Raw genomic sequence first — 60,948 nt, 5'->3', positions numbered from 1 at the left:
ATCCAGTTCAACCATACGAATAAGCAAAAATGACTAGATAAACATCACATTTGTGTTTCATTTTTTAGTTTTTATTGCTTAAGTAAGAGTGTTGAACATCTCCTGTTCTATTTTTCTGCAATCCAGAATGGCAGCACAGCTGAAAGGTTTGTTTGAGCTGTACAGGTGTGAAAGGGCCTTTACATCTGCCAAAATAAACCTTTTTTTGCTATAAAACAAGCATTATGCAAAAGTAATAACTTTTTTTCCATAAAAGTAACTAAATTACTTTTTAGGGAGTAACGTAATATTGTAATGCATTACTTTTAAATGTAACTTTCCACAACACTGCTCATCAATAATAGGAAATCTTTCCTGAGCATCAATCAGCATATTATAATGATTTCCGTAGGATCATGTGACACTGAAAACTGTAATGCTGAAAATTCAGCTTTGCCATCACAGGAATAAATTACTATATAAAATATATTAAAATAGAACACAGTTATTTTTAATGTTTTTTTATTTATTTATTTTAAACAATTACTGTTTTTACTGTATTTTTGAGCCTTGAGATTTTCAATGACACTTATTCCAAAAATTGTATCAGTAGTGTACGATTTAAGCATTGTTTTATCTATTACAACACTATGCAGGAGTCATATGAATAAAAGCAATACATTGAATCAAACATGATTTCAAGCACTGGAATTTTTATTTTTCTCTTTTGTTTTGTTAAATTCCATGAAACAATTACACATAATGGTATAACTATACTATATTATAGAACTATTTCTGACAAAAGATGCTATTAAAAATATGTTTGACAATGTATATCAATATAAATAAGAGCATATTAATATAAATAACACAGATTTACATCATCATTGACCAAATTATAAGTATTCAAAAAGGAAAATGAGAAAAGTTAAGGAAAATCAGGGCCTTTCAGAGAATCTAAAAGGCAGTGGGTGCAATGTCAGGGCAAAATACACATTTCCTTGCACAGCTCCTGAAAATATTCCTTCCTTTAAAGGTTCAAACACACTGCACCTCACTCTACATGAGCCTCTTTTTATGCATTAGGAGCCTTGAGTGATGTCACTCACTGTATGAACATTTAGTCACAAATCATTTGGCTTTGGGCTTTGAAAAATACATAAAAAACAGAGCATGCAATTAATGCACATGTGCACAGGCACACTCATGAACTCAGTGAGATACACAATTATCACATACTTTAAAAGATTCGAAGGAGAAAAAAAAAGTAGTACAGGCCCATTTCTTAGAGTAACATTCTCTCTCTGTCTCACACACGCACAAATATGCACACACACAAATCCTGAGATTTTTTTTAACCAATGCATCATCACATACAAAATTAGATGCCACTTTCAGTAGATGTTCCTATGCCAGTCCACTGCAACTGGATGCAGATTTCTGCAAATGGTGAAAATAACTTCTTACGGTCCACCGTTATAGGAATAATCTGCCTTATTGTGCATTACTAGCTTGTTGTCCACAAAGTAAAAGCTGTCGGATTGTGTCTCATATGGGTGAAGGATCATTTCACGCACTGTAGAGGGACGCAAGAAACACAATGTCACTTGTATTACGTCCAGCCACAAGATCACAAACCAATCAATCGTTATTAAGTCACACTCTGAATTCATAAAAAAGTTCATGACTTACTTATGTCTTCAGAGAGAGGTGGGAATTCATAGATGTGTTCGCAGGTATTCTTACTGCTCGGGATGCAGAAGCCAAACTCAAAGTCAAAGCTCTTCAGCAGCTGCCCACGGAAATAGTGCCGCTCAATCATACGAAAGTTGTTGATTGGAACATCGCCTACAGTGAACTCAACCCTGTGGAGGCAGGAAAGGACACATTTAAGGTTGTGTAGTATGTAGCAATGAAATTCCTACCATGTTCTGGATGGAGACACAGCGCACACAAGAAAAAGATTCAATGGGGTTCTATGTACAGTAGAACCTTAGGGTTCTTGGCTCAAATTTAAAGAACACTTAATGCCAAAAAGGTTCTATATAAGATGAAATATCTAAAATGATTGCATAATACTTTCATGTTTAAAAGGTTATTTCCCTTTTCTCAGTATGCTTTCAAGCTGTTTTATTCATCCAATTTAATCAAAAGAAAACATTATTCCAATCAAAATGAATTAAAGATCATATTTGTTTTTCATTTAGCAGTGCCCTTTATAAGCTACATGATTTACATGTTTGCCCGAAGACAAAATAAGTACAATTTACTTTGATCATCCAATTCAAGAAGTTTACACCCAACGGCCTTTAATGCATATTCTGTAAGGGGTATGCAAACTTATGAGCAGAACTGTCAAGTATACATCTGGAAAATCTTCCTTTTTGTCTTATCTTTAGTTCTTCTGATGCTTAGGACTAGTGGTATAGTCTTGGTTACTGTTGTCACCCTCGTTCCCTGCTGGAGGGAACAGAGACATTATGTCGACTGACATTAGGGGTCCTACTTGGGAGCCCCAATCACCTCTGAGTTTTAGAAAAACAGCTAATGAAATTAGTGAGTGGAATTAGCATGCATAGCCAGGCAGCATGCATCCACTCATTAGGTCTGAGGAGCCGAGACAGTGTCCCGGCCATTCAGCGGGTAGTTCAAGGTTGTTGCAAGAGGGGCAATACTGTCTCCGTTCCCTCTATCAGGGAACGAGGGTTACATTACGACAGTAACCGAAACGCTCCCTTTCTGTCAGTCACGTTCTACGTTATGTCGACTGAAATTAGGGGTTCCTATGGAAATTGGCACAACGACTGAACTGTGTTACGAGTGCCGGCGAAGCAGATGCTGGCAAGCTGTAGCGTGCCAGCTACCAAATGTCCTTGCTCAATCTTAACCTTCCCAACGCCCCATGTAAGTCGAATAGTCCTTCATGCCTGTTGGGATGGAATGGACCGAGCTTACCACGGAGACGGTCATTAACTGCTGTTTCTCTATGTTCTTAACGGAAAAGAGTGCTTCGGCTCATTTCCCTCTTTTTTTTTTTTACAGCCACGACCAGTGGTTAATGCTGGGGAAGCGTGCCAAGTCCAGGTGGAGAGGGATGCTGCGGAGGCCACATCCTACCCAAAGGGAGGTACATGTGGAAATACCCATGTGGTCTTCCCACACTTTACCTGTTTGTACTACCCAACACGCGGGAAGAAACCGGCTCCACCAGGAGATTATAGAATCTCGTGAAGGTATTAGGTGTCACCCAGCCCACAGCCCTGCAAATGTCTGCTAGAGAGTGAGACCGTAAACTATCCAGCAAGAGAGATCTTCTCTTTTCAATGCTCTTTTATTGGTGATTAGAAGAGTGATCGCTGTCTGTAACCAAGCCGTTGAGCGGATGCATGCTGCCATCTTATATAACCGTATATGCGGGGGAGTGGCTAAGCATGCAAATTCCACTTGCCAATTTCATTGCCCATTTTTCTAAAACTCAGAGGCACAAAGGGAACTATCCTACTTTCTCCCCTGTGACATGGCGGGTCATTTATTCAAGTATTCATTGGACTTTTTTCACTTTGAAGGAAGTTTTAAGTTGTTGAAACGGCATGTTTTCATAGTATAATTAATGAATTTATCTCAAACTTTTATTCATTGTGATATGACTCCTTTAAGGATTAAGTCAAACAGACTCAAGTGTGATTTCAGGCTAATTTTAGCTTGCAATTTAAGATCAAGTGTAATCCTGTCACTGATTGCACTTACGTGGCGCCAACCTGGCGTAGTCGGAGGAAGGCGGGGGTGAACTGGTAACGCACAAAGCGTCCGGCGTTCTGGTCAAAGTCGGTTCTGTCCTCCCCACTCTCTGTGAATCAGAAAGGGGTCGGCATTATCAAATGAGCCTTTGAAGGGCTCTTGTGCAGCGAGCTGCATCTAAATGGAAATCAGGGCTTTATGGCGGTAAAAAAAATCAAGACAAGCCTTGCATTTAAATGTGCAGCCTGTGTAGGTGGAGTGAGGAAGTGAATTTGAGAGGTCTGGTCTTTGTCTTACCTGTTGTAGGGGGTTTGGTGATCTCAAAAAGAACTGTGCCAGTCTCCATGTCTCGGATTTTGAACCTGGTGAAGTCAATCTTGTGTATGTTCTGCTCTGGACCGCAGAGGTAATCTATGGAAACAAAACCCAACCGCAGCGGTTCAAGATGTGCCTCAGTTATGACTCTCATTACATCAACATTAGTAAGACAATGAAATATGAATGGAACATTAACATGGATGTGATTCTCACCAGACTTCACAACATTTCAAAATATAAAGCTAACCACATTTTAACACTGGGTATGTGTGCGTGACATAGGTCACATGCATCAAGTGAGCTATCAAAGATATGCCTCAGGGCTGAGCAACGCTGAGAGCCGTAACCTTGTGTGATAGACTGCAGGGACAAAAAGAGCTATTTCTGTTCTCTCTGATGTTGTATGGAAATGACATTGATGATGACCATACACCTACTCGATTCATTACCTGCGTGCAGAGACTGATACTGTTTAGAAATACTGTCAGAACAATGGGACATATACCATCAGACAAACATTATTAAACACATTGTGCTGTCATTTTCAACATTTTCTATTGGTTTTTAACTTAAGAGTGCCATAACGGTGTGTTTGCTCATTTTGTGTAAAATGAGTGACAGCTGGTTGGATATTTTGTTATGTTTAATAATATTATTTTCCATGTAACACTATAATAATTTGCTTTAGTGTGTGTATATATATATACACACATTATATAATAATAATAATAAATATATATATATTATTATTATTATATAATGTGTGTGTGTGTGTGTATGTGTGTATATATATATATATATATATGTGTGTGTGTGTGTGTGAATCTATGAACCTATGTATTTAACTTTAACAGGCACCATCCCCTTTGGTGTCCTTGGGTCCCAGTTCGAAAATCTAATGCAATGGCATTTGTAATTTGTAAGTGACTTAAAGGTGCAGTGTGTAATTTTTAGCGGCATCTAGTGGTGAGGCTGCGAATTGCACCCAGCAGAAGTTACGGTGGCCAACAGGAAAATATGTCGTCGTCTGAGACAGCAGAGAGTAGCCAGTTAAGCAATGAGGTTTCTTTCCAAATATAAATTAAGAAATTAGGTTTACTTAATTATTCAGTAAAACGATATATTATTATATGAACGAATATTATTATTACTTGTTCATCATTGTGTCAGTGTCAAGGTAATTCAAACATAACAGTTAATTAAGTAAGGTCTTTATACACCACTGAAAACATTGTTATGTATATTGCATTTCTGTCAACAGATCCTCCTAAATATTACACAATGCCCCTTTAACTGTCCAAATATTTTTTGGTGTTCACTATATATGGGGATTTATTTGTGTCCTGGAGTTGGTAAAAAGTTTGAGCCAGCCACTCCACTCGTATCATGCCCTTTAACGTTCGTCTCCCTTTCCTCATGCCAAACTCCCAAAGGAGGCATATGAGGTGCGAGGAGCAGCTGTGTCAGCCCTCTTCTACCTGGGATGGATTATACCTAAGAAGCTTACATTGTTCCCCATCACATGGAGCAGATTGGTAGATACTAAGGGGATTTAGGACAACTCTAAATTTTGAGAGGTCCATCTCTGCTAGGATGACATTGAGATGAGTGTATTACTTCCGTCTTGTGAGACACTGAACCGTAACAGTATCCCATAAAATTTACATTTAAACATTGATCAGCGAACATTAACAGAAGCTTAACCAAACCTGTTTGACGTGCGAGAATAAACTTCATTGGTTCTCGCACGTCAAGCGAACATGCTTGTGCTTCTGTTTTCCACAACAGATGTGTGAGTTGATAAATGTTTATATGTGAATAAAACAAAAACCTAAATTCAATCTGTTCATCATACAAAGCAATCATGCCTCTTCAGAAAATTGAGACTAAACCACTCAATTCATTAGTTTTACGATCTCTTTCTGAACTTTTTGAAGTGGTAGTTGCATGGCTGTGAATGGAGAAACATAAATCTTTCAGATTTAATCAAAAAGATCTTTATTAGTGTTCCGAAGATTTACTTTTTCAGACATGTCCCGCGGGTATTGACACGTTCTCTGAGCACGAGAGCCAATTCAGAGTAGAACACTGAAACCTGAATAGACAAGAAACGGATACCTTGCATAATTTCCTGCGTTTTAACGCACTTGCCAATACCACAAAACATGCTTGATATATATCAACACTTTTATAGCTCTGGGTGAAGTTGTTCATGGAAATGTTTTTTGTTTTGCTCTGTTTACTTCACCTCATGAATTTCCACACAGTGGGAACAATCTACGTGAGGTAACACTACTGTGTGTGAGTGTGAGTGCAAAAATACAAATAGTCAGGAAAATTGAGAGGTGAAGGGAGAATACAAATGAACAGAGACAGAGCATAGTGTATTTTTAGAAGTGTAAATCTCAGTCATTTAAAATGTATTTAAGGCATCATAAGTGTAATCAATTATTATATTACAATTATTATATTATAATTTAATTTATTGAGAATGTAACATTTTAATAGTATAACATAATACAATATAATGCTGTTATCTAGTCTTCATAACCCCAATGTCTTGGTGGAGGCTTCATAAGTGCAATCAATTATTTTTAGCTTTTTATATTAAGTTATAAAGCACATGGTGTGCGTCTGCTTTACTATTTGTGAAATGTAAAAAAAAGGAGTTATTTCTCTCTGATCCTTGAAGATGGCCTTTTCTTGTGAAACCTAATGTAGGCCAGGTTGATCATTCATATTAAGCGATATGTGTGTGAATATCTGACAAAATGTCAAATGTGCAATTCTTTAAAAAATCTTATCAGAGCTGTGTGGCAGGCAAGTGTCAATGTAGCTTTCCAAACCACCATGGTGCCGCACTTCACTGCTTCTTATGCTGTCACCTAGCAACAAATCTTTTGATACCAATCCAGAATAACTACCACCTGTTATTGTAAGGTAAACAAAAGGAACTGCTCTGTATAACAAACACAGATTATGAACGAAACAGCATCCATTTACAAGACCACACAGGTCCATTTAGATTTATGAGGCATAATGTGCGTATCTAAACACCATAATTCATTCTTTATGAAGTAATGCTTCCAAACACTCTAAGTAAAGCACCAAATTGAGCAGTTAATCAAAAGATTATAGGAGGATGTCATGTAACCATTTGCTAAAAAGCCAATCCACTTCCCTAATGAAATTGAAACACTTATTAACATAATTTATATTTATACTATTTATCACTTCATCCATTAACATACTCTGTGTTCTTGTGTATAACAGTAACATGAGATAAAGAGGACAAAAATGCAATTTGTAAATAATAATGAATCCAAAGCAAGCATGCTGTCCACCTTCCTCAGAATAGCAGCCTGTATCCTTAAACAAGAGCAGCTTCTATTTTTAGAGCACTAATCCAAGTGATTAGCCAGACACCAGATTTTCTTCCATTTAGAAGAAGAGTGGCATCTTAAAGTGATATCTCAGCACTTCTGTGCATTTGGAAATATATTTATTCAAAGAGATGTTTTAATTCACAGCTCAGAGGATAAGAATACATTGTTGATTTTTCAACCGCAAACCACTGGCATTTCAGAGCTAATGACATGAGACAGTGTAGCTATTATGTCCAAGTAAAACATTCTTTATGGACTGTGAGAAGTGTAACAGTAATGCAAATGTCTATCAGTCAGTTTTTGGCAGTGCCAGCACCGTAAAACTGTTGAATCAGTAGAAACTGAGCATCAAGTAGCCTATATTTGTTTTAGTGCCAGATATAATGCAGGATCAACAAGCAAGACATTATCAAAAATTTGTCAAAACACCAGCTCACAAGAGTCATCCAGTCATACTAAAGTTTAGCATCTGAGTTCCTTTGCACGAGGTGATGAATGCTTATTGGTCAAAGATCAAAATATACAAACCCAACAATGCTCTATTTTAAACTAATCAAACTGTTTTTGAATAAGTAAAAGCAGTTCAACCAAATCAGCATTTTAATTCCTTTTTAAATGGCTTTTTAATTATTAGTCATATCAAATGTTAACACTATGCAGTATGATTGATCCTCAACAAATATTTCCAATCATCATCAGATTGATCTGATTACGTTTACTCATGTAATGCATGCATGGTTCTTCCTCATTTCATTGAAATGTGTATCATTAACCACCTGTCAGTGTTATTTGATTACTGAAATACTTTTTATAGATTTGTATTAATATTTCAATTAGTTTCTTTTTTTTATTTTCTGTTTTACTTTTATTTTTGGTCAAACTTTTAATTTAGTAAAAAAAAAAAGATGTATCTATATAATTTCCATTTTAGTTTTGGTAATTTTATCACATGGAGTTAAACTAAATAAAAATGAGAAATGTTGATTTGGCAACTAGCTGAAATAAATAAGTTTTGTAACCCTGCCACTTGTTTAAGAATGTGATATGTACACAAAACATGCCCTTTCTTGTATGCTGCTTCAGAAAGAATGAATCCGGCAACATTATTGGAAGAAACTCTCTTGTGCATTTATCTGTGTGTGGCACAAAGTTACTACAAACATAAGCCTACAGTAAAGTATAAATGCTTAATCTTACATGGAAATGTAAACATTCATTAGCAGTGAGTGAATAATGTATTAAAACCATCCTCTAATCCTAAAATATTTTATTCAGATTCTAGAAAGATCATTCCTATATATTTAATGACTTTTCACAGACTTTTTAAGAGGTGACAAATGCAAACCTTTAAAACTGGCCTTAAGTTAACTATAGCCATAGCCTACATGCTAAACAAACAACTATGATTACATATTTCGTTAAAATGAAACTTAACGTTACTCAGTTTCAGGATTTTTCATTTTTATTTTTATATAGTCTATTTCTCGATGCTCAGCCCGTTCATCACTACGTCGTCATTGTAAGCAGTACATTGGAAATCCATAGTGTTTATTTAGTAAGGAAGAGCCGATTGAATTAGGTGTATAGGCTATAGCCTATGATAGATAGGTAGCCTATCACTGGGTTTCGTTCGACTAAAAAGAGGACCGTACAAAGACGTAGCCTACTCGCTAAATGAAAACGTTCCAGCGACGTCACATTTTAAACGATGACGCTCTATTCTAAATGAAGTTTCGTACTAGAATGTCAAGGCGCGAGACTAAAAAAAATAAAAATAACGTATGAATAAACGTGCCGTTTGTTTCGCACTGGTAAATGATGTGCAACAGTGTGAGCTAGCAGAGCAGCTCGTCAGCCGTGCGATTGTTTTCGGAAGCTTCCTGTTTGAGAGTGGCATTGATATTACTGAACTTACTGTCTGTGATCTTCTGCAGCCCGAGCACATCATCCGGCGTTATTTCTGTGTTTTTTAACAAATCTTCTTCAGTCGTATTTAGGACACCCGCGTCGCAGCCTTGCTTCACTTTCATGTCTAAATGCGTTAAGACGCTGCTGTTGTTGTTCGTGCACGAGTTGCGGTCTTCGCACCAACCTTTCTGGCAAGGGCCGTTGGTTTGCCTCACCTCTGCTGTATTATGCGTCCTGGTTATTTAACGCAGGCTCTTTACTGATACAAGAATAGCGCATTCACCTCCCCCAGCCAGTCTGTCTTCTAAGGATGTTGTGTTACCGTATTTTAGCTATTCCTTTCCTAAGGCGAGGGACTCTCGCTCTGTAATCTGCATGTTTGTCTGCAGCTGAAGGTATTAGAGCAACCACTTCATGTAATCGAGCAAACCCCGAGAGAGATGAGCAGTATTAACTAAGTGCGGAAGGAAGTGGGCAGACGGTTCACTCGCTCAAGCCGCTTCTTTTTAAAAGTAAATGTTTACTGTCTCATTTTGATCACACTTGTTATGCACTGTATGGACAAAACTTGCATTTATTCCTCTTTTCTTAGAGGAAAACCGGAAAATTATTAAGCTTTTTAGCAATAAATAAATATATATAATATACATATATATATATATATATATATATATATATATATATATATATATATATATATATATATATATATATATATATATATATATATAACTATATATTATAGGTATTGAGTACATAGTATACACACACACACACACACACACACACACACACACACACACACACACACACACACACACACACACACACACACACACACACACACACACACACACACACACACACACACACACACACACACACACACACACACACACACACACACATACATGAAGAGTTCAGATGCAAAAGCCTCTAAGTGCCATCTGAAAATTTCTTCTAGAATTGTAATTTTTATCAAGCTCATATATTTAAGTTCAGTTATTTCACTTAAATGACAATTAATAGGCAATTTTCATTGCCATTTAAGTGAAATTACTGAACTTAAATATACAAGCTTGATAAAAATGATCATTCTAAAAGAACATTTCAGATGGCACTTAGAGGCTTTTGCATCTGAACTCTTCATATACACACATACATGTATGTGTGCATAATACATTAGGAAAAATGATACACATATTTGGAAGTGAATAGTTTCTATCTGAACCATGGCAAAAACCGTGCAGAAAATTTGCTACCAGTAGAATAGAATAACTATTCACTTCCAAATATGTGTATAGTTTTTCCTAATATATTATGCATTGTGAATTACATAAATAATTAAAAATATTGAATTAAGGACATTGTATAAATATATGCTTTAAAATCTTTTATTTTTGCTTATTTATTTTCTAGGAAATTTGTTTTTAGATGCCAGCATCCCTGAGATACAGTGATAAAGATAAAGTGTAGTATAGGATCTCCTCTATTTTGTAAATAAAAGGGGTCTGAAATCTGTTCCTGGAGAGAGAAGAGGAATATTCTGTTCTCTTCTCCCCTCCGGTCTGCCACGTTGAGGATTCCGTCCGTCACAATAGCAGCTGAGCATCTAGATTCTAGAAGATGTGGTGTGATGAAGCCAGGAGAAGCTTGAGTGCTGGAGTGCTGAATTGCACCTCCCTCTGGTTCAATGAATGGTTCAATGGATATCCTGCCAGGGTTTAACAGCTAAATGAGAAATTGATTCAGATTAGCTTTACTGTGATGTTCATATGGTAGATATTCTTTTATAAAGTAATAAAGGCAAAGAGTTTAGATAGAGCAAAGAAACATATAATGATGCAAAACTATCAAACAAAACTGATGAATGATTAGACAAGCACTAAAATTGGGACAATTTTCTTTACTTTTCTTTAAGGGGCTAGATGTAGAATGCATTTGCCATACTTAATAGTGGTTCTACAACTAGTCGTAACACATGATTGCTCATTCCTATAGGTAATGTCTATTCCAAGCTGCTCTTTTAATTATAAAGGAATTTCTTTTTTTTCTTTTTCTTTTTTTACATTCCACAGAGTTTTCCCTGCGGTGCCTTGTTGTATCCACCTGTCCATGCCACGTGTCATTCCTTATGCCATATCGAAGCAGCCTCTGTGATGCGTCTGCATGTCCCTCACTCTGCGCACAGACTGGATCTGGGGGTGATTGGCACCCCATTCGTTCCAGTGTTTATAGGATCCAAATTCAAACAGGTACTGATATCCACGGTAGCCAGGGTACTGGTATCCAACCCATCTACAGTAGGAACGAGCATAGTATATGGTAATTCATGAGATAATATCAAATGCTTAGATAATCTTCATCTTTTGTAATAGTAAATATAAGAAATGGTAAATCACTTACGTTCCACCATTTACTTGAATGCTGGCAACTCTGTCCTGGAAGCCATAACACCACAAACTTGGGATGTCCTCATCAGACACCTCCATCTTACGACCCTCAAAGTTCATGCACTCATACAGACAGATATTATGGTCCTTGGGGTCCTACATGGAGAAAGAAACAGTTGGGACGGTTTCTATGGTCCTCCTATTATTAATTAGTTATGTTTTGTGATAAAATGGGAAATGGACTGATATAATGTTCACCCACCATCTTGACGGGCCGGACAGACATGAGGCGATCACATCGATAGCTGTTAGACCAAGTGTCCCATCGAGGGTATTCGCCCCTCTCCAGCATGAACATCTCACCAGTCATATCCTGTTTCTCAAAACCAACCCATCTGCAAGACAGTAGAGGGCAAACACACTGTAAATGGTCTTTTTACATGTACATTATGGAAGAAATATTTATGGAACAAATTTTTCCCTTGATGTTCTTTTACGCTATTGACACGAGTTAACAGATAAGAAACATTTGAGAAGGATTACGGAAATAAATTGTACGTTTTTAAATAATTTGGACTATTCGCACCATGGAAAATAGGAATCAAGGATGAAAGAAAGTTTGTGAAAGAAGCCTCTTATGCTCACCAAGGCTGCTTTTATTTGATAAAAAATACAGTAAAAATAGTAATATTGTGAAATATTATTTACATTTTTAAATAACTATTTTTCAGCCTTAAGTGTCATGTGATCCTCAGAAATCATTAAAATGATTTGGAGCTCTAGAAACATTTCCTATTATTATTAATGTTGAAAAAATTTTTTTGTGGAAACTTGAAAGTCACTTGTAATGTATCCTTGCTCAATTAAAGTACTAGTTTCTTTAAAGGGTTGGTTGATTATGATTTCACTTTTCTAACTTTAGTTAGTGTGTAATATTGCTGTTTGAGCATAAACAACATCTGCAAAGTTACGACGCTCAAAGTTCAATGCAAAGGGAGATATTTTCTTTTAAAGAAATAGCTTTTTAAGGACAACAACAAATGGCTGGTTGGGACTACACAACATTCCTCGGGTTAGTGACATCATGAAACCTAAAATTTACATAAACCCCGCCCCCGGAACACTATTTATAGATTTTCAAGACAGAATATGCTAATTAATGACTAGAAGATAACTACACATAAGCTACATAAATTAATCAACTAACCATTCAGAAATGTTGTCCACATGTTATCACTTCTTCTTGAGTCTCTCCATCTTTCTGACTCCGGTTTGAACATAAAAGGCTGAACGTTTTTGAAATTTCCAGTGCATGTCTGTGTGGGGTAATCAAAGCTGCTAAGAACCAGCAGCTCCGCCCTCTGTGCCAGCAGCTCATTTGCATTTAAAGGGACAGACACAAAAACGGTGCGTTTTTGCTCACCCTCAATAAGTGACAAATTTAACATGCTATATAAAACTATCTGTGGGGTATTTTGAGCTAAAACTTCACATACACACTCTGGGGACATCAGAGATTTATTTTACTTCTTGTGAAAAGGGCATTATACCACCCCTTTAAAAAAAATTACTGACCCATATGCGACAAATCATATTATGCATATGATTGAGATGAGTACTTACGGCCCACACTCCACTCTAATGGAGCCCACACGGGTAAGCCCCTTGTCACAAATGTTACGGCAATCTCCATTCAGCTCCATTATGCTCCCTTGGAAATTCTCGTACTCAAAAAGATATATCTGATCAGAGAGATCACACAGTAAAGGCAAATAATTCAGCGAGTGCTTCTTGTACAAAACACGTGTAATGGCAATATTAGAGTAAAAAAGAGAGAATCTGATAAGAGCATGATGGGACAGGTTTGACATACTCTGTGGGAGCTCTTTCCCGTGGCAAAGCGACTCCCCATACTTCCTTGTACAGCAGTGTGCGACATGGCTGAAGCTGCAAACGACAGAACAGAGAGAAGTTGAGCTTAAATGAAAGACTGAATCAAGATTAATTCCGGAATGTTACACTCAATTCTTCTTTGCTATTTATCAGAACACATTTGTAGAGAAATCATTAGCAACTTTTGAAAATCAGTCATGTGACATTTTTAAATGGTATCTATCTATCTATCTATCTATCTATCTATCTATCTATCTATCTATCTATCTATCTATCTATCTATCTATCTATCTATCTATCTATCTATCTATCTATCTATCTATCTATCTATCTATCTATCTATCTATCTATCTATCTATCTATCTATCTATCTCAATCATAACAAACTTATTTAAAGGATGGTCACTCTGAAATTATTAAAATGACCAATCAGATCTCACCTAAACTTTTGCAGTCAGAGGAATGGAATGTAAAAGGAGTGCTGGCAGAGGAAAAGATGTCAAGGCCTGATTGTACACGGGCTTCAGGCTTCGGATGGGTTCTATATACATATATATATGCCAGCAGTACTTCTAAAGCAAAATGAGACCAGGCTATTGGATAAAAGTGACGGCCGTTTGGAGGGGTTTGGAGTGGAGGCTTATCTATGTGACCCTGCTGACTCTGCTCATTGCTTTGTTCCAGGCTACGGCTGGATGTGTGATGTCTACCTCCATCAGCAAAAAGCGTGGCACTCCACAGCCCCTATCTCTTCAACACTCTCTCACACACACACTCATTCACTCTCTATAGCATGGCTAGCAATGTGCTGACCTCAGTAGACTGGCCACAGACCTCTCCATTGAGAGAAAGAGGACTTGTTGCCGTTGTGTGTAGCTTCAGCAGTTTTCTGTGTGGTTACGGTTATATATTTATGTTGTCAAGGATTTTGGAGCTTATAAGTTTGAAGAAAAAGTTCCCACAAGTGTGCATTTAGGTACTCTACATTTCCTGACTATTAAATATTAAATAAAACATAAATAGCGATGCATTTAATTATTATCACAATCATACACATGTCCATCGACAAATCAAAAATACTTCTCTTTGTAGAGCTATACTGAAACTCACCCAAAAAGCTACAAAATTATGAATCAATCTTCTTTTTTACTTGAATCCTTTAATTCACACACTTCATTTGACTTAGTCATGCACCTCCTAGATCGACTGGGCCCCAGCCATGGAGCCTGCTTTGCATAAAGTCAAAGGAGTGGGCAGGACATGGATGTTGAATGGATATGCTTGTAAGGGCCTGTTGCGTGTGTATGCATATGTGAGGGAGAGCGTCTGTATGTGGGCGAGTATGTAAAGGCAGGTGGAAGTGGGTTGTTGAAACATTCTGTAGCTGCCACCGCACTGAGAGGAGAGCAGAAGGGTCTCAATGCAGCTTAAAAATTTACTTTTAATGAGGGGTAATTTTTAAAAACCAGCGTTTTTAATATTTAAGGATACCTAGTGTTTTTGGGGATGTTTGCATAGTTCGTACCAAGTATTTTTGGCTTAAAAGAAACCTTGAATGCATACCTCAGTAAATCTTTGTGTTGTCTTTGCTGGAATGATCTCAAGTCGAAACAGCTTGCTTGTGTTCCTGCAAGCATGTGTGCTTTGCCGTACACTCCGGTCATATGTAAAAGCATGCATGGAATCACTTGCCTGGCATCCACTCCGGTGGCAGATGCCAGGAGGCACGATGCCTCCCTGGCTACGGCAGATGGCATTGTGAGCTGGGTAAAGCCAAAGGCTCAGTCCAAAACAATGAGGCCTGAGGCAAAGTGCTGACTCCTGCCTGCCCTGTGGCCAATCTTCCCTTACTGTCATGCTACATATAAATAGAGCCCTTAGTCGGAGGTCTGGAGACCGTTGTGTGGAACTCCTGAGTGCTTGCAGCTATTTGTTGGGTAGGTCAGGTAAGCCATTCATGTCTGTCCTTTCAGCCTCAACATCTTTTAGTGTGCTTTTCTGATCTGCAGAACTCTAGGGGAGGGGCGCACATATGCACAATTGAAAACCCAAAACAAACATAGCAAGCATATATGGGTGTCTTTGTCAAAATATACATTAATTTTTTTTTGTCAATATGGGCATTTCAGAAAATGTATATAAATATATAAAAATAGTGACTAAATTAAAATATTTTAAATGAGTAATTACAATGAAAAAATAGGCAGTATAAGTTTTGCATAATGTAAAACCTTCTAATTTATCTTGATATTAAGGATAACTATAAATCAGTACATTTCAGTGAGCTGTGGTTTTTATTCTGTTATGTTTGGATGATACCTTCTAAAACACCAGCCAGGTCTAATTTATTTATTTTTTATCCCTAGGCTACTTGTAGAGTTAACATAAATTATAAAGAACCCATGCATGTTTTTTTGTTTTTTTACATTTCTGTATTGTTCAGGTCTATCAGCATTGAGATATCTTCAAGGATGGCTCTGACTAATCCCATGCCAATGGGGCCATGGAAGGCAAGTAAACACTTAATGTCTATGAAATAATGACGGTCACAATACAAAATGATATAGAATAATCTGAATCACATCTCTTTTGTCTCTGTGAATATGTGTAGCTCACAGTCTATGACCAAGAGAACTTCCAAGGCAAGCGCGTGGAGTTCACCTCAGCCTGTCAAAACATAATGGAATGTGGCATGGACACTGTCCGCTCTCTGAAAGTGGAGTGTGGCGCGTAAGTCATGCATTCACAGACACATTCTATCTAAATGAGACCATACCAGACTTCAATTGTTGTTGTATCATGCTAATTAATTAGAAGTACTACAGTTTAACCCCTAAGAGGAAAGGATTTGCACTTTAAAAACTATATATTTTAAATAATATTAATAATATTGTGTACATTTTTAATGTATTTGAATAATATGTAATATTCTTAGTGTGTAAAATATAATATATATATATATATATATATATATATATATATATATATATATATTTATTATTTATTATGCATATATAAATATATATAATATAATATATATATATATATATATAATTAATTAAATATAATTATAATATAAAATAATTTTTACACTACCATTCAAAAGTTTTTAGTGTAGTATTCAATTTTTTGGGGGTTTTCATGTTTTATGGGGATTTTCTATAGACATGATGATTTTTGTACTGTACAAACTGTATATTCTATCCCCTTACACTAACCTTACCCCTAAACCTGCCCATCACAGAAAACTTTCTGCATATTAACATTTTCCTCATGGTTCCTCAAGTTTTCCTCATGGGACCCCCCAAAAAATGTCCCCATTAGGACAAGGATTTTGGATATTGCATCTTCGTCTGTCCCCATAACGTAGGGTTTACCAGGACCACACACATACACGCACACCCACTACACATATTATTTATGTAGCATGTGTATATTTGAACAGCTGGGTGGGCTACGAACACTCCAGCTTCTGTGGGCAGCAGTTCATCTTGGAGAGAGGCGACTACCCTCGCTGGGAGTCTTGGAGCGGCAGCAATGCCTACCACATCGAGAGGCTAATGTCCTTCCGGCCAATCTGCTCTGCTGTGAGTCTCAAACCATATCAACTAATCAGTGGCGAAATGGTTTAACCATCTCTCCAAATAAAACACAATCTCTTCCGCTGTTATGATCTGCGCAGAACCACAAGGAGTCAAAGATTACTGTCTTTGAGCGGGAGAACTTTATCGGACACCAGTGGGAGATAACTGACGACTACCCCTCTCTCAAGGCCATGGGCTGGCCCTCCAATGAGATCGGATCAATGCAGGTGCAAAGTGGGGCGTGAGTACCATACTTTTCTCTCTCTCTCTCTATATGGCATTTGCTTCTGGTGCTGTAACCAGTGTTCCCTCTAAGCTGCACACATGCATGGCCACGCACCTCTGATGAAAAAACAAAATGCCACGCTGAAGGAAGAGTAAAAAAAAGCTATTTGAAAGCTTATATTATATTATATTATATTATAATATTATTTTATATTATATTATATTATTTTATAAAAAATAGTTCAAAGAATGGCACAATTAACACAGCACTGTAAAAAATTTATTCTAAGATATTCTTAAAATGTGCTTCATATTTTCTAAATGAACGGCTTGTTTTCAGAAATATGATTTATTTTTGACTTGGTTACATCCGGGGTCAAATAAAATACAAATAGCACTTTAAAGTCACCATGAAATCAAACAATTATTATATTTTATGGAATATTGCAGTATTTATTATAAATGATTTATCCAAGCAAAAATCATCATTTTTTAATAAATTAATGTGCCCTCATAATCTTTAATCAAAATAACTTCCCTTCCCTCTTGCATCGACATCTCCTCTCTTCTCTGATGACGTGTTTACTGGCGCGAGGGCAGGACAACCTGTCACTCACATGAGATCCACCAATAGCCAACCACAGATATGTTATGATAGGGAAAAAAAAAAAAGCCTATCACAACTCCCATGTCATGCAGACTTTAAAGTTACAGCATGATGTAAGCACTTTTGAGTGTACACTGTTCAGGTCTGGTATAAGGGATGTTTTTTCTCAGGTGGCCGAATCGTTCGTCCTATAGAAAGAGGTTTTGGTCAGCAAGATAAAAACAATTAGAGGGTACATTGGCTGTAACCTTGCAATATTTGGGATACTTGGAATTTTAAACTAGAGATCTCAATTTGCATTTGTCATGTGTTTCCTCACTGCATTTAGCTGGGTTTGTTACCAGTACCCCGGCTACCGTGGTTACCAGTACATCATGGAGTGTGACCACCATGGCGGCGATTACAAACACTACAGGGAGTGGGGCTCCCACGCTCAGACCTTCCAGGTGCAGTCCCTCCGCCGGGTTCAGCAGTGAGGGCAACTCGCCCAGCGCCCTTCCTCCCTCCCCCCGCCTCCTCCTCCTCTTCTTCCTCACCTCCACCCCTTCATTCCGATACCAGCAAGCCCAGCACAGGCTGAACGTCTGGTGCATTCGGCAAATGTTTACAACGCTTTCTTCTTTCTGCATGCCATCGATTTGAAAGAAAAGAGTCAGAGGAAGAACTCAAGCAGACTGATTCTGGGAGCGGCACAGTGGTGTGATTTAAGCTTTGCTTCTCATCACTGTCATGATGCAGTCTGTGCAAAAGAGATCAATAAAGGGTACACACATGAAAACCAACCATTGTGAGAGTGTGTTTGATGCATGCAGTGTAGTTTGAAACTAACTTTGTAAAATGGCCAAAATTTTTACTATCATTAGCACCAAAACATCATATTGTTAAAAAGAATTGATTTCCAGTGGCTTGTGAGTACAGGGACATAATAGGGTGCAAAGCTGAAAACGAATAAATAAAAGTTTATTGTTGTTTTCACCTATGTTCGGGTGTGATGTTGATTTTCCTTACCTGTCACCCATTATGATTACATGCAAAATTATTTATTTATAATAAATATTGTCAAATCTATTCACTTTAAGGAATTAATTAATTAATTAATTAATTAATATATAACTGTATTAATTTAAACTGCATGTTGGATTCAAATGATTTTCAGCTTCATCTACTGAATCATCACAATCAGAAAAAAATCTTACATTTTTGACAAAACAACTATATTTTGCGTATCACGCATACACGCAGTAGCAAGTTGCAAGTTCAAATGAGTTAAAATTGGAAAATTATCAAAAAAATTTAAACAATTTCTGTTGTTTCTGTTGTGTGGTTGTGACAATAACTATTTTTATTTATTTTTTACAAAAACTAAACTGCAACACATCAGAGCCTGTGTATAACATTAACATTTCACAAGTGTTGAGGTCTGAGGAAAGGTGTTTTAGTGGTAGTGTGTGATAATGTAATGGGTAATGGCATACTATTAATAATAAAGAATAAATAAAATGAAATATTTCATTTTTGTCAAGAACATTATAATATATAACATTATAACATCTAACCATTTCATAGTGGAAATGGTGCTTTTTAAAATACAAATAGCAGGTAATGTTATAGGAATTTTTTTGTGGTACTAAACGGGCTTATTTTTTAAAGTATAATTTCTCATGCTCTTCTTTTGGTCTTGGGGGTGATTCTCTTCAGAAAGTGCGACTTTTCTTCTTGAGATGACGTAGAGAAATGGCGCCATCCAGCGCCTGTCAGAAGTTAAACCCGGAAACTGGCCGTTACAAAAGCTTTTTTTTAAAACACGATAACAGTCTGGAGTGAGCAACGGAGCAAAACACATGTAGCAGCTAACTTACTCTCCTAAACTTTGAAAATTTGTAACATTCCTCAATTGACGCCCTCAAAGGACATAATGTCTGTCCTGTTGTCTGTGCTGGCCGGTGTGCTGGCTATATATATACTGCTTTATTACACCGTGTTTAAAGGAGCTAGATTTAAGAGCAGCGTCACGTTAAAGGGGAAAACCGCAATAGTAACAGGTTGGTAACATTTGAACGCTTAAATACGATACATGATATATTTGCATATTTATATCTACTGTAGTTTGCTGTAAGTTACATCAGAGAACATTTAACGTTGCCTCAGGGTTGAGTAATCAATAATTTGTATGTTTGCAGGAAGTAATACAGGCATTGGAAAACCCACAGCCTTGGATCTGGCCAAGAGAGGGGCCCGAGTGATCCTCGCCTGCCGAAACAAACAGAAAGCTGAAGCTGCAGTTTATGACATAAGAAAGGTGAACTCTTCCATTAACCTCAATTCCTCCCAGTTCTTATTACACTGAGATGAGTCTAAAAGAAAGAACGTGCTGTATCTCCTCCAGGAAAGTGGGAACTCTGAGGTACTGTTCATGCAACTGGACCTGGCCAGTTTAAAGTCAGTGCGTGATTTTGCTGAGACTTTTCTGAAGAGTGAACCGAGGCTCGACTTGCTCATTAACAATGCAGGTAACTTAAGAGGCAATCTGGTGTATGGACACAGGCAAGAACATGATTTCAGTGTGTGAGGTTTTCTCTCTAGGTGTTATCGCATCAGGCAGAACTGATGATGGCTTTGGCATGGCGTTCGGCGTCAACCACCTGGGCCACTTTTTGCTGACGCTGTTGCTGTTGGATCGCCTGAAGCAGGCAGAGCACAGCCGCGTTGTCAACGTGTCCGCCCTGCTGCATCGTCTGGGATCTGTGGACTTCAACCTCCTCAACGCCCACAAGGATCTGGTCACAGGTCAGTCTTCCTGGCACGCATTCAGAGCCTACTGCCACAGCAAACTCTGCAATGTGCTCTTTACCCGTGAGCTCGCAAACCGCTTGGAGGGGACGAGTGTCACCTGCTATTGCCTGCATCCAGGTTAGTGGTCCTTCGTTTTTTTGTGTGCCATTATGTCACAAGTATTATTATTCCTCCACATTTTCTTCATTGTCTCTTCTTCATAGGTGTCATAGCCACTGAGATTGGTCGGAATATGAGTTCAGTGCAGAAGCTGGTTTACCCGATCATGTCCAAGCTGTTTTTCCTGGACCCTGAGGGAGGTGCGCAGACCACGCTATACTGTGCTTTGCAGGAGGGACTCGAGCCTCTGAGTGGACGCTACTTCTCTTCCTGCGCTCTGCAGAATGTTAGCGCTGACGGACGGGACGATGCCCTGGCCAGGAAGCTTTGGGAAGTGAGCGAGAGGCTGTGTGGCCTGTCTTAAGTGAGCTCACGCAGGTTTGTGGAACAATAGAACTCCACACACAAAAGCCCAATAACAGCATTATGAGTATCAACTATTGTGGTTCTTCATTTAATTCACAGGTGCACACGTAGCTGAGGTGGCTGGGTTTTGCATTTAGTATATATTGTTTTAAAATATGTTGTTGCTTTAAATGAATACAATATATTTCAATTAGGGGTTCACTGATATTTAATTTCTGCTTTATACCATAACCTGATCATTTGTTTTTTGTTGTAATGGACCTATAAATTGTCTTAATCAAATAAAAATAAAACACTAAAAACTTAACTGATTTAGGCATCACAACATTATAATGTACAGAATGAAAAATGGATATTCGTTTTGAGATTTGTAAAGATTATATCTAACATTATTATCTTCAAATTCGTAGTATTTTTTTAAGATTGACTTAAAGTGTTAGATGATGGCAAAAGTAATCTAAATGTAAAAAGTAAAAGAAATTAGCATAAAATTAATTCTAATTAAATTGATTAAAAAAAATTGACATTGCGTAACACTTTATTTTAAGGTGACGTAGTTACTCATTACTACATGTAATACTTACTATAGTAATAACAGTAAATTAACTAACCCTAAAACCAACTGTAATTCTATAGTAAGTACATGTAGTTAATTAATATTACTCAGTACTTATTTGAGTAAGCACAATGTAACTACGTCACCCTACAATGAAGTGTAACCAAAAATGGGCCAATAACTAATGTTGTACCAATGTATTGTGCATCATCCCTACTTTAAATTAAGTAAACAATATAAGCATAGCTTGGGGAACAGTAACCAAACTAACATTTAATGTTCCTATGATATTTAATGCTTATTATTTTTTTGAAAATATGTAAAGGTGAAGTAGAGTTATGATTTGTATTCACTCAGTGGACTTTGTATTAATGTTCGTTCTCTCTCTCTCTCTCTCTCTCTCTCTCTCTCTGGACTCTTTCATTGAGCTTTTTTTTATAAACATGCATGAATGTGTTCCTTTTTTTATACGATCAATTATTTAGACCCAAATGAGAACATTTCATCCACTGATTTAAAACAAATTTTTTTTTTAACTCATGACCAATTCAAATACCTCATGTATTTGAAAATCAAATGAAGAAAGTAAAAAAATAAAATAAAGAAAAGTTTCTTTCATTCATTTAAAGCCTGTTTACCTCGTCAGATAGGATATTGTACCTATATATTGATGTGATGTTGTACCTTTTTGGTTCACTGGGGGGCAGTAGCGTGTCACATTTGGCAACTTCAACTCAGGGCAACACACAACCTTAAGAGTCTACAGAGACCTCGGTCAAGATGACAATCATTAGAATAAAGTAGGTTAGATTACACTGAGAATTGCAGAAGTAATTTCATGTCATATTAGAGTTTGCTTTTCCACTGAATGAAAGTGGGCGTCTGGGGCTACAACCATTCAGTGTGATGGGATAACCAAAAAGAAGACTTGTTATAGACCCATACCCATATCCATGCATCTTCGACAGAACCTCCGTTGCTAATAGATCCTTTACCTCACAATGGGATAATCACTTTTTTTTTATTTATTTTTTTTATCTCATCTTAGCATCCTGTTTATATATGCTGAGATTTTTACTCTTCATTCTCTGTCTTACTGCATACTATCCAGGTGGATGAATCTTGTCAGTTTTACCCAGTTTCTTCTGTGCACTTATTGTTTTCGAACCTGAAAGTATCAGATTCATTGACTGTCACTTGTGCCGTATTTATAAAATCCATTCAGTGCTCATGTCACCGATCATATCTCAAATGTTGGCCACCTCTCCTCTGTGTTTGTTCTCAGGCATGGTAAGTCTGTAACTACACCGTCCTCTTCGATTCGTTTTGTAGAAGCAAAACACATTGATGAGTGACGGCAGGTGTTTACTTTGGACGCACTCCCAAGCTCTTTGGCACAGTACTTAACGACTGGATTAGTGCATCAATTAGCAATCACTGCATGGGAGGAGCCTGATTGATCGAGGCTGCTGCTGCTGCTAAGGCTGGGCGTGGGGCATGCTGGGGCATGTGAGTGTGGGAAGCAGCTGTGTGTGTGTGTGTGAGAGACTGTGTAGTGTCCAGCTGCTTAACAATTAGTTCAAAGGATTAATTTCACTGCATGATGGCAGAATAAAACCACACGGCCCTTGTTGACCTTGTAAGGATATCTCATGCATACCTGGAACTGTCACATAATTGTGATTTGCTAAAGCTAATGTGTCTTAAAAAAAAAAAAAAATGATAATACAAGTTGGAGACCACTATAATATATTAACATTTGTCTTGTTTATATTGTATTACAAAATGTAAAAAAAATTAAACTATAAATTATTATATAATTATAATTATATATATATATATATATATATATATATATATAACATACTATTATATAATTATACTATTAATTACAATGAAGTTGTCTCATATATATTTGTTGACTTGTTTATATTGTTATAATAATACAAGATAAAAATTATTTTAATTGAGAACTAGTATTATGAGGAGAAAAAAAATAATTTAATAAAAAAAATATAATTTAATATATAATTGAACTGTTATTATATTAATTTATATTATTATGTCACAAATACAATCATATTTAGACAACTATTTTAATGAATTATGAGACATTATTATACACAATTATAATATAATAATAGATTTGTCTAATTAATAATATAACATAACTTTTTTTCTTAATATAATATATAATTGTATTTACATTTAAGTAACCCAACCCAGGGTAAATTTGGGTTAATTTATATATATATATATATGTATATATACATACACAGTGGTGGCCAAAATTATTAGAACGGTAAGATTTTTTTTTATGTTTTAAAAGAAGTCTCTTCTGCTCACCAAGGCTTCATTTATTTGAATAACTGCTTTTGGTGCAAAATTATACAATGCAGTTTTAATTTTATTTTGTATGTTCGCCCTTAAAAAAAACCCTATGAAATCAAAGGAGTTTTGTGGCTTTTAGTCCATGTCCATTAGATTTGTGGTTCTGTATTAATGCGAAACAATATTCATAAATGTTGACAAAATTAACTTTTAACAGATATGTGCATCATTACAATTTTCAGGAATACAGACCAAAATTAGTGATGACTAACTACACCGACTCTTGTCCAATCAGATGCTCTCTAGTGTGAGAATGTCCCTTCCCTATTACCGTTTGCTATTACAATTGCATCTAAGATGACTGAAGTATATGTATATCCTGTTGGCTATTTAAAAAAAACCTTTTTGTATTATCCACCTAAACTTTCATGTTCTAGGGAACATGTCAAGCAGTTTCATTGTGTTTTTAAGTTATATTTATGATAACATAATTGGCTGAGGGCAGCGAGATTACGTCATTGGCTCAGTGCGTACAGTGACTGGTTTTCACTGCAGAAGGTAGCAGGTGGTCAGGAGAGCAGCACACTTCCATCTCAGCCTGAGAGGCAAAGTGATGCTGGGTCTCACTTTAGAGTAACACGCGAGGTGTGAGATGGGAAGGGGGGTTTGATTGTGAGAATGGGTGACAACATTTTGGAGAATCATTCAAATAAAGGCTGCTTGTGTCACGAGCAAAGCCTTCCTGTTTATCCTTCTCGCCCGCCCCGTGCAGAAATGCCATCTGAAGGCGGTAAATAGAAGCATCCTTTGGGTCATGTTATTTCCACAGGTGCAATTAACACCCCCATCTGCTAATCTGTGATTAACGATGTTTACAAATATGGTGCACATGCCGGAGAGTGTCAGAATAGCAGCTCACACCTTCTTCTTACTCTTTCCTATCTTGTCTGTCGTCTTCCATGGTATTGTGTTTCTGGATTAGTAAATAAGGTTTGGGTGGGAGGTGGCAGAAGGAAACCAGACCCTACTCTGAGCAGGGCAAATTTAGGATGGATGGATGGATACATATATATATACACACACACACACACACACACACACACACACACACACACACACACACACACACACACACACACACACACACACACACACACACACACACACACACACACACACACACACACACACACACACACATATATTACCCCCCACTAATTTAAGAATTTATTATATTTATTTAATAAAACCCCTTTTTTTGCTGTGATGGACAGCAGCACTAGTTGCATGAAGTTCACCAGTTTGTGTAAAACCTGCTGATCATGTTCTCCTGCATGATTTTGATCCATTTGATTTTTGATGTAGGCCTATAATACAGTTTAATTATAAATATTTTGTTTATATAAATAATGTTAATATGTGTTAAATTATAAATATCCAAGTTTTATAATATAAATAACATTTAAATATATAATCCCAGGTTTTCCACTGATCTGATTTGGATTTTATTTATAATGATGATTTTATTATTAATTATATTTTTGATGCATTATTGTTGTCAATCCTCATTTTTTAAAGTGCTCGCAAGAGGTCGCTGCATTAATTGTTGAAAATAAGAGAAATGTTAAAACCACTTAATGTAGATTCCATTCAAATTTTAAATTCCTTTATTTTTATTACTGTATCTTTTTTTAGTTTAATCTTAAAATATACATATAAATATAAAACATTGCAAAAACGTTCACCATTAAAAATGAATATAATCTTGTTTGTTAAAACTTGTTCCTATAGTTTTGCATCTTCATTGTGAAAATTATTGTAACAATTGTTAAAATCTCCAATAAATAGTATAATTTTTTTTTACTAATCATCATTATAATGTTTGCAATCTGAATTATGCTGTTGTGATTTATACAAAATGTATTTAACCATCTATATCAACCCTTTACATGGCAAAGACGGCATAGAAAGTGCATTTAAGTACAGAACCTAAAGGTGATGATACACAGGGCAACTTTTTGAGCAATGTTGCTGGGCAATGTTGCCGTCAACGGGCAACTAGATGAGAGACAGGGCCCACGACCAATCTAAATTATCCAGATATAAATTTATTGCCCATTTTCAATGGGAAAGTGCCCAAGCAACAATCGTGCTGAAAGATTGCCCAGCGACATTGCTCAAAAAGTTGCCCTGTGTATCATCACTTTAAGACTTAAGGCGGCCGCACACCGGACGCGCAGCTCAGCGCCGCGCCGTGCCACGTCTAGGACAACTGTCACCTGAAAATCCGATAACATCAGCAATTTTCTGATTTCTGTAAATAAATATAAAACTAAATGTATATTGCAGCACAGGTTGAAGTCCGTATATACATTAACTACGATTTGAGACACACACATGTAAATTTAATATAAAACTATGTAAATGGCGCGGCAGGATTTTGAACACGGTCCTGAGCCGCCGCGGACAGACGCCGAAAGGCGCCGCCAGTGTGTGTACTCTCATAGAGAATAGTGTGTTCGAATTTAAAAGACGTGGCGCTGCGCGGCGCGCCGCCGAGCTGCGCGTCTGGTGTGCGACCCCCTTTACACCTAACTTGCCTGAAACTTGAACACTATTCTTTTGCTGTTTTGTATGCACTGGCATTTCCTTCAAGAAATGGGAAATGTAGTTTTGAATACTCCCCTTTAATGTTCTGTACCTGTCATATAGTGTTGAAAACTTTCCCAGTGATGTCCTGGTTTAAATGAGCCCGTTGCTCTTTGACTGCGCCTGGAGACAGGAGTGCATTAAAAAATAGACAAGCAAGTTATTGCTGGTTTCGTAAAAGCTTCATAAACATACATTAATTTACACCATTTAGGTAAATGAGCCCATTTCCTTGTTTTAGCAATTTGCTGTAATCTAATGACGAACTGTAGCTTGCTGTGCACAGCTCTGAAAGCATGCTGCTGGGTAAGCCAGCTTTATAAACGCTATCAATTAGGCTGATGCTACAATGCTCCACAATTGTTTTACTAATTGCCAATTAGCTACCTTGAAATAAAGCACCATTTTTATTTTATTTTAGAGATTTACTGAGCAATCACTCATTTTCAAACAAGTACAGGATATTTGCAAAAACATTAACGCTGTCCCAAAGGAAGGAAGGTGATATCTAGTGATGTTTTCAACACAGAGGGAAGAAAACTGCATGCAGCATCAATCCATTCCTGTTTGTATGGAGGAGGAGAAAGGACAAGAATCACTGTTAATCACAATTTACTTGGTTGAAACACACATGACGTGCAGTATTTACTCTCATTTTTAATCTGTCGTACTCCTGAGAATACATAATGAATTGTCAAACAGCAGGCTGGTTAATAATTAGTCAGGCCGTCTTTGGTTAAACAAAGAGAAGGAGATACTCTAGATCTTTAATGGCAGGGTTCAGTCAAGTTGTGACAGTCATTCATTAAGACGTCTTATAAAAAGCACAGCTGGCGCAACAGTCATGCTCTGTGTTTTTGGAAGTGTGTTTTACAGTGGAGAGGTGAGACTCTGAATGGATAACAGCTTCTCTGGGGTTGTTTTTGTTGTGATGCATCACATGAACAACGTTACATTTTTCTTGTCAAACGGCCAGTCAAATGCGAATCGCCCGGTTACTCAAAGACAATGAAAGAATTCCAATTATGCACAAACAACTTCGGTTGGAGAGCTCGCGAAAACGTTAACGTTTCTGTGAAGTTATAAACAAGAAGCTCTTATTGACAGTTCAAGGCTTCCTCTTTGTCTGAAATCCACTAAAAATTGAAAGAGAAATTCAGAGGAAGCATGATTATTGATTGGATACTAATTGCACTCCTGAAAAAATAAACAGGCCAGACTGGATCAAACATACCTATCAGATGCACTATTAGCACCTCATTCACTGCGTGAAAGAGTAAGCAATGTTTAGGAGGGAAAATGCCACCCAAAATGAAAATTGTCATTGTTTATTTGACAATACCTGTATGACCCTGAAAAAATGTCTCAGTGTTTTTTGTCCTCACAATGAAAGTCAATGGGGGCCAATGTCCAATGTTTGGGACGCCATTAACTTTCCTTGAATTGACTTTTATATATATATATATATTATACACACTGAAAAAAAAAAGTTGGTTTAACTTAAACAAGCAAGTTACCTGGTTGCCTTAAATTTGAGTTAATACAACAAAGGAGATTGGTTTCATTAATAGAAGCTCAAAATATTATGTTATCTTAACCACATTATCTAAGTTGATTTGACAAAAGATAAAAAGTTTATTTTATAAAAAAAACATACAATGTATATATAAAATAAATGAATACTTTTATTCAGCAAGGATGCATTACATTGATCAAAAGTCACAGTAAAGACATTTTAATGTTACAAAGATCTCTATTCCTATGAAATATGTTCATTTGAACTTTCTATTCATTAAAGAATTCTGAGCACTAAATCAACATATTAGAATTATTTCTGAAGGATCATGTTGAGTTGGTTGCAAAACTTGGAAACCGTGACAAACTTTAAAAGGAAACAATGAGAAACGAACTAAAAGTCCATGAAACACGAAACTGATGCTCTTAAACTTCTGTGCTCTCGTATCACGTCTTTTGCTGCGTCTCGGGCATGACATGACATTCTAAAAACGCGGCGCTCTAGTTAAAAGTAGTTCAACTTTTTTTCAACTAGACCTTGCGCTTTTTTCCTTTCCGCTGACCTGCTTCTCGCATTTTTAACAAATAAAAAATGCGTTCTCTGTGAACCGGACCTTAGTACGCATGCAGTTTTCATTGGCCTAGATTCATTTGTCCCTATATTTGAATGCTCCGCTAGCACGCAAGATTTAAATGGCGGAATATTATGACGGCTCGTTCACGAGTGGGACTGGTGCTTTGACTGCGGTGCCTTTGAGCCATTTTCTCAGGGGGACTAAATCTGTTAATTAATGAGCATGGTGAACTAACTCCTCTTGGCTCTGGCGACAGAGGAAACATGCCAAAGCAACAAACACAAACAGATGTGCGAGGCAATGGGATGGAAAACAAAATCCATATCTTCTCGCAACGTTGTGCAGCAAGTTGCGTTGCGCGTACTTCTCTACGTCTTATTTGGAAGTTTCTGTTATTGATGTCTAATTGCTGCATCAGCTGTGGTCTCTGGGTCAGTGTGTCTTGGCAGGCCCACATAGCCACAAGGGCTTTTTATTTATGGGTTGAAATGGTAACCGGGAGGACTACTTTTGATCACTAGCAATTTATCTAATAAGGTGGAAAATCCTTAACCACATGAGGCAGAGAGTTTGGGGCATGTGGCGTATGGGGGGTGGCGTATAGCTGTGCCGCTTGGGGAGCTTGTGATCCCTGTTCTGAATCAAGAGTGCAGCTCAGGTAGGGTTTTAATTATCCCTACTTCCCCAGACTCTTCAGACACACAGGCCTCACAGTTGGGACACTCTCGGTCTCCAAAGCAAAACCTGATGCCATTGAACCAGAGAGGTGCTCTAGTGCAGACAACTGAGATCTTGTCGTTTTTGTGTATCCGATGCTCAGTGGCGATCAGGTGGGGTGTGTTGATTGGATTCATGCGGTCTCATTGATCTTCACTCGTTGATGCACATGCACTGCTTTTTGCACTCTTTATGGTTTTTGTAGGAGGGATCGATTGACTGCAAGAGCAGCAATGTAAACATGGATACTAATGCAGCTTCTACATGACTAACTTCCTACTTGAATATAACCAGTGGAACTGGGCAGATAAATCAACGCTGAGATTTTGTGAAATGTGCCATTTGATGTCATTTTCAAGATTGACGGAGACTACCATGCCTAGGCCATTGAAACAAAACAAAAACCCAAAAGAAACGGTTATATATGTTTTATATCTTTAAGTTAATGTTCATTTTCACTTTCAAGTTGTAAAAATTAATTAATGTGTTATGAAAGAACATGAATAAACAACGAACAATAATATAACCATACATTCATTTTAATTAGTTTTTAATTTAAAAATTGTTTACAAATTGAACTGTATTGCAAAGTGTTGCCAAAATTGTTTAAATGTTTTATTATTATTATTTATAGTTTAAAGAAAACGATAACATTTTATCGGTGTAGCCTACTCACAAAGTTCAGTATAATTATAATAAAAGTATTGTAATTTATAACAATGAACAGTAGTATTATAATTAGTATTATGAAATATTTCTAATCTCGATAAAAAATATTTTTACTACTGTCAACAAATTGAACCTAACTGCAAACTTTTACCAATATAATTTGTCAAAGTAGTCGTTAACTTTATTATAATTATTTAATTCATACTTTGAAATTATCAGAATGAATTTTTTTTTTCCTTTTTTTTTTTCTGCTAATAGCAAACGCAAGCATTCTGCTGTCACAGGTTTAATATTGGTGTCATCATTGGCATTATGGCATTGGTATTTGACTATGGTGTATGATTGACTGGAATGCTTTGAGGTTGGCAGTTCAACTTGACTATTCCCACCTCTGATTTGGTTTGGAGCGCAGGATTATTTAGACATCAGTTCAAACAGTGGACAACAGTGATCAACAAGTGCGGCCCGCTGCCCTCTTGGCAAGCTTCTGTGCAGCAGGCAGCAGATGGGACAGAGTCATCAATATCGGCCGCTGGCCATTGATCAGCTCTATTGATCAGGATGGGCAGTGGGGCCAGGGGAAGGAAGGGCCTGCTGGATCTCATCGGAGCAATTGTTTAGGGTCACTGACAAATTCAATTGCCTATCAGGGAGCGATCATGGAAACAAACGGCTGCTGTCGATGCAAGGGCTGTACCCCGTGGTAGCTGTCACTCAGCATTACTCCCGGTTTGGGAGAGCGTGAGGGGTTGTTTGCGCACATACAGATGTCAGTTAGGTTACTGGGGCACTGGAGGGCAATCTCTTGCCCCTGACTGCCCACTGTGTCCTGTTTGTTGCCAACAAACTCTCAAATTCTCTATGCTATACTGCTGTCGTGTTCATAGTCTCTAAATTAAAGCTGTATTGCCATGAACAGCTTCCTAAAACCACAAACCTGCCCTTTTGTGACATTTGCTGAGTGTGTTCAAGTTGGCTATTGACAGATAATGTCATTCATAGATTTCCCACAGTGACAAGCAATTTAGCTTTCTAGAGTTCTTTGATGTTTGGACTTTCTTGTCAGTTTGTTGTCTTAGATCTTGTTTTTTCTTCTATGCTAGCACATTTTCTTTTTGTGATTTATTGTATTTTTATTTATTTAAACAACAACTGGATAATTGTGATTAAACTGAGAAATTACCTGCTATAAATATTTCTTACTGGCCATTAAAGTGCACTTTTTGCATTTTTTTATGATTAAATTAATTTTATTAAAAAAGCAAAGATTCAACAGTAATAGGCAATGCTTATTACTAGCATATTTATGATTTTTTTTTATTTATTGTGGTAACATTATTGTATTTTTTTAAATAGAAAAATTAAATATATATTTCCATAAAAATAATTCAAAAATACAATGCAAAATACTAATTACAAGCAGCACAGGCATTTTGTCATGCACAGCATAAAAAGCAAGATGAACTTTGTGTCTCAGAAAAACTTGTCACTAAACATGAAGACGTGTAGTAATTTTTTTCACGTTTGTGTCACTACATGTACTTCTGAAGGAATATTCCTTTATAAACTTGGGATAGAACATTTTTCATGGAGGTAAAGTTGTTTCTTCAGTATCTGGTTTGTAGACCCTCTCATATAGCTTTCATTGTAATTCCTTACATCTGCCAACTGGTTTTATTTTTCATAATAAAGCCATTTTTCATCTCATTTTGCTTTTGGTGAGTGTTCATTTGTACCTCTGCATATATTACAACATACAATCCCATTCTCTCTCATATTGAGCAGTGAAACACCTCAAAAGCTGAAAGCAGTTCATTCTGTGCTCTGTTAGCCCTATAACCGGAGCGGAGATTCTGCATGGTCATGTGACCTGCTGTTTAGGCTGACTGCTTCTTCTGTTCAGGGTGTCAGACGAAACTCCTAACTAGCTTGCAGGGGCCCTCAATCGAAAGAGTGGCTCGGGGCTCTTCGTTAACTAATTACGGAAAACAGGAGTGCCCTCCCTCATCCCCCTTCTCCACAGCTTTTTTTTTTTTTTTTTTTTGAAGGGGGGTGTTTTTGATAAGGTTTGAACTCTTGTCAACAAGCTCGTATTTAATTAGTGTTGATTGTTGTTAGCATGTTCAATAGTTATTAATTAGAGCTGGGAGGGGCCTACCACTTGATTGCATGCCCGGAGCAGTGACATCTTGTGCTTTTTCACACTCAGTCATGACATGGTGTAGAAATGAGGGACCAAAAAAAAAAAGAAAGAAAGAGAAATATGAGGGCACAGCTTGGTTATTTCTAAGAATATGGAAACGGATAAACATAAATTTGACCTTGGGTACTTTAATTGGGAGCATTTGTGGTCAGATTTGTGATTGGGTCAACGATAGATAGAAAACATCCTAAAGGTGATTTGTTGTAATAATAATACTAAGTATAGTAAAATTGATTGTTAATGAATTTAGCATAATGAATACGTTTGCATAGAACTAAATGGCAAAACATCTTCTTTTTTTTTTTTACAAAAATAATTTCTGAACCTTATTCCAAACTTATTCCAAAGAGTTCAGTTCAGGTTGCTATGTAGCTAATCAAGATATTGACACTCTGGTACTGGAAAGTCTATGCAGGTTTCTTCCTTTTCCGCACAGTGCATTAGATCCCAGTTCCGCTTGCAACAAGATGCATTGAAAGCTGCTGCTTAAATGCAGAAATGTTGCATAAACCTGGAGACGTTCGGATGAGGTCTGGTAGAAAATGATTTCTATATGTATGCATATTTCACTATATACGCGACAGAGATGGGCTAAAATATATCATTTTCTGTCTTTGTGCACCAGGAATTGTCTTGAGGTTCATTCTAAACTTCTGCTGTGGGGTGCATTTCCCGCTGTTCAGCTGAGCATATACCCTCATTCGAAGTCGGCGCGAGCAGCTCTGCCTATTAAAATGTAAATTCCCTCTCGGTGCAGCAGGCCCAGACTGTGGAACTCAGCGGGTGAAGAGGGTGTGTGTGTGTGTGTGTGAAGAGACAAAGTGTGTGTGTGTGTGTGTGGTGAGCCTATTTTCCAGCTTGGTCTGCTCTCTGGATTGGCAAGATGTGACAGTACAAAAATAGATGTTCGTTTTCTGTTCATAAATGCATAAATACTTTTCACATACTTTTTCATTAAAGTTCAATTAAATTAACTACTGGGCATAGCGTTGCTGTATATGTAAAAAATAAAAAGATCATAGATTAAAAAAAGCCGCTGCATTGAAAACCTGAATTAATGTGAACCAAAAGAAGACAAAATTATGTAGTATAAATACATGTATGCTATCTCATGTATATTAGATTCCCCCCCCCTTCAATGTTGTACATCAAGTGAAAAGGTTTTGAATGTCATTTCACATAATAAGTAGACTAACTTTGCGAGAGAATATTTTAACGTTGCAATTTACATTTATTGCCCATGGTTTCCTTTTTTATTTGTGCATTTCATAGACATAGAATTAAGTAACATTATAAAATAAGGTCTTAGAGTCACAATAACTCTGTTGAGGCAGTATAAATCATTAGTGTGTGTTTTTACTTTCTTGCAGTGGATGTTTGGTTTATTATTTCCTATAGAAAATGTTGTGCATAGAAATGGAGATAATTTTAACTAAATAGCTCTTTTAGCTATTTTATGAAAATTATAATCTATCTTAGGCACTTTTGAAGTTTGACAATTAACTAATAATGCAAATATGACCCAAAGCGTGTTGCAAAGATCACTGTGTCAGTTCTATTCACTACCATTCGTTCCTTGTACATTGCACTAGGTGGAGCTGTGATCTTTTGGTAGAAGGCCACTGAGACGTGTGTGTGTGTGTAAAAGAGAGAGGGAGAAAGAGTGGACAGGAGGGCCGGAATAGCTCTTTTTTTTCTTTCTTTTTTTATATACCTGGTAGGCGCTGTGCAATTGCAGAAGCATACTTCCGTGACCCATTGGGTAATTAGAAATAATAGAGCGTACTGTGAAAGACCCAACATTCAGAATTAATCGATTACTCTTGTAGTATTAATGTATGAATGTGATTTGTGGTGTGTCCATACCGAGAGTCGCTGAAATGCATTGGAGACCCCAATGCAAAAGTACCCACGTCCCCCATTTCAAAAAATAAATAATTAAAATAATTTGAAAACTATCTAGGGTTTAGTTATTTATACAGTTGGCACTGCCTTCAAAAGTGTTTGAAATATTGTTATTGTATTGTTGGTAGATCATTATATTTTGAAATACTATACTATATCATATAAGTGTGGTCAAAATCTCATTTACTTGATTTCTTGAATGCATACTGTTGTTGTTTTCATAATGATGCATTTAATATCACTGGATGATCTCAGTTGTGCTGGAGTGATTGACTGTGTTTACATACGTGTTGTGTCTGATTGTTAAATGGTGTTCTGTGTACACTCCAGTGAAAATAACACATACTTGATACACAAAAAGCAGCCAGTTCCTGTAAATCAGTATAATCCTGTCATGGTTGCCAATACAATTCAACCAAACCAACATTTCAACGTCTTATATTTTCCTCTAGTCCTTGTTAAAGAGTGGCAGAAATAATGTAGAGGCTCATTTCAGATGCATTGCTGTCAATTGTCTCACAATAATTGGCATTGATTTAGCAGTTAGAATCTGATTTAGTCAAGGCTCTTGTCCGTAATGTTCCTTGGGCTTTAGGTGCCAGAGCCTTTTCTTAGACTTTGGTGGTAAATAATCCGAGAAGATCTACGTAACGGGGAGATTGTGCCGGCCTTGCATCTTAATATCGCAGTGTGAACATGCAATGTCTTTGTCGATGATTTAGAAGGTGGTATGGTGCCACATTTTCACCACATCAGGGTATCTTTTGTTAGCGAAAATGAAAGTAAAGATGGTAACATATCTCAGAAAGATATGACAATGTTCTCAGCATGTTAATCCCAAACAGCAGACATCAGAATTAACGGAGCAATGCTCGGTACCACCCAATTGGAGACACTCTAGAGGTACTTTGAAAAGCCATTTCAGGAAGACTAAAGAGAACAAAAATTGTTCGCCCATTTTCTTTAAAAAAAGTGGAGGCCAATGGCGAACACATCATAATTTGAAAGACTCAAAATATCTTTCATGTAATTAGAGGTCATTTTAAGGAATAGCACTGCAGCCTATTTTGAAGAAACCATTCAGTCTCAATTGTTGAATTCATCCAAAAGTGAAAAAGTAAGGCTGAATGACGTTTTTATCCAGGCCTTTTGAACCCAGAGTTCAAACATTATTGTTTGTGGCTCTTGCTGAATAGTAGGTGCCAAATACTGTTGTTATTGCTGATTGAAAAAGCACAAGCGCCCTCATAAAAGCACTGAAGTACCCTGGAAAAAAAAATGATATAAAATACTCCCCTGTCTGTCTTGTCAAAATATTGCAACATGTTTGCCATTCAACTTTCAACACAATGACTTAATGTGCAGAAAAGGCAAAAGATTTTATTGGCACAAGCACGTGATTTATTGAGGTAACGGAGATTTCCTATCCATATCTGGTCAGCCTTGAGTTCTTACAGGGCTCTGTGGATGTTTTCAGGGATTCTGTTATTGTCCGTTTGTAACGGGCCGCGTGCATGAGGTCGTTTAGAATGGGTTATTGATTCGTTCTTTCCTGCCTACTATGTGGTGGTCATGATAACTAATTATGTCGGACCTCTGAAGGTGTCTGCGTGCAAGTATAGGTATGTAATTACTCTGTTTAATTACAGATCTTTTGAAGATCAGTGACTGGGATGTATGTGGTGAGTAAATGTTGTGATGGTTCACACACAATATTGAAGTGATTGCATTGACCTTTCGCACTCTGCTGTATGAACTGTGTCATTTGTTTTGTTGTCCTTATAGATCGGTTCAGGCCAGAGAGAGTTATCTAAATCCAACACTTCCTTCAGACTTAGAATGTGTATTTATTTTTTTAGGTATGTTTCTTAGTTAACATTTCAGCGTGTTTTTATTTTACTTGACAAGGAGGAAAACAAATGTCCAGACGGAAAATCCATTCTTTGGCTTAGCGGCGGACACAATGAGCCGAATTTGCCTCGACAACAATGCAAGTGACAAAACCTCATTGTTTACCCAGGACCATTCACTATTATTATCTTATTTTCTCTGTAAGCCATTACACTTGTTTGGCACCCTTTATTTTCAAGAGAGCGTTTAAAAGCAGTGTGAGGTGAATTGTTGAATGTGCTTCCTGATAATGACCTAAGATTTCACCAGACCTGTTTTTTCCGCTGAGCTTGAGGCCCTCGGCTCCTTGAAGCGCAAAACGCACACGTGCGCTCACATATAAAACGATGAGACTCCGGCGGGGTCTGCGCAGCTAAACACATTGTGATTTATTGTGCTTTAATTTGGATGCCGTCTATTGTTTGTGGCTTGAGGAGGGTTGCCTGCTGACAGTAATTTCTGCGGTTTGTGTGGATTCTGCCCGAGCTAATAGCACTTTCTTTTACTCTGTGTTTGGCCCCAGTACGACAGAAGGAAGCAGGAAATAAACAGCGGTTCCTATTTACCCTGCCAATTTCACTTGACGGCGCGCTGCGTATTGAAATGAACTGGGCAGCCTTCTAATACTACGGAAAGTATGGAGCCGGCAGTGGCAGAGATAGATTGTAGCAGGCAATTACGTTGGTCCGGCCTCTGATTAGAGAGCTGCCTTGGTAGACACTCAGCCTCACGGCTGCCTCTTATCATGATGAGGCCGGTATTGGTCCGGACATTGTTTGATTGCTTTCAGACACATTTTCTAAATCCAACGCACACAACGTTTCCTGTTTCTTCATGCACTGCCGTGCTCACAAACTGCTCAGATTGTTTAACTTTCACCCCATCACTTTTACAATTTGCCTCTCTCGTCTCCAGTCAGCATGTTTTTCTTTTCCAGATCTGTTGATCTGAATTAGCTTGTGCTCTATACTATCCACCTTTTTGAACGTGGAAGTTTCCTGTGATTTAGAACCATAAACATGTTGACTTTTTCTGGTTCATCAAGATTTCAAATCGCTTTACATGCTGTTAAACAGTTATTTTTTGTTTTTGCTGAATTCTGCATTAACGTCTATGTGTGAAGGGATAGTGGTTGGAGTTGCGCCAAAGTTTTGTAGCTATATTTATTTAATACATTTTTTTTTTTAATTGGAAGTAAGAAGTCATGTCAGCTTCTAGAAGTGGTTGTTCAGTAAGCTTGGATACAGGATAAAGACACACCAATTACGTTTACATATATTTTAAATGTTCAGTAGCGGTCAGACCATTTCATTAATTATTAAAAAAATATTTTATATTAAATTATTATGACTATTGTTGTTATTATTATTACTATAAAATTATTTAGATTTCATTTACATTTTTTTTTTTTTTTTTTATTAATTTATTTTAATTTTAATTTGTCTTTTAAAATGTTATGTAAAAGGCAGGGTAGGCAATTTGTTCCAGAACATTTTTGGGTTATGCTGGTTGAAGTCTCTTCACATCCTGATAGCAATCACTAAGTTACAGTAGGTGATTGAGGTCTATAGAAGGCGTAGGACCATAAAATGTTCGTCCAATCATTGCATTCGGTCCGTAATCAATGATACAATGTCTTACCTGCCTGTCAGAGTATGTATTTTCATAACTCCGCGCTCCCTGCTTACGCAGACATCACACGTCATCAGCGCGTTTCACGCTATGTAGAGTTAGATAGACGTCAGTCACAGAGCACCGCAACAACAGCCATAGGTAGTTTATAGGTAGTGAGGTAGTTTAACGCCGTCTCTCATGACGCTTTTGTTTTCTCCTTGCTGTACACATTCATGTGTTTTGGAGGAGGCGTGGCTTTGTAGAGAGCTCTGAAGAGAGGCTGGGATCTTATGCTTTCAAAGCTAGTATCCTATTGCTGGCCTCTCCGAAAATTACCTACCCTACCTTTAACTCTTATGGAAGCTTGTTACTGCCACAGTTAAAAAAAATTAAGTTATTTGCGACTTTTTATCTTGCAATTCAGATTTTTTTTCCTCACTTTTTCTCTCACAATTTCTCTTTTTAAAGTCAGAACTGCGTGATATAAAGTCACCATTGCAAGTTATAAAGTCAGAATTGCGTGATATAAAGTCAAGCTGCTTCCACTATAATTGGCCTTGGTGTTGTTTGGTTGTTCCGAAAGATAATCAAATATTCGATCACGTATTACCATGTATACTTGGATGGATAGATGGAGATTGTAGCTTGACTATGCAAAAACTCGATTGTAACTGTAAATGTATTTCCCAGAATCTTTGTTTCTTTCAGACTATATATGTGCTTTGGACTGAGTTTTGCAACCAGAAATGACACGTGGTGGCCTGACTGAAGGAAAGATGTCTCATTTCTTTTATCTTTCTCTGTCTCTCTCCACCATTTTCTTGCTAGATACTGAGCAATCATTCAGTTAGTTATGCTGTGAAATAACACTCTGCCTTTGGCCAGACACTGCTTATTTGCTAAGTTCTTATCTACAGGATATGTGCATGTGTGTGTGGCTGCACGCCTGATGCAAAGCTCATTTGAACGTGACCTCACAAAATGGGTGTAATGCAGTGTGCTTTCACATTATTGCAGTGATAGTTGCAGTGAAACCATTATTGCCTAAGGGAGAACTAATCGTTGACTGCTTTAGTGTCAGCACACATGGAACTCTGTTTTTAAAAGGATGCTATAGCATTTATTGGGAAAATAACTTTTTCTTTCTTTTACTCCCATATCTCACAGTCACATATTTCATTTGTAGGAGGTCTGTTCTTGGACATCATTATAGCTGGGCGATATATTGATTATTGAGAATATATATATATAGAGAATGATATATTGAGAATACACATTATATTCACGTGCCGACTTGAAATTTCTCTGGACAACACTGGTAAAATTATGTTACCCTCTCATTCACTGGTCCACTCCTTGCTATCTGTTCACGTACTCTGATAATAATAGCTTTGTAGGACTACTTTATTTTTATAATTGGTCAAAAAATTTATCTTTTAAATCTGATTCTGTTGCATTGAACTGAATGAAGAATAATATATTGATATTAATATTTTGATATTTAATATTATTTTAATATAGGCCTATTTTCTGTCCATTATTTGTGTTACTTGTGTAATTAATGATATATATATATATTATATATACATACACACATATATATATACATACACACATATATATATACATACACACATATATATATATATATACATACACACACATATATATATATATATATACATACACACATATATATATACATGTATATGTATATGTGTGTAAATATATATGTGTATATGTATATGTATGTACAGTATATATATAATATGTATGTAATATGTATGTATATGTATATATAGAACAGTTTGGGGATTTCTTTTTTCTTTTTCTTTTAGCTCTGGGATACTATTTGACTGTTTGGCCAAAAAATATCAATTATATATTGCCCAGCCATATTCATTGTCTTCACTTATATTTTATGGTTGTGCTAAAGGGGGAGCACATTATGAGAAGCTGCAGCTGTACCCATGAAGCCGTTTCCTTCACAGTGGGTCCACTATCATCAGCTCGGAGATACTGTGTTAAATGGACGAATGCCCAACTGCAAACATTGCTCAAAGCCTACCGTCCACTCCTGCTGGAAAAGCACTATGGTCTGGCCGAATGAAATGCAGCCATGCCTCAGAGTGCTGGTCCATTAACTACAGTACCCATCTGCACCCCACAGAAACGGTTTGGTATGACCGAGAAATAAAACAGTCACAACATAGCATGCATTTACATTCACATCCCCAATAGGGTTGTATCATGGACCACATGCTTTGATTCTTCACACACAGTGGTAATATGCTTTCTCCTTATTTACGCACATGAACACATGATCCTGCATGTTTTGAGATGATACAGCCGAGCTCTGCATTGGATATGGATAAAGAGGAGAGGGAAACTGGCTGTTCTTAGGTGTGGCTGCTAAGATGAGAGGGTCCAAAAAGGTTTAATTTTCTTATCGTATTGTACATGTATGTTATTATTGGCTAAATGCCTTTTAAAGTTGCACCACTGACTCCAGCCCCCCAGTCTCAGCCCCTCAATGAGAGCCGAGTCACCGTTAATAAACAGACCATGCAACCCCAGCATATCGCAAGCACGGGCGGAGAAAGCTGCATGCGCTGATCCCAGCTGTATGTTCGCCGCCACCCAAATTAATCCCAAGCAATTTTTTCTGCACCACTTGTGCTCCTGATAAAAAAGCCCCTGCATTCAAATAGCAGAGTCCCTGATGGCATTAAGTTCTTACAGTATTGGGCCATAGACAGACCTGCAGTGAAAAAAAAAAAAAAAGAGAAAACCCTCTCACCCCAGACCTCTCAGCCTACATAGCTCAAGAAAGGCCTTTCGGTTAATTTCAATTCCACGTGAATAGCGCTTCTTGGATGCCCTTGTATGTGGATGTGTTTTGTAAAATAATCTCATTAAGTTTAATTCATCAAGTTTTATTTAAGACATTTGCAATTCATTAGATCAGGGTTTTCACTTTCAGAAGGAGGTTTTGACATCTCTGTGTTGGCGAGGCATTGAGGGGAGTCTTTTGTGCCATCATCAGCGAGTAGAATGGTCAAGGCGAGGTGCCTCCTTATAATGAATATCACAGCTGCTTTAGATATAATGGTTGGTGCTTGGATGGGAAGCTGCAGTGCGCTTTACTCTGAATAAGTCTAAAACCCATGACCTTATTGTAGAGACTGTGCTGAAGGAAATAGTGTAATGATGCCTGTCTTCCCCCACTTTAAAGTTATGAAAGTCACCAATGAATGTCAAAATCATGAAAAGAAATGTCTCATGTCGGGCTGCATCAACTTATCGTTAAGAAAACAGTTTACACAGTAACACCAGTTTACAATTGTGAATTTAGCATTTCTATGGACAAAACACATCTGAAAAATAGATGGAATGAGAGTGAGCTGCTGCGGGAAAAGTGCACAAACCTATGTTGTCCTAAATATGAGAATGCTTTATATTAAGTTATTCAAACAAACTTGTAAGCACATATTTTAACACGGTTTGCCTTGTCAGGTGCTTTGACAAAAGCGTTTGCTGTTTGAGACTGTCATAATTACTGTCTTGTGTTCCCCTTGTCTTGTGTGGACCTTTTGTCATTTCCTGTGCCATGTTTTGTAGTCCTTTGTAGTTTTTCTTGTTTATTAGTCTCCCCAGGTGTCTCTGATTAACCACACCCCTTGTTATCTTTTTTAGATTGTTTGCCTGTGTATTTATGCCCTGTGTCTAGTTCAGTCTCATGGTTGTTCTGAGGCTGAGGCTGAGGCTGAGGCTGAGGCTGAGGCTGAGGCTGAGGCTGAGGCTGAGGCTGAGGCTGAGGCTGAGGCCCAATTCGCATACTATCCGTCCTAAATAGTAATGGAAACTAGAATTAGTACGTCCCAAATCGTAGTATGTTGAAATGAGTATTCCAAAGATACCCGGATGGTCTACTATTTCCGGTTAGAATTCGAAGTGCAGATCAATGCACACTCTAACGGCTAATATTGCCCACAACCCATTGCGTGCGGGAGGGAGGAGCTTTGCGGTGATGTAGACATGGCAGTCGGATGCAGCAGCGGAGATGCGCCCTCAGTTTTTAAGTGTAAGAATTCAAATGTTTAACCCTTATTAAAGTTATATTTTATTGTCTCGTAATATTAATGGGTTTATGTTGTGCCAAAAAAGTACCGTGTTTATCTTGTAGGGTCCGATGAAGATACTGAGCGCCTCAGGCTACAAAACAATAAATAAAAAGGCTCTAGTACAGTGTCATGCAAGTGTCTTTTTTATGTATTTCTTTTGATGTTTACACTACGCCATAAAAGTATGTACTCTTTTTGTGAAGAAAAGGTATACTTTTGAATGTGTAGCAAAAAAGTAGGCAAGCTTTGGGACATACTACTTCGTCATCTTTATCGGACGGATCTGTCGCGTGCATCCTGTCACGTAAACTGCCCTTTCAATAATCTTGTCACAGTTAAAATCCTCTATTAAATCTAATTTAATTTCCTACCATTTCGGAGAGTAATGTAGTAGCACGTTCATCTGCCAGTGGGTCTTTCATGGAGACTGTCCTCATGTGTTTGCAATTTGAATATAATAATGCATTTAAAAGTTGGTGCGCTTCACCAACGGACGTCGCTCAAATGCCTCTGGGCGCAATTGGATAGACCTAAAACCAATCAGAGCAATCGTCATCGTGTAAAGCCCGCCTCAACGTTTCTGATTGGTGCCTCGATTTGGACGGATTAGAAATGGGCTTGAATAGGCTCTTTGCCAGACTACTTGCAGAGCAAATCTAAATTTGCCGGAAGTTTGTCTGGGTTTTCCCAGGCTATAAAAGACTACTGCTGCACGTGGATCCTGCTTCCTCCTATGTTTCAACCGCATTGTTACAGAAGAACTCACCATAACATGGATCCAGCATATTGTCTCTTCCTTCTCAGCCAAGTTGACCGTCCAATTGAGGAGTACGTGAGGGAGTTTTGTGAACTTTGCCATGGGGTGGACTTTTGTGATGAGATCTTAAAAGACATGTTTCGCCATGGACTTAATAAGCCGATTTACTATTTTATGCCTGGCAATACCCCTCACTACACTCTGGTGAAATATATAGACTTTGCCCTTTCGTTGAGCGGCTCGTCATTTACTGTGGTTTTTGCAGATGAGGAGCCCCACAAACCCACAGTATCCCCTCAGCCTGAGCTTTACATCATGTCTGCCGAGCCTGAGTTTTTTCACGTCAGTCCTGCCGAGCCTGAGTTTCTTCACGTCAGTCCTGCCGAGCCTGAGCTTTTTCACGTCAGTCCTGCCGAGCCTGAGTTTCTTTGCGTCAGTCCTGCTGAGCCTGAGTTTCTTCGCGTCAGTCCTGCTGAGCCTAAGTTTCTTCGCGTCAGTCCTGCCAAGCCTGAGTTTCTTCACGTCAGTCCTGCCGAGCCTGAGCTTCTTCACGTCAATCCTGCTGAGCCTGAGTTTCTTCATGTCAGTCCTGCCAAGCCAGAGGCTGTTCACGTCGTGCCTGCCGAGCCGGAGTTTCTTTGCGTCAGTCCGGCCGAGCCTGAGCTTCTTCATGTCAGTCCTGCAGAGCCTGAACTTCTTCACGTCGTGCCTGCCGAGCCAGAGGCTGTTCACGTCGTGCCTGAACTGTCGGCGCCTCCCTGGCCCCCTGAACTGTCGGCTCCGCCCTGGTCGCCTGCTCCGCCCTGGTCGCCTGCACAGCCGGCGCCGCCCACACTCCAAGGCCCAGGTCCGCCCACGCTCCACGGCCCAGGTCCACCAACGCTCCTCATCCCAGGCCCGCCATTGCTAGGTCCTGTTCCCATTCCCCTGCACGGGCCTGGCCCTCCGTCCCTCCCCAAGACCGCCTCCGTTCCACCACCCTCCTGGACTGTTGTTTCCTGAGGAGCGTCTTGAATCCGCTCCTTAAGTGGGGGGCTCTGTCATAATTCCAGTCTTGTGTTCCCCTTGTCTTGTGTGGACTTTTGTCATTTCCTGTCCTATGGCATGTTTTGTAGTCCTTTGTAATTTTTCTTTTTCCAACCACATCGTTACAGAGACATTTTTTCTCAATGCATGACTTGCATTTTATGATTTTAACTGTACATGTTAGAAATTCATTTGAGTTTTTCCACTTTGTATAATTGGTTATCGCGACAGAAAGTGAGTCTCCGTTAAAGTAGTGACAAATCTTTTGTTCTATATTTTGATGTACAATACATCCAAGTGTAATGGTTTAGGCCTATTTAAAAAGAAAAAACAGGGGACTTGGTTTTACCCATACTTCTCTTATTGGATTTTGAGAGGTGGGTGCTGCACTCCAAATTGGAGACAGCTGAATGCAAGCTTCAAGTTAACATTCAGTCTATAATTGTTTTTCTTTATCATTTTTCATTTAGTGATTTTAACTTCTGCTTTAAGCATTGGGTAGCACATTGTTTGTTCAAGTTTAAAATAAAATGTCTTTTTCATATAAAATCTAGATTGTCAGATCAGGTTTTTCCCTTGATCCCATGAGATCAAATGTACTGCTTGTTTTCTTGAATGCAAATTTGCTTCTACCTGGACTGGACTTTGCTTTTCATATATTGGTGACATTCACTGCATAGGCTTTCACGATCCACATTGATCACATAGTGCTGAGTTAATATTTGTTTAGTAAACACTGATTCAGATTAGCTGAGACAAAACTCTACTTCCTATTCTGTTGTGGAGGCATGAATCATAGGAGGTTACAGGATCTGATACTCAAGGAGCCTTATGTAGTTAATGAACCACATCACCAAACAGCACTCCATGCCCTGTTCCTCAATAAAAACCTTTTGGGAAGCGCTTCTTGAAAGCCTTGCAATTGCTCATCCACTGTGTAACCATCCGCTTTGTGCAATGTCTCAGTCCTTGAAGCTTTGACTGTATCCTCAAAACCTCTGCATCATAGGTGGTAAGTGTCTGTCTAAAGCATGTAGTGTCCTGGAGAAACCTGCAAGCTCTTGCAGGCAAGGCTGCAACGAGCTATGGCCTTGAAATTAATTCAGACTTCGGCCAGGCCTCGAAATGTATGGGTTAGAGGCAACATTGATAGCCCACTTGAGGGAAAATGAGGCGGCTCTTTTAAAGGATAATAGTGATAGTGCATCGATTGGGTCTGGAATGCTCTCTTGTGATTATTTAGATTGGAGTAACATATTCTACGGCCGGGCTCTGGTCATTTCACAGGCACCTAATCATATAGCCATTGTCTGACCTCATGTCGTTTCTATCAACTGGCTACTGAGGCCAAACACTTGAAGAACGATTACACAGCACTGAATGTTTTATCATAGCAATGCATTTTTTTGTCTCGGTCCATGCAATGGGCCTTATTTTGTTCTCCAAACAACAATTCCATTGGATGAAATATGTATATTATGTTTATGTACAATACTGTCGCTGCTTTATCAAACCGTTATGAAAATTCTACATTCTTTTTCATTTTAATTCCTAAATTTTTTTTTAACATGTTCCTTTGACTTATAGTTTATAGAAAATAGTTCACATTTTTATATGAATCTTGTTTTTGATGTTGCAATTATGGAAACTTTGTATTTCGTATTACAGCAATGCTGATTGAGGGTAAAAATGATTGTCCTGAAAATAAATTTCACAATGGAAACTGTCTTAAAGGGGTCATGATATGAGAAATCAAATTTGCCTTGATCTTTTGACATGTAAGAGATCTTTGTTGCCATTAAAACATCCTGCAAGTTGAAGTTTCAGAGCTAAAATGTCCTCATTATAAACAAAGCATTTATTCAATCAAGCTTCAAAAACAGCTCGTTTGGATATTGTGGGATTTGTGACGGTAAACAGCTAATTGTCTCATATCTTTACAGGCTTCAGAAGAATGACAGCATCAAGAACAAGTGGATGGTTTATTTTTAATGCTGTCATAGATCCCATCGGAGGATTATATATATTTTCGGGGAGTTTGACTGCAGATTGTTTTGTAAATGAGGCACAGTGTAATGTTGCTAAGGACATGGTTTTCAGGTAAAATTATGTTTAGTAGGTATAACATTTTCATGTATATTTAGACATTATCAAATACAAATTTCTGTCACAGTATAGATTTTATTTATTTATTTATTTATTTATATATTATATAACTGTTGAATCTTCTGACCAACTTAACAGTCTGATCATCTGATCTCACTCCGCCTCTGTGCGTGTGTGTCAGTTACACTCTTGATGGTTTAGAGTTTAAACCTTTCATTGCTGTGTGCTTTGGCCTGCATAAAAAATAAAATAAATTTGTTGAAAGATGAAGGAGCCAACTGTATTGGATCTGACACCAACTGCGTCAAAACCATTAGCAAACGATTTCATAATGCTTTGTCGGTAAATTACGGTTTTATATGGAGAATTTTTTCAAAACACTTTATCACGTGCAAAAGCGAGTGGGCGTTGATACCGTTTCCTATGCAATGATGTAGCCAATCATAACAGTGGCTATATATATATATATATATATATATATATATATATATATATATATAAATATAACCTCAAGGAAAATATTAAAATAAATCCATGTCATGATATATATATATATATATATATATATGTGTATACTGTATATGTATGTGTATATATATATATATATATATATATATATATATATGTGTGTAGTGTATATGTATATATATATATATATATGTATATATATGTATATATATGTATATACATATGTATATGTATATATATGTGTGTATATATGTGTGTATATATGTGTGTGTATATGTATGTATATATATATGTATGTATGTATATATATATATATATATATATATATATATATATATATATATATATATATATATATATATATATATATATATATGTGTATAAAAGATTAACAAGGTTTGCAGAATATTTTTCATTACGCAATGAGTGTTTTTTTTTTTTTAAACACATTTTTGCTGATTGTTCCGGCAACACTAGATAATACTGCCAAGGAGGTCAGCAGAATTAAGCAGCATTGGCAGCAGTGGTTCTAGAAATCTGCATGAGAAAGCCTGCTGCGGATACCGGGCTTTGACAGAGGAGCCCACCTGAATGACATTTACAAATTACCCCGCCGAAAGTGCTCTGTCCCCTGACCCCTGCTCCTGTGTTCGGCACCCTGTGAGATTTGCAGCATTTTGTCATATAATTATGGTAACTCCCCTGAAAATACCCCCCCCCCCTCCCAACACCTCCTCTCTCTCTCACACACACACACACAAAGCTGCACTGAATTGTAATGCTTGATGCGGTGCTGTCCGCACAGCCAGTTCTCTTGACAAGCTGGAGGGATTCAAAACCACAGCAGGGGCAGAAAATAAGTGCAGAGAGAGAAAAAGTGGGAGAGCTACGAGAGATGGGCTGTGTGTGGGTGGGGGGAATCAAAAAGTAGGGACTTCTCTCCATCTACTCTTACAAAATGTACTGGGTTGTACCAGGTACTCCAAGTTACCATAATATTACTATGGTCCAAAGAAAAAACGTGGTATTATTTGGTATTATGTCCAAACAAGGTAATACCATAGAACTCTTTTTTTTTTTTTTTTTGCTTTTGCAACTCATTTCACATCTACAATGTGAAATATTTCTGTGTGAAACAGGATATTTATTGAGAAAAAACGTTTGAACCTGATGTTATCCAATATATTGGATTATTAAAAGTGGCTGTTACATGGTAGACTAAAATCAGGTGATTGGAAAGAAGGATAGTAAAATAAATGGTTGATATCAGTCAAAAAAGGAGATTATGTGTCTATATATGTATTTTATTATAGTGTTATTACTATTTTATTATTATTTTTGAGGTTTTCGATTTGTATATATATCTCAGCCTCTTCAGTATCAGTATGTTTAATCATTTTAGCTCACATTTGGAACTTGGACACTAAATCTGTTTTCCATATTTGCAGAATCAGTTTCTTAGCTATTATTGTACCTATAGTGTTATATTTGTCTTTCATGCATGTCAATCATCCACAAATAAATAGATATGTCAAGAACAAGTTATCACATAAGTATGAGTATGAATAATGAGAGCACATAAGACTATGTATTAAGAAAGGGGAAAAAAATAACTGTGAAGCAAGCAGGTGTTCTTAGTCTCTCATTCCAGGGTTGAATTAAGTCACAGAATCAAGGCTGCAGATCACATTCGCCGGGCTTACTTGTCATTCTTATTTCTTTCTCACACTCTTTTTCTCTCTTACCCCATCTCTTCCCTAACTCTGTCGTGAATGTATGTGCGTTCTTTCACATGTGTATTAAGGCTGTGTGTACATTTTTGTTGCTGTATGTCTGCATCTTGAATGCGCACAAGAAGAAAGAAATGAAAAGGATAATCTAATTGAAGGACTTTAAAGCGCCGTGGCCGTTTCATGTAGTCCTTTGAAATGGACGTAATTTGAACGCCGTTACCCGCCCAAGCATGTCTGCAGTGAAGGTCAGCTGTCTGCCACCAGGAGCATGCAGAAAATGTAAAATGAGTCTTTCTCTCTTCTCCTCCTCTTCCTCCAGTTTTCCGCACTCTGTTAGCAAATAAGCCAGAGCCACTCTCACAAATAAACATTTGCAGCCATAAGTAACCATTGGTTAAGTAACCAATACATGATGAATGATGAAAAATCCAGATCATTCACATTATTTTTTATAAGCCACAAAACTGCGAGAAAACAGGGGACGTTTTGACCCCTGTCAGTTTACATGAATTTTATTGTGGAATAGTTATATGATAATTGCAGGTTACTGGATATTTGTTACACAAAGCATTATTATTATTATTATTATTATTAGTTGTAGTAAATATGTTATTTCAAATAAAATAAATAGCTCAAGATCATCAAATATTTTGAATATAACACATTAGTCTTTTTTGCTCTTTTAATTCTATGAAAAAGGGCAGCGAGAACATTCTTTGTTATTTTTGTTTGTTTGTTTGTTTGTTTTTGTGCCATTGAAAGACGAGTACATGATGAGAATTTTCATTTTTGGGTGAACTGTTCCTTGACAAAAATTGTGCACTTATTGTAAAATATGGGTAACTAAGAAAAATATTGCTTTTCATCCAGGCACTTTTATTAGCCTATCAACAGCTAGTTCATCATGTGCGTTAGTTCCACTGACGACTGACCTGTTTGGCCTGTGACACGCTGGTGACTCCTTTCTGTTGGTAGATTGGTTTAGTTTTTCTGTCTGCTTGTCGAAGGCCAAGGAAAGTGATGAGAATGCATAGGTGTGCAGCTCCCTGGCTTTAATATGCAGGCCAAGTCATTGGTGTTTATGTGTGCAATGCATCACTGTACCACTGTGGCCCTTTAAGTCCATTGAGTGCCACTTTGAATGAGCCCCCTGCACTCACACAATAAACAAGATCTGCCTGAGAGACAGAAGCTTTTAAAACTGCGATGGAATAATGCAACTATCCCTTCTGTATTAAATCCCAGTCAAATTTAAAGCGGGGTCCTGCATGTGGGTCACCTCCGAAGTTCTCTGTTGGTCTGCCTCACCAGGGTTCTCCTAACTCGCACGTTTGTGCTTTTCATGAGGAACATACAATACTTTCTTGTTCTTTTTAGAGCGTCAGCGTTTCTGAGTTTGATTTTCAAGGGCGAGAACATCTAATCGTGTCTAGCCTGCTCTGAACAGTATCTCTGATTCACAGCCCAAAACCACAGAAGAACAAGAACACTCGAGGAGCGAGCGCGAACCTCCTTTTATCTAGCAGTCGTTTAATTTTTTTCCACGATATTGTTTGAATGCTTCTCGTATTTCTCGCATGGCTTTATTAGTAACTCTTTGATCTATTTCAGTCAGTCTAAAACAGTCGCCTTTTTTTTCTCTCTAGATGAAATACTTGAAAGCCGCTCCGCAGACGAGCTCCATTATTTGTTTTTACATCAAAAGTTTCATTAGTTATTCCATTAATCATAGCCATGTAAAATGGCTAGAGAGTGACGGAGTGACAGGCTTTAGCCCGCATGGCCCTGCTCTGCGGAGATCTGGGAAGGGTAGGTGTGTGGACAGGCTAGTTAAAGCCCAGGAGGGGGAAAGGAGGAAAAATCTAATATGAAAATGAAAATGTAAATGCGGGGGAAGCAGCGAGCGGTTTCTCCAGCTGGCCTAATCTTGCATCCGCGGGGCTCAGATAGCGATCGCTAACAGGAGGGCTCGCGCTGGGCTTCTTTGAAATGCAGAACGGCTCTGTGTGTAAATTGGAGCCACCGCGATGGTGCCACAAGATGACATGTGGAGCCGCGACCCTCTCGCCTGAGCGGGGCCAAATGCGGCAAAGGTAAATCTTGCACATCAGACAATTTCATTTTCAGCGCAGAGGGGATGAGCAAGTACAATGACTGGATCTTTTCAGATGATACTACCCCCCTTAGAGGCGTATCATCATTTAGTTTTTTTTTCTTTTTTCTACTCAGGTAAACTTCCTCTTGTTGGAAAGAAAGATGTTAGTTAGTCTTTTTTTCTCTGTTCATTTCGCTCTGGTTAACTCTGCCACGTATCGTATCTGCGTCCCAGAGCTCTTTGCATTTCTGATCATGTTACAAGCTTGTGCGGCTCCCTAAGTTTCCTGCTCCTCAACAAGTCCACGAACACTCTCTGTAATCCATTTATCCAGTTTGTGTTGTGGCTTGTGTGATATTTTTTTTTGCATATGCCACTTTGTAGATCCCCTCTGAGCGACTCTATTTCATGGCTGCTCTTGCCATAACATGTGTAGCCTGTGAGCATGGCACATATTGTATTTCACACCAGCTTACATACCTCCTCCTGCTCAGACAAACATAATCGACTGCTTCAGCATTTCAGAATGCATTGATGAAGTCTCTAAGCTTTTAGCTGCCAGTGGACATTTCTAGAACCAGGGTCATGAATTGTCATGAGTAGTGTGACCTCTCAGACGAGAGGACAATTCTGTTCTTGTCAAAGAAAGGATTAAAATGCTGTGCAATTCAACAATATATTAACAGTTTAAAATATATTCAAGTGCAATGCCCCAAATTCCCACCGTCTTCTCTAGGCTAGAGACAAGAATATCACAATCAATGCGCTGAGGTCTAATAAAACTAAAATCACAGAACTAGCCGAATCAATTGAAATCAAATAGTCATTTAAAACTTTCAACAGGGCCGTTTCTGTAAATGTGATGTCATTTCTTTAAACACTGATTGAAATTATATTCAGTATATTATTTTGGACTTGAAAGGCCTGCAATTGACTTAAAGCATCCTTTTCTATATGTATATGTATGTATATATGTATATATTTTTATCTGTATATATGTATATGTATGTATGTGTGTATGTACTATTATACTAATAATAATGTATTACTTTAATTCTTTGGATTTTGCAAATATTTTATTTTAATTTGTTTAATTGACAGACCGTGCATAATGAATTACATTTACATGCATTAAATGTTTTGTATATAGGCTTGTCCCTGGTTTGTCTTAAAACGTAGTCATACCAAACAACAACAACAGCCAGTGTTTTATTTGATATAATTTACTTGTTTGAGCAATTGTTTTTGCGTGTTACCCTACAAAAAGTGCTTCACGTTCCCTTTGCTGTTTGCCTCACTCATAGCCAAGTCTATTAGCACTTGACACACAAAGTGTTAGGATCATTCCAACTATGTTATCGCATTTTGATGACAAGCCGGCGGTCCAGCCTGCGCTAATGATGCTTTTCTCATTGGCCACTCCGCCATTGCATTAATAAGAGACAGTGTGGCGGGAGACGGCCGTGGCGTCCGGGCCAACCCCTCCTCTCTTCCCAGCCCGCTTGGTGCTGTGATGGAAAGTGACACTGTGATTGTGTGTGGGGCTCCGCCATGCTTAGATGAGGGTGTCACTTCTGCCTAGTCTGATTGCCACTTTCGCGGTGCTACACGGAGGAGTTAAATTGAGGCAGAAAAGGTCAGAAGCCAGTGGTCATCTGCTCTCTTCTTTCCCAAATTACTTGTCCTCTTGGAGGGGAATGAAAACAGACAGGGCCGGCTTGGCTGCCAAGTGGAGATGATCCAGGAGCGGGCAGAGAGGAATGCAAACGAGTGGAGAGGGGGGTTGAGAAGGGGTGTTTGGAGAGAGGTGCAAACTGAGAGAGATAGAATGACAGGCTCAGAGAAAGAGAGAGAGAGAGAGAGAGAGAGAGAGATAGGTGGCTGCATTGCAACGGAGAAGGAAAGGGCACCTGTGAAGGTCAGGCTGAACTGAGGTGTGGATGGTTGTGACTGGAGACTGAAGAGAATCTGTCATAACCTCTTCTTGAAATGACTATAAGCAGCATGATTGTGTTTAGCTACTATTTTCAGCACCATGGACAGAGGTTTACAAACCCAAGAACATAGATTCTGCTCCTAATTACCTCTCAGTTTTTCTGTCTTACATGTATTTTACATGTAAAACACATTTTGCATATCCATTATTGGTTGAGTACTTTTTGGATGTGCACTGAAAAATATTTGGTGTAGAAAGAGTTTTCACTCTGTAATTAATTGCGAAATTTACGTGCAATTTGGCAAGTAACGCATTGAATTGAACATGAAATTTTAAAGTAGAATAACTGAAATAGTAGGCTACTTTCTTTTAAAACGTACAGTACTACAATCTTTGTTTTATTTACAACTTTGAATCACCTTTTTTATCAGTTGTAAATGATTGCTCCTATCACATATATTGCTACTGTACTCCTACCATACAGACTAGCACCTGTCCACTAAAACAGTGTTTCTCAACTTTTTTCACTCAATCTTTTGATTTAACGGCCCCTCATGTAGTCCAAGATTTTTCTGTTATTCTGCCATAATCATGGCAGAATTGCTTGTTTTCCAAAAATTGCTTGTTTTTGTAATTAAAACAAAATCTAGCAGTGTCAATTGATCAAACATAATTAACCATGATTAATATCATTATTTCAGAAGTTTCAAGAACTTCAATAAAACAATAGTTTATATACTACGTCTTCAAAGAATTCCAAAGTGAAATATTATTACAAATTCAAATATCTGTTTTCTACTTTAATACGTTTTAATGTAATTTATTCCTGTGATGAAAAACTTGAATTCAGTGTCACATGATCCTTCAGAAATCATTATCATACAATATGCTTATTTGGTGCTCAAGAAATATTTCTTATAAATTTTTTTTCAGGATTCTCTGATGAAGATATAAATGAACTATAAATCTTTTGTGACATTATAAACATCTTTACTGTCACTTTTGATCAATTGAATGCATCATTTCTGAATAAATAATACATTTAAACTCACCCAAACTTTTAAACGACCCTATAAAAAAAAACATACATTTTATTTTTAGTAGAAAACTGAAAAAAAGAAATACAACTTAATATTGTACATATTTCATGTTTTTAGTTAAGTGAAATCAATTCGAAGTCATTTTGCAGCCCCCTAGTGGGCCCCGGCCACTGCTTTAAAGGCCATCCGTTCTTTGAGGTTAGCAGTCAGGACGGTGCACAATTAAACTGGAGGCGACCCTCCTGTGATCCAACACATGGCAATTAACCTGCTAATACACTGCACTGTCGCCACATCCAGCCCTGGGACAAGGAAAAGCCAGTGGATTTGACAAAAAGACAATTTCACATAATGTGCTAAAGCAATGTCTTATAGTTTAAGTTAGTGGATTTGTGTTTGTTTCCCAGAAAAATACCTTAATAACCTTTTTTTGGGAATGTTTTATTAAAATGCACACAATTGGATCCCACAAACCTCAAGCAATTCAGTTCTGGTCGCTGAGTTGTGATCAAGATAGCAGATAGACCAGCATGCCTCTGTGGTCTCTGCAGACCAGCCTGAATCTCCTGGAATCTCTAGGAGAAATAAAACACAGCGCAGAGTGAATTTGCTCCAAATCTCTCAGGACAATATGCGACGTGTCTTTAGATCTTTAAATCAAAACATTAAATTGCATTCGAGGACGATGCAAGCATGAAATGCCCGTAAAACAGCCACTATGCACCTTGAAACAGACTAAATACAGTCTCTAGCAGTGAATAGTAAAGGTTTAATTAGTCACCATGTATTGTATTAGGCAGAACTGACTTTTCAGTCTGACCTTGTATTTCTCACACTTAAAGTGGCACAGATCTATTTGTGAATGTATGTTCATGTTGTGTGTGTAGATGTGACAGACAAACCCTGCCGCATTCATGTGTGTGTGTGTGTGTGTGTGTGTGTGAGTATGCCGTCTTTGTACACGAGTATGTTTGTGTGGTCTCTAAAGCGACGAGATGGAGAATAAATATTTACCATCTGTGTTACTCCCCCCTCCTTCGCAGATTCCAGCGTGTTTTATCGGCTCTGGAGTTCAGCCATGGGCTTTTTTAATTTTCTGCTTTTGTGTTTTTAGCCGAGATTGACAGGCCGCTCGCTCCCTGGAGCATTGTTCTATTAATCTGTTTAATATGCTACAGAAACACTTGAGCGCTGGAACAGGCAGCCTGGTAATGGAATCGCAGCAGGTAAAGCAGACTTGCCCATCCGATGGCGGTGCAGGGCACCGTCCGTATTACAGCACGGCTCTGTGCAGGCGTGGCACTGTTCCGGGCATCGAAGGGGGTGTGCCACCCACCCCCCGCAGTGACCCTCTGCAGAGACAGACAGACGGACAGATGGAGGAACTGAGGGGGCCCTTCCCGGAAAACCGCCACCTTCTGCGTGCTCTTGCGTACTGAAAAGACCCCTTTTATTGCACCACGTCCTGTCGCCTCTCAGCTCTGGGACGAGGAGTCTTTTTCTCTTTGTTCAGCAGTATAGCTAATGACCCACTTTTAGCTATGAGGAATACTGTGTGTGTGGAATGGCATCAACTTCTTTCCGGGGTTGTTGAGCTGTTGGGCGTATTGCATATTAACCAAACTGCAAATTGGATTTGGGGATGTTGATGAGTCCACAAGTGCTGGATTGCCCAACAAAAATTCCCAACCTTATAGTTCTTATAGGCCATTATGCAATGTGGCCTCGGGATATGAACTTGCCTGAAATGAAGCTTTCGCCAACAAATTGGCGGTTTTATTGGAATTACCAATTTACAAAGTTCTACACAATTTGCACCCTTTTGTTTGTTTGTTAAATATGTTGGCTTAGTTTTATGTTTTTTTTTCAGCAACCAATAATAATAATAATAATTATAATTATACAACCAATATATTCTTTAATAATAATAAAAATAATATCATTATTAATACAACCAATATATTCTGAAATAATAATAATAAAAACTAGGATCATTATAATTATGATATCAGAAAAGCAGGTGTTTTGGAAAGGTGCTATATAAATAAATCTTATTAAAAAATATTTTATTATTATGAAATATTGATATTTATTTATTTATTGTATTTTTTATTTATTTTTATTTAAATAAAACCTTTTTAGCACAAGCCAAGATCTGTGTTACCGAAACAAAGAAATGAAAAACATGTCTTATTTGCATTATTATTTATTTTGCTCATTTGCTTATTTACTTTTGCCATTCCTGAACTGAACTGAATTTAAGGTTTTTAAAAGTTGCAGTGCTTATTTCTTCAGTAATGTTGATTGTGAAGTGTGAACACCAGATCAAAGTGTTTAGTTCTAATATATTTTACCTTGTGAAAAATTCCGCCGATTTTCTCCTAAAATTAGAGCTGAAAATTAGAGCTGAAAATGTCTGCCAATTCTGTCTGGGCCTGCCTATTTCTTAGCACCATAACAAGCTAGGCTAGTCAAGTCTATTGGGGGCCAAGTATTGTAATGAGCTTTGTATTTTCATGTCAAAATCTATCGCAACAACGAAACCCTGACATCGAAAACTATTACAGGACTTGATACGTCCCTCAAATCATTAACAGGAGGCCCCTGATATCAGAAAACCTCCTTTCAGTGCCAAGCTCAGATTAAAACCATTCATACCTCGCACGGCACCTGCGAGCCCGGGCGCTATGATTGATACAGAGCTGATGAAATTAATTTAATACTGCTGTCTTTAACCCAGCCTCCAAATTTTAATCAGGTAATCAGAACTCGGACTCGTTTTTAATCCCGTCTTCCATCTCCTTAAATGCAGCGGACTTTGTTTTTGAGCCCCGTCTCCGGAGAGCAGACGGAAGCTCCGCTGTGTATTTTGACAGTATTTGTCAGTGCGCTCAGTTAATATGTCAAGCCGTATCTCCCCCCCTAACTGAATGTGTATCTGCGGAATAAGGAGTGAGCCAAAACGAAATGAACCTCTAATGAAATGAGATCCCGGGGAAGCCGGAGCAGTGTGAAGTGCGGGCCTCAGATCAAAGAGAGCCACTGGTAATTAGAATACATGCTGAAGAGGAAGCTGGTGAGGAAAATCAGCATTTTGCTGGAAAATTACCTGTTGAGCTGTTAAATAAATTAGAACTGTCTGGGGAGCGTCGGCCCCGGCTTCACTAAGCCAGACATTGGGAGCCACTCTCATCTCCCTGAGGCAATGCTCTATTCGCAAATATCTATTGCTCTCGCTGGATCTAATCTGAAGTTTTGTCATTTCGCCTCGAGCTGACGTTTTGTACTTTTCTTCTTGGAAGCTTTTTAAGTTGCAGTGCTGATTTCTTCAGTAATGTTGAATAAGAGTGTCAATTACACACCTGGTCCTCGAATCCGATTGACCGAACGACGTTCACAGCGTTTACAGTTCAACAGATTTGTTCTAAAACATGGAATGAAACAAGTCACTGTTATTATGACCAAGTCATTGAATCATTCATTCAGCCTATATTTGTTCAAAAATGCTGATTCATTCAGTCACTGCCTGCATCTGGATACAGAGGAAGGAAGGCAACAAGACACGTCCACCTTTTTCAATGTTGATGTCATTTTTAGCAGGAATTTTTTATTGTAGTAATTACATTTTCTCTTGGTTATCACCAAAGCTCTCTTGTTGTAGATCATTAGACCGTTCTGCTTCCTCAGAAGCCTGTCCAAAATCAGATTCATGAGGTACCGTCATGCGCAAATGTTGTCTTCAAAGTCATTGCCTAATAGGACAGCAAGGCAACAAGTCAACTGCCTAAGCTTTCGAACGCAGCCACTGGTATTATGACTGAGTGATTGAACCATTCATTCAACCGATTTCTTCAAACACACTGATTCATTCAGAAATACCCCAATCGCAAAATTCGCAATCTGTTCATGTAAATTCAATTTTCTAAAGCATGCAGGTTGTAAAATGTTTACACCAACAAACTTTTGTATTAAATCAATGGTCAAATTAAAAGAAACAATGAGTTCTGGTGCTCATCCAGTGATTTTTAATTAAAAAAGTTTGTTTGATTGAACATTTTACAACCTGAACGTATTTTTGAAAAATGAATTTACATAGATTTCTAAGTTTTAACGTCTTGCTTATTGGACTCTTGTTTAAAAAAACAATAGCACGCTCTCAATTGCATGTTTTTGTCATCCAATTGGTCCGAGAAGAACTCCCTCACGAAGATAGTCAATGACTGCGAGTGTGACATTGCTCAATATTTATTAAGCAAATAATGTATTAAAAATGAAATAATCATATATTTGTACTCCAAATTCTAGTCTACATAATCCTGTGTTTTTCCCAAGTCTTAAGATGTTGCAGTATTGGCAGAAAATGGCTGCTAGTGTGAATTGACTTGTGCTTGCCTCCTGGGCTCTGTGCTGTCTGCTGTAGTGGGCTGGGCGACACGGTAAATGTCACTGATCGTCAAGCGCTTGTGCAATGGCTGCCCTTGCCAGAGAAAGTGCCGAGGTGGCAGATCCCGCCTTTGATTTAGACACTAAAGGCAGCAGAACAGCAAAAGCACTGAAGCATGAAGGTAAATTCTCATAATTCACTGCTGAAAGGTTAGCCAGTGGCTGCCTCCTTCTTGGTGTGGGTAACTAACAAATGTCACCTGATTGAAATAAGTACACCTGCCTATAGGGCTTTGGTGCCTTTACTTTGAAACTGATATTTATTTACAGCATTTTTTTTTGATGGGGTGGATTAAATTTAGACTTAAGCCAGAGGGATGCTTACTGAGAGAGTTGAGCTGGAGTCCTTTATCTTTTTAGCGCACAAGCTAAAGGGTTTTGTCATTGGACACACTAAGGCCATGTTAATACAATGCTTTGGATATTTTATTTTTTTATTCATCACAGTTAGTGGTGTTATGATGCCATTTTTTTTTATTCTACCGCTTAGTGCTTGGGTAGTCAGTGGTATGTGATGCTCTCTTTAGTCTTGTTAATTCCGTTCACTTGATGTTCACACAGTTATAAAGTTGGCAGAAACGGAAGTTGAGACCATCTATTCTTCCCTATTGTGACGAGCGAAGCGGCTTCTCAAGCAAGAAAAGAATGTAGGACGGGACTTGGTTTTATCCATCGGGAATTGATTGTATTGTTAGATTGTCATTTGCTAATTGGTGTGATATCCTGTCAGTGACAGGTTGCTGGAGGGGAAGAATTATTGTCCCGATCCCTGTGCCAGTGCACACGTCATCAGAGAAGAGATGTTGTTGCAGGGGAGAGGGGAAGTTATTGTTTTTGAATTAAAAATGATAAGGGCATATGAATAAAAAAAAAAGATCTGCATGGATAAATCAGTTATAAAAACACTACAATATTCCATCAAACCGTAACAATTGTCAATGTTTAATAAAATACTCAGTTTATGCCTTTTTTGCTTCAGATATAATATTTTTAAATGATCTCTACATGGCATGAGCTGATAGGTCCAAGTCATGTAATTTGTCAGCCAGTCAACTCACATACTCCATGTACCTCTTAACCTTTTTAATAGTTGTACCGTATTTTACCGTCATTTCAGTTCAAATATCATCAAAAGTGTGATTAAAAGGCTGGTAATGTAACCATTCAGGCAGATTTGCAGACCTTTTATGAAGATGACATGCCCTCTTTTACATGGACAGAGTAATAGCACGATAGAGGATGTTATTTTGTGAAAATATCTTTATATTATGTTAAAAGATTTTACTTTAGACAAATGAGTGGTTTACACAGCATTTAATGTAATATTATGTAATGTTTGTTTTGATTTATTTTTATGCTGTTGATTATTTTTTCATCTTAGGACCTGTAACTGGATGACTTTTGTTTAATTATTGCCTTTTTTGCCTTGACTATATCATTTTAAAAAGTCCTGCAGTGTGACAGTTTTTATTTATTTAAAATATTTGATGTAGTCAATTAATATGACATCATAAAAGCTGCAAGCATGAATTAACAAAGCATTACTGAATTTTTTTTCCAATATTTTTGATTGCATGTCGTATTGCAGGATGTCAACATCCCAAAAGTATTTAATGTCAACTAGCCATACGTCATTACTTCTCCATCCCGTAATTCAATCCATACTGGTAAATATAACACCACTGAAAAACTCAATCCATTTTCCATAGCTGTTTTATCTTTATGGAGTTCATCTGATCATTTTTTTAAATGTGTTGAATGAGCTGAAGTGTTATGAGCTAAGTACTGGTTTTGTTTGATGCTGATGGAGTGGTAGGAGGTTATTTGCAGTTATTGAGGGAAATATGGCTACAGTTATCTCTCATTAGTACTCATTTGTCCAAAGGACATGTCTTATTTATGTTTGAAATTGTCTTATTTCCCTGTGCTGCATGACTCCTGATGTTATTTCTCTGAAGCAGGAAGTGTGTGTGCATGCTTTGAGTCTGTAGTGGTCTAACTGGAGCTTTGGAGAAGCCAGCTGTCAGTGGTGGGTGTTGGACTGCTGTTCTGACATGGCTTTTGGTATATTTACAGCAGTACTAGGGCCAAGGCTTCATCAATCTCAGGGTGAAATGAAGGGGGCTCTTTTCCCCGCTCTCCATCTCAGCTGCTGACCTGCAAATGCGCCTCCGAAAATTCAACCCCCACAGACTCCAGGGAGAGCTGGCCAGGACTGTTTGAAAGGGGAGCATTTGAAGTATCATACTGACCAGCCTCTTCCAAAGTGGCGTGATGCTTGATGTGCTGTTTTTTGTCTCATTTCAAATTAAGCACAATTGCTTGGCACTTGTTGAACAACTGTGCGGTGCCTGTCTAGTAATGAATATTTCATTGCAACATATTAATCACAACAATAGTGTGGCCAATGCAAAGCGTATAGTATGAAGTACTATTCATGTTTTCTTCTTTTGAAGCTAACAATGATGTTGTATTAGTTCAGGCTAGCGTTGAAGAGTTACGTGTTCACTGGTGTGGAAGAAATACATAACATATAACTCAAAATGCCCAAAGAATACAAACGGTGTCAATTTATCAAATTTGTAAAAATTTAGTTAAATATATTATTATCACCATTATTATTATTGTCTATGAATTCTATTATTATATGATTATCTAAGTATGATTTAACAATTTATTATAATTTTTTAATATTTTTGATAGATTTTTATTATACATTAAATACATTTAAATTGTGTTTAATATACACACATATATATATATATATATAAGTATATGTGTATATACAGAGTGTCAACCAGTCCCTCTTCTGTGAAGGCCTCCTTCCCTTCACTTTACCTCAGTACAGATAAAATGTTGTCGGGATAATTCCGTTTCGCGTGGCTACGCAGACACGGAAAAAAAATGTTTTTTCCCCTTTTCTGTATTATAAATTTTTAAGGCCAGACAAGTAGTTTATTGAGGGTTGATTTGTAAAGAAGGACTACATGCCTGCGCACATATATATTCAAACGGGCATACCTTTGGTCTGAACACGTAATGTGCATGTCCGTGACGTCTGCATTTTCGTGGGTTTGCGTTTTTGAGGTTTGCGCAGAGATAACGGATAATCGTTTGCACCTGCTAACCTATTTCCGGGAGTTGGTTCTCGAGCCACCAGGCACTGTTTTGTGCGGATGGGCGGCCGGAGCGCGTTAAGGGTTTTCCTGTTAGAACGGTGTTGTGTTAGCGGCCTGTAAGATAATAACTAATGATCTTTGCATATCCTAGAGCTGTTGTAAAGCCTAAACAATCTGTTACGGTAATT

At 37.8% G+C, this 60,948-nt stretch overlaps 4 protein-coding genes and 1 long non-coding RNA gene across 7 annotated transcripts; 2 read left to right on the top strand and 3 right to left on the bottom strand.

Moving 5' to 3' along the window:
• Window positions 1–675: 675 nt before the first annotated feature.
• unc119a1 (unc-119 lipid binding chaperone a1) lies at window positions 676–9,781 on the bottom strand. Its single transcript, XM_082180582.1, has 5 exons — window positions 9,337–9,781; window positions 4,015–4,128; window positions 3,727–3,826; window positions 1,672–1,844; window positions 676–1,555 (listed from the first exon to the last, which is right to left on the bottom strand). The coding sequence occupies exons 1-5, from the start codon at window positions 9,449–9,451 to the stop codon at window positions 1,443–1,445; spliced, it is 615 nt and encodes a 204-aa protein (XP_082036708.1). The 5' UTR covers window positions 9,452–9,781; the 3' UTR covers window positions 676–1,442.
• A 934-nt stretch (window positions 9,782–10,715) lies between these two features.
• crybb1l3 (crystallin, beta B1, like 3) lies at window positions 10,716–14,203 on the bottom strand. Its single transcript, XM_082180581.1, has 7 exons — window positions 14,056–14,203; window positions 13,596–13,669; window positions 13,346–13,464; window positions 11,985–12,117; window positions 11,736–11,878; window positions 11,439–11,627; window positions 10,716–11,060 (listed from the first exon to the last, which is right to left on the bottom strand). Exons 2-6 carry the CDS (start codon window positions 13,659–13,661, stop codon window positions 11,462–11,464), a joined length of 627 nt encoding a protein of 208 aa, XP_082036707.1. The 5' UTR covers window positions 13,662–13,669; window positions 14,056–14,203; the 3' UTR covers window positions 10,716–11,060; window positions 11,439–11,461.
• A 1,267-nt stretch (window positions 14,204–15,470) lies between these two features.
• cryba1a (crystallin, beta A1a) lies at window positions 15,471–18,926 on the top strand (the record flags this gene model as incomplete). 3 transcript variants are annotated; one of them, XM_082180584.1, is made up of 6 exons in its annotated part: window positions 15,471–15,556; window positions 16,059–16,125; window positions 16,227–16,345; window positions 17,061–17,202; window positions 17,298–17,440; window positions 18,360–18,926. In XM_082180584.1, 6 exons carry the CDS (start codon window positions 15,471–15,473, stop codon window positions 18,505–18,507), a joined length of 705 nt encoding a protein of 234 aa, XP_082036710.1. In that variant the 3' UTR covers window positions 18,508–18,926. The 3 variants fall into 3 exon arrangements, with proteins under 3 accessions (XP_082036710.1, XP_082036709.1, XP_082036711.1); XM_082180583.1 differs by having other exon boundaries at window positions 15,507–15,561; XM_082180585.1 differs by having other exon boundaries at window positions 15,512–15,552.
• An 892-nt stretch (window positions 18,927–19,818) lies between these two features.
• dhrs13a.3 (dehydrogenase/reductase (SDR family) member 13a, duplicate 3) lies at window positions 19,819–21,301 on the top strand. The gene is made up of 5 exons (XM_082180569.1): window positions 19,819–20,073; window positions 20,212–20,330; window positions 20,418–20,541; window positions 20,615–20,941; window positions 21,028–21,301. Exons 1-5 carry the CDS (start codon window positions 19,947–19,949, stop codon window positions 21,285–21,287), a joined length of 957 nt encoding a protein of 318 aa, XP_082036695.1. The 5' UTR covers window positions 19,819–19,946; the 3' UTR covers window positions 21,288–21,301.
• An 842-nt stretch (window positions 21,302–22,143) lies between these two features.
• On the bottom strand, window positions 22,144–26,388 carry LOC309506682. Its single transcript, XR_014208891.1, has 2 exons — window positions 22,367–26,388; window positions 22,144–22,253 (listed from the first exon to the last, which is right to left on the bottom strand). It is a non-coding gene; the product is annotated as an uncharacterized lncRNA (long non-coding RNA).
• Window positions 26,389–60,948: the final 34,560 nt, after the last annotated feature.

The sequence above is a fragment of the Leuciscus leuciscus genome (genome assembly GCF_965113295.1).
Source record: "Leuciscus leuciscus genome assembly, chromosome: 9".
NCBI lineage: Eukaryota > Metazoa > Chordata > Actinopteri > Cypriniformes > Leuciscidae > Leuciscus > Leuciscus leuciscus.
Note: the sequence above shows the minus strand (reverse complement) of the source record. Positions and strands in the feature narration are given on the sequence as shown.

Bases quoted from the DNA above. Each gene is read 5' to 3' on its own strand.
- crybb1l3 (XM_082180581.1), bottom strand. From the start codon at position 13,661: ATGTCGCACACTGCTGTACAAGGAAGTATGGGGAGTCGCTTTGCCACG. The intron at 12,118-13,345 runs GTAAGTACTCAT...ACTGTCTTGCAG, and splicing joins ATTAGAGTGGAGTGTGGGCC to ATGGGTTGGTTTTGAGAAAC. The intron at 11,879-11,984 runs GTGGGTGAACAT...TTCTCCATGTAG, and splicing joins CTGTCCGGCCCGTCAAGATG to GACCCCAAGGACCATAATAT.
- unc119a1 (XM_082180582.1), bottom strand. From the start codon at position 9,451: ATGAAAGTGAAGCAAGGCTGCGACGCGGGTGTCCTAAATACGACTGAA. The intron at 4,129-9,336 runs GTAAGTTCAGTA...TTGTTTCCATAG, and splicing joins GCTGCAGAAGATCACAGACA to ATTACCTCTGCGGTCCAGAG. The intron at 1,845-3,726 runs GTAAGTGCAATC...CTGCCTCCACAG, and splicing joins CTACGCCAGGTTGGCGCCAC to GGTTGAGTTCACTGTAGGCG.
- dhrs13a.3 (XM_082180569.1), top strand. From the start codon at position 19,947: ATGTCTGTCCTGTTGTCTGTGCTGGCCGGTGTGCTGGCTATATATATA. The intron at 20,542-20,614 runs GTAACTTAAGAG...TTTTCTCTCTAG, and splicing joins CTTGCTCATTAACAATGCAG to GTGTTATCGCATCAGGCAGA. The intron at 20,942-21,027 runs GTTAGTGGTCCT...TCTTCTTCATAG, and splicing joins CTGCTATTGCCTGCATCCAG to GTGTCATAGCCACTGAGATT.